The sequence below is a fragment of the Calypte anna genome, chromosome 9 (genome assembly GCF_003957555.1).
Source record: "Calypte anna isolate BGI_N300 chromosome 9, bCalAnn1_v1.p, whole genome shotgun sequence".
Classification (NCBI taxonomy): domain Eukaryota; kingdom Metazoa; phylum Chordata; class Aves; order Apodiformes; family Trochilidae; genus Calypte; species Calypte anna.
The window spans coordinates 21,829,622-21,900,978 of NC_044255.1; the positions used below are offsets into that span (position 1 = coordinate 21,829,622).

Sequence of the window (71,357 nt, forward strand, 5' to 3'; positions counted from 1 at the left end):
CCAATTGTCCTCCACTGCAAAGTGACCAAAAGCCAAGGTATAGACTGGTTTGTCTATACTTACAGGTAATGGAAGCAAAAGGTGGAAACACAAGAAATTAACTCATCTGAATGGCTGCAATACTGCAGCACAAATCAAAGCTCTCAAATATAACTTCAAGAACTTTAGGAAGCTTCTTCAAGGCAACAGAAATTAATTATTTTTTTTTTTAAGTATCACTATTTCAAAGCAATTACAATTTCTTCCTGGGTGCCTAACTAATAAATTTCAACACTTCTGTCCTCAAACAGACAGCAGAGCATTCTGTTAATTCAAAAAACAAGTATAAATTTGGAATAGATTCAGATAGAAGTAATTCCAGCTTGTGGTACTGACTGCTATTCATTACGGGTATATGTAGAGTATTTGAACACCAAAACTTGGAGCGTCTTTGATGTAGCTTTTCTTTTAAGAAAGAACAATGCCTGTGAAGAACACAGACCTACGAGTTAGACATATTTACAAAAATAACTTTAGAGTACATCTGCGATTTTTTGCTTATTATTATTTATAGTTTAGCTTGAAACTTTGTTGGTTTGTAACAGTTTTGGTTTGTTTAATTGTTTGTTTGGTTTTTTCCCCCTGCAATGGAATACCCCACTAGAGAGAACTCCAAGTTATGGTAATTCTGAAACCATGCTGGGTTAAGGACAAATGCCCCAAGCCCTCTCTCACCTTTTCTCCACAGGACAGTGGCATTTGGGAGCACGATGTTACCACAGATAAAAACTCAGGCCCTGCATGAAGATTCAGCAGCGGCTCTTGGAGAAGCAAAAAGCAGCCCAGGCCGACACTCTGAAACCAAGTGAGGCCAATGAACCACGAAAAAAAAATTAAAAAATTAAATTATCTGATGAAGAGTGTCAATAAATCAGGTGTTTGGTTGTAACAACAGCCTCTTTGGGGCTTGTACACTCAGTCTGAGTCGCCTCATGACGAGAGTCGGGTGTCCCTCAGAGCTGCTCCAAAGGCCCCTGAGGAACCCCCAGCCGCCATGGGCCCTGTCACCCCCTGACAGTCACCCCCTGTCAGCCACCCTGTCAGTCACCTCCCGTCTGTCACCCCCTGTAAGTCACCCCATCAGCCACTCCCTGTCACCTTCTGTCACCCTGTCCCAGGCGGTGCCACACCCGCCACCGGGTGTCACACCCCCACCTCAGCCCCCGCCGCCCCTCACCGGGCACACACAGGTGACCCGCAGGCTCTGGTCTGGAGGTGAGGAGAAGGGCGGGAGGAGGGAAGCGGAGCTCCGGACGGACGCGGCGGGCACCCAATGCGCTCCGGAGCTGCCGCCCCGAAGGGAGGGGAGAGACCCGCGGTTGGGCCCAATGAGGCCGCTCCCGGAGCGGGACTTCCTTCGGGGATCCCGCGGCGGGGAGCCGCGGCGGAGCGGGGGTGACACGTAAGTGCGGAGCTGGGGCCAGGGGGGGAGTGTGAGGGAAGAAGTCGCCTTTGTTTCTCTCAGGTGGTGACTGACGGCGCAGCCACCGTCCGGGCGGGTCCCCGCGGCGGGGCCGGGCTGAAGGCACCGCTTGAGGAGCCCGACCCGCAGGCCGCCGTATCCCGCTCCGCTGCCCGCCCCTGCCGCGGGGAGCCGGGGCAGTCAGTCAGTCAGTCAGCCGGCAGCCTCCCTTCCCGCCGCCGGAGGGGCCGGGAAGCACTGGGCAGCCCCGCGGCCCCAGCATGCGGATGGGGCACCCGCCCCTTGCTCCGCAGAGTCCCGCCGGCTCCGCTCCCTCCCGCAGGCAGGGACAAACCGCCGAGGTGCCCAGGGGCTGAGGCTTTCGTCCGGCCCCTCCCGCCCTCCGTCCCGCCCTCCTCCTCCTCCTCATCCTCTTCATCTCGGGGCCTCCGATGTCACCGTCTTCTCGCCCGCCGCCACCAGCCGCCCGCTGCTAAACTGTGAGGGGTGGGGGGCCCTCGGGACCCCGCCGGGGACATGGGCAACGGGATGTGCTCCCGAAAACAGAAGCGGATTTTCCAGACCCTCCTGCTTTTGACTGTGGTGTTCGGCTTCCTCTACGGGGCGATGCTGTACTACGAGCTGCAGGGCCAGCTGAGGAAGGCGGAGGCCACGGCGTTCAAGTACCAGCAGCACCAAGAGTCCCTCTCAGCTCAGTTACAAGGTACCTACCTCGGGCAGGAGCTTCTGCTCCTTTTCCTAAGGCTTGCAGAATGCTCTCCTCCTTCTCTGGGGAAGTCTGGGCTCCAGCTGTCCACCTTCTGACAAAGTTTTGCTCCTTGGGCCCTTCTCTCCGTTCTCTCCCTCCAGCCCCTGCGGTTTTGGTATCCACCGTGGGTAGGATCCTCACCCTGCTGAAAGCAATGTAAGGTTTTGTCACAGGCTTCTAGAGAGCTTTTCATTCCCCCTGGCTCCCACACGTTTTATGGAGTGACTCTTATTCCCAGGGGGCTGCACATCACTTGGCAGTTCCTGCTCTATATGGGAAAGGCAGGCACAGTGCCTGCTGCTCATCTAAACCCTTCAGACCACCACCAGTTCTCTGTGCTTCTGTCTGGTTTATTATTTAGGAGCATTAATATTATGCTGCCGAGAGAACATTCAGCTGCAAAGATGCAAAGCTGCAGTTCTTGGACAGCATAAACCTTAAATAGCTCCAGGAGCGAGAGGAATATTCTAACAAAGCATTTTTTAAAAGGGTAATTATTAAAGTTTAAATAAATCATTTGGGTAAGGCAGTTCTATTACTTTTTGGAGTAACTTGGGATCTCTAGGCTTCGAGGTGCCACATAAATACAGATCCATGTGTGTTTTGGTTTAAGGATGCACCAAAGGTGGGAGCCCTGTGTTTGCAGATGAAAAGATGCTGATGTCTGACATCTGCATGTCCATAAATCAGATGCTAAGCAGCAGATACATACATGAAGCATCAGTTTTCTAGAAAGTTCAAGACAGGTCATAACTGTCAAATGCAAAGTTACCAGGTTGGCACATACAAAGTCCAGAGCCAACTTTCAAAACTCTTATTAAAGAGTTTTCAGAACAGAATAGAACAAGGGTAAGAGTGGTCTGCTCTGGCTGCTGTAACAGTACTTAACCTTTTGGGTGATCTTCAACAATAATTTTCACTGGAAGCATCCATAAGAGCATGCCTGGAAGCATACACTTTTTATGCAGAAAGTGCAGAATTGGGCTCATGCTGTTAGGTTCTTACAGTGATTTTTTACATGAGTATGTTTATCTCCGATCTGAGGCCATCATTACTTAGTATTTGAATTTTGGGCCATTTCTAGGTAAAAAAATTGACAGAAACCTTCATTTTAGTCACAAAAAAGGTATAAATATTGGGCTGTGAAGATGAGTATGTGGCAGATGGCTAAAGGGCTACTTTAAGGTCTGTCTGTTTGCCAGCAGTATTTGAAGAGGACACAGGAGCATCTTGTTCTCAAGTTCAGCAAGTTGGCTTTTTCTGTTCCTCTGGCTATACCAAAGAGGAGCATATAACAAACTTCATCCTAACACAGAGGAGAGATTCTCTTGATCAGATACATTGAGTCTGGACTGTTTGAACTTTGCACTTGTGAAATATTTTGATAAGCTGTTATCTCTCCAAGCAAGTTCACTGAAGCAGCAGGCAGCTAGTAGTTGATGCATGTGGTAGCAATGCTGCATTTTATAGAGGTATTCTCTTGCTTCTTTCAGTGTATCAATGAGAAATGTAAAATTTAGACCAGAACCTGAAAACATTTTTATATGAGATTATCAGTGCCACAAATTCACATGGTTCTGGGACCTGTGCCAGTGGTAAGCAGATCTTATTTGTGCATGGTATAATAGCAGTAAACCTTGTTTAGGAAAAAATATGCTAGCAATTAAGTCACAGAATACAAGGAGAATATAATATAAGAATTAAATGGGTTCTTTACCATTTTCCTGAATTATGGTAATAGCTTCTATACCTGAGTGAGGGTGAGTGAAAGCCCAGAGACATAGTAAATGCAGCAGCAAGCATTACATGCCTAATCTCCCACTTAAATAAAGTCCTTATATTCCTAAGGACTTGGGAGGAGTTTTTTTCCATGTACATTTAATGATTCTTTTGGGGATGGCCTGCCCTGTACAATCACTTGGATTTTTGCCATAGCAGTTTATTGGTAAGAAAAACACAGGGAATTTAGAATCCAGGCTTGTGCAGAGCTCACATGGAGATACACATGTAGTGTGCTGTTGATATAATAAACCATTTCTGAACCTTTCCTATTTAATGTTTTGATACAGGCACAGGAAGGAGTCTTCTTTAAACAGAGATGTTTCAATAAAACAAAGTTCTGACGGAAGAGCCTCTATTTGTAGGTGCTCTGTCTGACTGCACTTTGAACTTTTGTTTATAAATAGCCTGGATTTTAAGTCAACAGTGTTGCTATTGCCAAACATTAGCAAAAACAAACCAAAAAACCCCACCAGAACAGCACAACAAACTAGGCTACATCTCTCTGTTGTCCTTAAGAACACCAGAGATTATTTTTTCAGGTTATTCCTTTATGAGAACAACAAAATATTTCAGTACTAAAGCAGAGAAACTTACCTTTTCCACACAGAGTCATCAGTTTTTCTGTAGATGCTGCTCTAAGCAATAACTTTGGATAGCTTGGGAATAACTCCTGGTTTATAAACTTGAGTTGGGTTTTCCTGTGACTGCTGGGGCCTTACTACACACAGAGGAACACTCTTAGGGCTTCTGGGTGAAACAGGAGTCAGTTTGTGAAATGCTTAAGGATCACAGGTAACTCCTTAGTTTATGTATAAGGTCACAGTTTTGGACTTCTGAATGCCCAAAATGTTAAGAATGATCCTTGGGGGTAGCTTGGAGTGTAGGTTCCCTTTGCTTCCTTGTATCACCTTGGATTTTTCTGTCTTTGCACAGTTTTTTAGGTTTTTCTTCTAGGTAGGTAATAAGCTTTGGTATTTTGCCAGTTCTTAGTGCCTAAATGAGCAGTATTTTCTGGTTTTGCTGGAAAAGCCACTTGTCTCTGATTTTTATCTTTTTCATTGCCATATTTTCCTCAAGCACCCCATGAACTGGGCTGGAAAGTGGAAAGAGCTCATCTTGCAAGGCAGAATGTAGAGATCATTGAAAAATGGTGCAGTAAGAGGTCTCAATTGTTTAGTCCATGCACCTGATCCAAAGAGATCTGCACATGACTGTTTGGCTGCTTCTGGTGGTTGTAGCTTCAGGTGCTCAGCTGAGAAATATTTGTGCACTGTGGTGCAGCTGGAAGGAGGGGAGACTTGAATGATGGTAAGAATATCTGGTCTGGAGGAGCTGGGATCTGGAGCTTCCTCTCCCTCTTCCTCCCTTTAGACAGCTCACATTTTAGAAGATTTTGTATTTGCAAGCTAAACTTCTCACAGAAAAGAATGACATAATTTGACATTTTTATCTCTGTAACAAAATTCTGATGGGCATGGAGAAAGCAGGGCTGCTTTGGTAACCCAGAGAGAGAATTCTGGAGGCAAAATTCAGAGATGACTGAGAATTTTTTGGCTGCTAAGAAAACCTGGAGTCAGTGTTAATCTGTAAGCTCTTTCAGAGAAGCTGATCTTCCTAGTAAGCTGATTAATTTAAAATCTTGTCCTCTGAGCATTATATGTCTGAAACATGAAAATAATCTTGTTTAGTATTTCTTAAAATGATAAAAACAAAACTTGACATTCTTTACCTCCTACAAAGACGTGCCAGACTAATTCCTAAGGTATTGGCTGTATAAGAAGAGACTTGAGTTACTAGAACAGGAACACATTGACAGCTGGAGATGAGCCTTATCATATCTTTGACTATTTCAAGACTGAATGTATCTATAAATGTCTTTTTCTCCCTTACATCTTCTGTCTTCTCATCCTCTGGGTATTAAGTAACCCCTTGTGTACTATATTAATCTCTTTAATCTGTTTCAATCCCTGATCCTAACAACAGCCTAAATTTAGTGCCTTTTACTACCTGAATTTTCCTACTCTTTCTCTTAGAGTCTTAACACATTTGATGGGCTGAAGCAGTCCCTGTGCAGTCTGAGGCCATGCTATCATCTTGGGAGCTAATCCAGCAGGATCTCTGCACCCAGGAGTTCAGAGTTTGCCCTGCTGTAGCCAAGGTGTGGGTCTTTTCGAAGCTACCTGATGCAGCTCTAGAAAGCACCAGCTGAAAAGCAGACATGGGATTCCTGTGCCAGTTGTGCCATTTGTCCTAAACAGTGGCTCCCCCTTGGTGACCTGCTAGAAGTTGACCCATAGCAGCTCTGTGTACAGAGCCCTGTGTGATGCATGACAAAACTAGATCACGGTTCCCTGTAACTTCAGTGCTTAACATTTCTTATGTCCGTCAGCATACTAACCACAGAGAGGACAAAACTGCTCTTAGTTTGCTCCCTGGAGGTGTATGGGGAGTGTGTGGAGATGTGGATGTATCACCAGCTTGCACCCTCCTCCCCTTTGCTTTTTTATAGTGCTCCTGTTTAAACTTAGGTCTGAAGTTGGCAGAGCTAGGAAGAGCTAGTGCTTGTTGGTTTATTTTTCACATGCATTATAAGCAGAGTGTGCTGTTCCTGTGGTCTGATGGTTCCCCATAGAAACAGCAGTCCATGTTCCTGTGATTACTGTTAGTTTCAGACTGCACCTAACACTACAGTGCTGCTTTTGATTGTGTTTTGTTGCTTTCTGAGATCTGTGGTAGCACATTTGTAGCAGAGGTTGGTGTTCCCTGTGTGCTGCTGGCACGTAAGTGCAGTATTGCATTGAATTGCAAAAATAGCATCTCTGAGTCTGTTACCATTCTTGGTATCCTGTCTTCTCATTCAGTAATGGTATGCTTTGGTTTTTGCAACCTCATCTAAGAACCTGATTTTTGTATTTCCATCCTCCTTTTCCACTGGGTGTTTAATGTTCTAAATACTTAAAAACACATTGAACAGTTGAAGGTACTTGTGCAAATTTTTAGTACAGAACATCTAGGTGCTCTAAATGGCTATTCATATATGCATTTGTATATATAAAATGTAGATAGAAATAAATGTTTTGCAGCTCCACCTGAGTTCTTCAGGTTATCTGGAATTATCAAGATTTCTTCATAATCTCATTTCAGAAGAGGTGCCAGAGCTTTGTTCAGTTACCTCCAGGCACTGGGTTGTTGCTTCTAGATCCCTAATGATGAAGAGTCCCAGCAGCTGAATTCTATGACTGGAAAGATAAATTGAGCAAACACCCATATTTATATATATTTTTTTTTCATTTCTTTAATCTCTGTCTGAATGCCCTAATATCACTTCCCTTGGGGACACAATACTTCCAGGATAAATTCCTGCCAGTGCTGCAATGTTATATCTGTACCCAGGTTGGAATCTGGGCTGAAGATCACACAGCCTGGAGTCAGAAGGAATGCTGAACAATGTGAGGTTACAGGGTGGGCTTTGTTCCCTTGGTTTTGTTGTTCCCCCAGTTTAATTTTGAGCCTGGAAGCTAAAAGACTGAAGTAAGATAGAGCCAGTATTCTGCAACTGCTTGTTACTGATGATGTAAGCTTTTTAAAGCTCCTGAGTGAGTGATGTGTCTGGGTTTGTGATCCCTCAGAGCTGAGAGAAGAGGAGGGATACAAGCTGGGTGGATGCTTTAATGAGTTTGTATTCTGGCTTCTCTGTCAGTCATCCTCTGTTCCATGTTCCTAGCAGGCCAAGGCTTGAAAGCAGCTCCTGCCTCACAGAAAAGATCATCAGCTTTGCTGGAGGGAGACCAGTAGAGAAGCAGAGGATGAAACAGCTACAATCACCATCTGAAAGTCATAGCTGAAATAGTCAGCAGCACAGTTCAGTTGGTTACAAAGAGTTTCAGGGTGGTTGAGACTTTCCATTTGCACTGACAAAACTTGTAAGGATATGATCCAGCCAATTCTATGATTCTATGATTCTATGATCTGAGAATCAGGTCCTCCTGGAATGGTTCAGTGAAGGCTGTTACTTCACTGTTAAAACTGAAGAGCAGAGTGGAATGACATCCTCCATGAGCAAAAGGGATTGAGTTCTTAAGTCTTTCAAGCTGATCCAAACACATTGTCTCACTGGGCTGGTCAGCCTGGGGAGGTGGGTGGGGGAACCTCATGGGGAAGGTTTCCACCCACAGTGAGAGCTGAGTATGCACTGTAGCATCTCTTCTGGAGTGGTGAGGATGTTGCCAGCAGTTTGTGGCTGATGAAATTCACTTTGCTCATTTGGAATGGGATCTTTGTGTACAGAAAGCAATGAAAGATCTCGTGGTGTAAGTCAGGTGCAGTTTTCAAATTTAGCAGTTATGAAAGCTGAGTAATTCAGATTACTGAAAACATGAACTGTGCAGAAATAATAAGGCAGAATCTTTTGTTGGGTCCTTTTTTTTTGTTGTTGGGATTTTTAGGATTCAGGGACATAAGTTTCTTGTCATGTTGCAGCCTGGGGTAAGCACTTCAGGAATTCAGTTTGGTTTTGTGCTGCCTCTTGTTTAGAGAAGGGTCTGCTGAGCTTTTTCTGGTGATCTGACATAACCCAAACTTCAGATTTCCTACTGTGTATCTTTAATGAAGAAACTGTCATTACTCCACCTCTTCTTAAATTTTTTTCTTCCCCCAAGGTTTCTGAAGTTACCCCAGTGTTGTATTTTTCTGAGGTGACTCAGGTCCTTAATTTTTGGCAGTCACTTCCAGGGCTTAATTAGAGAGATGCTGAGAGAATTATGTCCTGCTTGTGCTCCTGGAGGGCACAGTAAGCAGCCTGTTGTTGCTCTCCAGGCCACCACATTAACCAGGTCCATTTTCAGGGTTTCAGTTAATCTGTCATGCCTGGATGCATATTGTGAGGTTTGACAGTCATCTTCTGTTACAAAAAAAAAAAATATTCTGAACCTTAAATTACTGATGCCTGTGTGCTGGTTTTTTTTTTGAAACTGGAGCTGGCTACCAGGTCCCCTCTCAAAAACTAATTTAAGGAAGTGGTTTAACAGTTTTGTAAGGTGATAACCATAGCTGTTACATCAGGTTTTGCCATATTCCATCATGATAAAAATGCAAATAGAACTTTTGGTTAGGAGAGGTCATTAAAACAATGTGGATGTGTATGTATAGATGATGCTTCAGTGTCAATTTTGTACTAGTTTCTGAATATATATATATGTTTCTATCTAGATTCTAACACCATGTAGTTAGAGTCTCTAGGCTGCTGAATAAAATTGAAAAATAAGTCTAAAACAATTTTTGAGAGAAAGAACAGACCCTTGTTTCCTGAAGCTGTGAGCTGAACAGACCCAGACATTCAGAGATGATGTGAGAAGGAAACTCCTGTCTCTGCAGCTCTTCTGAATGTGTGTTTTCTTCAAAATGGTCTTGGTGTGTGGTGGCAAAAGAGGCAGAATAATGGGGAGAAGAAAATGATAAAAGGAAAAGAGTGGAATTTTTTTTAGATGGAAATCTGCTGACCTTAAGAATTGAAAGTCTGAAATCACTGAACAGGTTTTGTTTGAACTATTTGCATTTATTGTATTTCTAAAAGTATACCTTAAGTGTAGACAGGTGCATAGAAAAATGCATATGCAAGATGAGATGCTAATTGCCCCAGCATGTTATAACCATGGCTGACACTAAAACCCGGAAAAAATATTTTGTGGAGTGCACAGGAAATTTTTTCTTGGATGGAAAAGGTGATCTCCTTCTTAATAAAAGTCATGTCTGAGCTTTCTTTAGGGATGTCATGCCTAGCTTTAGGGATTAAATATTTAATTGCCTTTAAAACCCCTTCTCAAACTTTTATTTTCAGCAGCACCTTTTACAGTTTAATGCTTCAGTGTGATAAATACCTCCCTACATCCAACCCTATCATTATATTTTACTTGCAATTTGTTTGCCTGTTGTTCCTAGAGGTGTTACTGACTTTTAAGAGAGTAGATGAGGCTAGGGGGGGTGAAAGGATTCTATTAAATGTAGATGCTTACTCCAGTGTAGAAATTAATTTTCATGTCATCTTTGTAATTGCATAGAGGCCACAAATATTTCTTTGAAATCAAAGTATTTCTGGGGCAACCTGCATTTAGTGTGCCAGTTTATCCAGCATTCCCCTCTTTCCAGAGCTTCAATCAAAGCAAAACCTCAAAGATGTGTAACATTTCCATGTTGTGCTTCAGATTTCCTCTTTTCTTCTTGAGGATGCAAAGCTGGAAGTTTGATAAGCATGTGAATTTTCTTATCTTTTTACCTGTACTGTCTACACATTCCAGAGCCTTCTGAAGTTCTCTCATGCTCAGTTCTGGTCCCTTGTCCTAATCTTTTACCAAGCTCTGCACTCTTAGTGTGAAAACCCCTTGATGGAAAACAAACTTCATTGAGAGCATCCCTGAGAGTTCTTCTCCTGGGTAAGACACTAGGGATGGAGCAGGAGTTTGTGGAGCCAAAAGCAGGAGTCTCACAGCTTTGGCTAAGAAGTGAGCTGTGGGTTTTAATTGGATTCCTCTCATGTCAGCTGGCAGGTAACTCCCAAACTGTTCTGAGCAGTTCAGTATGCAGAACTATTCCATAACTGAGCCAGAAAAATTTTTGGTTTTCACTCATTATCTTGGCTTCTGGTTTTGTTCTTTTTATGTAAATTAAAACCAGAAAACTTCAAGGGCATAAAATACGAAAAAGCTTCAATATTGTGTTCAATATATTGTAAATCCAGGGTTTCTGTAAGGTTCTTATCTTGTGTTGTACTTAAAACCACAGTTTTCCAAATCTTTCCTGTGAGAATATCTCAGTTATTTCCTAGATGTTTGTGGTGTCACTGGAATATTCATTTATTGCTCAACTCTCCAGTGAGACTGTGAAACAGGTGGAGTGTGTGCTGGGACCAGGCTGGGTTGTACTGTGGTGTGGAATCCTCATACTCCTCCAGGAGCTACCCAAAGGTTTTTTTTTGATAATCTGTTTTGGATAACATCATCTGCAGTGAAATATCTTATTGATTGATCTCAGATTCACTGCCTTAACCATGTACAGAGCTGGAATCTTGGGGAGCAATGTTCTATTAACAGTGTGTTCTCCCAGTATGAACCATTAGCATCAGATGAGTCAAGAATTCTCTGCTGAGATAAAATTTTATATTGTCATCAGACTATAAAAAAAAACCTGTCCTACATCCCCATATTGAAAGGGTCCTTGGTTGGCTCATGGAAATACTCTCTCAGCAGCTGTTTGCATGGTTCACATTTTATATGCTTCTAGCTTCAGTGACAAGAATTGGAAATTAAGTGTATTTTTATACAAATCTGTGTTCTACAGACCTTCATAGTGCTAGTAGGAAAGTGCCAGTGTGGATTACAACACACTGCTGGTTCAACTCTGCCACAGTCTGAGAGAAATTAACATTGAATGTTGCCAAGACTACTGAAGTCTGCTGGTTTTAAATGAAAGTTATTACTGTAGGCTCGAGAGAGATTGCAAAACTGCATAAGAAACAATAAAAATTAAATTAATAAGAATTCTTTCATCATGTATCTTTTAAATCCCTATGTAATTTTAATTTTCCAGTATGTAAGATAATGGGAGCTGAGCTATTTTAGGTCTGAATCATGCTTCTGACAGACCAAAATACCAAAGTAACACAGTTGCAAAATTGCTGATAATGTGAAATAGGAAATACTGCCTTTTAAATAGACAATAAGGGCTTGTTTCACTTAATAACAGTTTTACTGCTTAGAGGGGCAAAGCAAATCTAAGAGAAATAACCATGACTGTTGAATAATTTTGCTTTCATCCCATTGCTTGACTCCTGTGTTGCAATTAACGTTCAGCAGTGGTCAGAGTGGTGTAATCCTCACCCTCCAGCCTCCCACCTTTCCCTCCACTTTCACTTCTTTATGAGAAAAATCTTGATTCAAAGACTTTCTTGAATTGAACCCAATTAAATTACTGTGAAATATTTCCTTGTTGAAGGCCAAAGGCATTTTAACAACCTGCATGCTCCTGGTTTTGGGGGGCTTTGCTGTTTGAAGCTGGATCACTTCTCTGTGGATTCACCTTATTCTTCATTCATATAGGTGACATTTTATAGGTAATTTAGAGAATTAAACTGATACCTGGCATTATCCCAGCTTTGGAATAGTGCATATTGAGATGACTTTTTGGTACCATTGTATTAAATGTTCAAAATCCAATTATTTATGAAAAGCTCAGTACAACATTGAGAATTTACCCTATGAAAAGATGATTTGTGAAGTGCTGTGTCAGTGCATCACACCAGTAGGAATCTGCCAGTTTCTTTATGTAGGTTCCACCTCCCCCAAGCTGGGAAACCTATAATAGAAAATGTTTTACAGTGTAGTTATTTCTTTGAGATTGTTGCTCAGGCATCTTTATATCCAGACTGGTAGTGAAGGAGAAATCTGCTGTAGTAACAAGAGCCTTGTAGTTTGGACTTCTGCCTGGGAGGTTTCTGACTGGTGGAAATAATTCACATTTATGGGAGATAAACTCCTGTATGTACTTAGAAAGTCTGATCTGCAGTCTACTGCCCAAATGAACAAGTGAAAAAATCCTGAAGTTATGCTTTTTTAACAATTATTTGCTCAATCAGAATCTTCTTTACGTTGCACATTATGGACTTGATCAGAGAAAAACGTTGCTGAACCAACCAGAAAATGAACTAAGAGGGGAGAGGTGAAGGAGGAAGCTTTTTCTTAGCCCTTTTGGCCATCCTGGGGGCTGTTTTAAGGCATTTCCAGCTTCTCTCCAGCATTTCCAAGCTGAGCAGGTGAAGCCAAAGCTCAGCAGAGCTGCAATTGGCTGGGAAATGCACAGAGCATCAGGGTCCCCAAACCCCAAAATCATGAGTTCTCCTTCACCTTTCTTCTTCCCCTTACCATGGGTTTGTTGTGCAGGTTTTCCCCCAGACACACACTCAGGAGGAGGAGCTGAGGAAGAAAAAGGAGCAAAATGGCAAATGTTATTTCTGAATCCATTTGTGGATCCATTTTGTCTGCCAAAAATCCACTCCTGATTGCATGGGAGGGGGAACCCATTATGGATTTTCATTTCTCTCCTGAGTTGCTGTGCCACTACCACTCTTCTTTTGCCCTGTAGTCCAGCATCCACAGTCCCTAAATGAAACCATCACTGTAAAGCTGCCATATTTTTTTTTCTCTCTTTCTTGAGAGTTTGCTTGCTGGTGACTTTGTGAATATTCATTAGGTGCTTGTTTTGTTGCAGAGGATGTTGACACATAGTTCACTGATGCCCTTGACTTCAGAAGATAAATAGCAAAGTAGAGATAGGTGACAAGGATTGATTAGTAATTCACCTTCTGAGCAAAAACATAAACACTTGTAGATAAGCCACCCTGCAGAATGCACCTTGGTGGAATTAAAAACATGTTTTAAGGGGCAAAAGGAGTTTTCTTTGACTGCCAAGATACAGATCTTCATTGGATGCTTCCAGCTGAAGTCTTATGTTTACTAATGGTTTACTTCTCAGAAAATGATTTTCCTAGTTTTGAAGGGGAAAATCACCTTCAGCTAATTCAAATGAATAACTCTTTCCAAGAGTGAAAATTTATAATTGGGAAAAGGACTTGTGTTAAACTGAGCTTGGCCATTTACAAGCAAGGCAGGAGAGAAGGAAAGCAGGGGAAATGTCCACCTGAATACCTGAAGGTGTTTGGTAGCTTTCCTGTAGCTCCACCATAGCTGACTGTCCCATAAAGAAATCACTCACATTCCATGCAGTGGAAACACCCCAGAGTTCATGATCAATAAAGCATTAAAAAAAAAACCCCAAACACTACTATCCCAAACTATGTAAACAGTCCTTTATCCTATGACCTCATTCCACTTGTCTTTTCCTGGTACATTCTGTGCCAGTGCTTTCTGTGTCTGTTGGGGGTGGGTGGTATTTTTTGTGTATCTTGCTTATAAAATCAATTGTGTCCAAAATTTCCCTTTTCAGTTGTATACGAGCACAGGTCAAGATTAGAAAAGTCACTACAAAAGGAAAGGCTTGAACATAAGAAAGCAAAAGAAGGTAAAAACACGCTTTTCACTTTGACATTTAAGATAAATTGAGTATTTTTTTAGAAGTAGCTTAGTTCAAGTTTCTGACATGCATTACCTGTGCCACCTTGGCAGATCTTTTTAGTCCGTTTTTTAAATGTAATTTTTGAAAGTAAAATCTTCAGTACTGTTTACAGATGACTGCAAAATGTCCCAGTATATACATAGGTGTGTGTATAACAGTGTCCATAGACCTGACAGCTCTGTGGAACGTGGGCATAAGGAAAGCCTCTTCCAGCATGCTGAAGATTCAAAACTTGAACCAGAAACACATCAATGTGACAACAGACTCCTAATCAATATTTTTACATGTTCTTAAGAGTAAACACATGCTCATGTCCTTTTCTCTGATTAAAACTAAGTTCTAGGTGCATGTGAGGGGGAAATGTTGGCACACGTTCTTATTTCTTAGACATCTTCCCTCTCTGAAACCTCAGCAGAGTGCAGTCCTCTGGAATTCTCTGAGTATTTTGTTGTTCTAAATTTACTCCAGTTTTCACAGGAAAATGTGTGTTTTTTTCCCCAAACTGAAGGCTCTGCCACTACTTCAGGAAGAATGAAGAACGTTTAAGTCTTACCGTGCAGTTCTTGATAAGGTTTCTGGTGCCACCTAGTGTAGAGCCAGGCAAGTGTGAGTCGGCATTCAGATCCTGGAAAGAGCCTCAAGGAGCAAAAGGGGAAAATTTTGTTTTATTTAAACTGAATCTCGACTTTGCTATATCTTAAATACATGTTTTTTAAAATCCTAATACCAGAAAACACAATTTACAAATGTCCTTTTCTTTTGAATGATGCCACAGCATTGATGTAACAGATTTAATTCCTTAGTATTCTTGAGTCTGTTCACCCTTCATATCACTTTGATATGGAACATATCACATTGATGTGGAACTTTCTGAAATTCTGAAACTTCTTAATGAAAAGATCTCATCAAAACTTGAGGATTGTTTAAAATTCTCCCTACTTTTATAAGATCTGAAAAAAAATACACTGCATAAGCATTCAGATCTTAATTTATGTATGCAACACTTATGTTATTTAAGACTCTAATCTTCCTGTATGTTTCATCAGTATTTTCTCTTTTACATTGTAGATTTTCTTGTTTATAAACTAGAAGCACAGGAAACACTAAATAAAGGAAGGGTAAGTCATCATTCCTAGTAAAAGCTTTTAATAATTGATGCCATTTGAGTTGCAAGAAAAAGGAATTTGCAATTTTAACTGTTTAAAGTGGTCTGACAAAATGCTAATTGAAAGAGCACTCACTTGTTCAAGTCTTACTCTGCATGCCTAGGTGCTGTTACTGCATAATAAAAAATTATTATTATTTGAGCTGCAATAGGGGATCCTAATACATTTCCAGAAATTTTAATTTAGAAAATACCTTCCTGTTTATATCATGTTAGTTCAAATGTATTGTTACCAATGGGAAAAGGGTATTACAAAGCATTATAAATTACTTTTTTTAGCTTAGTCCACAGAGAAAAGGTCAGGGGAAAGTGACAATTTTCTAACATGTGGTCTTTGAACTTGCAAGTGTAAAAACATAAGGAAACTTTCTTTTATGTACTAATGGCCAGAAGGAAAGCTGAATCTGGCAAAAGACCCCAGAGACCTGTAGACAAGTAAATTAGGATTTTATGGCTGCTTCATGTTGAAACTGGGGAGCAGATTGTAAGCTGAGTAACCTCAATTAAAACACATTCAGTAAGTGCAAAGTATATGTGCTTGTCGTGTTCCGAGGCAAGTGGAGAGCGAACTTGTTACCTGGGAAGTTGTGTCCCTTGCCTCCTGACTCCAAACTCTTTAAGTGCTTGTGCAGAGGTCAGAGGGGTGACAGAGTTGTTGTGTGTAACACCAAGGTTTGGGTTGTGTTTTACAGCAAGACTCCAACAGCCGGTACAGCGCCCTGAGCGTGCAGCACCAGATGCTGAAGGTGGGTGATGGGCATCCCCATTCCCCAGGGCTGTGGGAGGGATTCCACGGATTCAGCAGTTCCAGGTCACTCCCTCCAGAGTGTCAGTGCCTCCAGGGTGCCCTCCTCTTGCAACACTACCCTTAAAAGATGCTTTCCTGCTGTATTTTTGAGTTGGTAATTTAATCTGCTCCAGAGCAACCAGTTGTTTGGAACACTGGCTTATCAGACTTCACCTAGTTTGGCAGGTAAGGGATTTCCTAAACATGTTCAGCCAACTCCCTGTGGGACAAGGCAACTTTGAGGTGAGGTGGTGTAGCCCTAGAACAGGAGACCACTCATCATGGACGTCATTTGGTGTTAGAGAAGACGTGGAAATCGCATGCTTTAAATAATAAACTGCTTGTCATGGATGCTTCCCACTCATCTGGGCTTAGTTAGCAAATTGCCAGAGACAAAATTAGCCTCATGTGTGCAGACAATGCACTGTTCCAGTGTCCAACTTGGTGTTCACAGAGTCAACATGAAGAACTAAAGAAGCAGCATGCTGACCTTGAGGAAGACCACCGAAAACAAGGGGAAGAGTTCAGCAGAACTTTCAATGATCACAAGGAGAGATACTTGCAGCTGCAGCAGGAGAAGGAGCAGGAGATCTCTAAGCTGAAGGGTATATGCAACCTCTACCTGGCTGCCCATATACAAATGTGTGTTTTTTCATTTTGATTTGTGTGATGTGATGCAGGAAGGCATTGCTCTCCTCTCACTAATGTGTCATCCATTCATCTTAGGCTTTCTGATAAGTTACATTTTTCTAATGATTTTCTTTCCTCACTTTCTGAAATCTATTAGTATGTGTGCTTTGTGTTTTTGTCTAGGTTAGAGAAATACTAAGAAACAGAGCACTTAAAAGCCCATCAAGTGTCAGTGGCTGGTTTATCCCGTCTTTCATGTTTAGTTCTAAGACTGTTATAAACCTGGAAGAACCCATTTGCCTCTTAAGTCTTTTTTTTTGTAAATGAAAGGCAGTCTAAGAGTGTTTGCCACTTCTGTCAGAGATGTAATTGTGCCTCTTTATGTACATTTTATACCTCATTTTCTCTTTATGTATCAGCCTCTCTGAAACATGATGCACCTGTATGCTGAAGTCTTAATTTTTTTACTGTTGGCATCTTGTTTCCTGTTACAAAGATCCTTTGTAGTCTGCAGACCTCTTCAATCCTAATTACAAATAATAAAAAAGGAAGGGGTTCTCCCCTCCCAGGGCCTTCAGCTGCTTCCTGCCATGTATCACTAACACGTAAGTTAGTTTTGGAGCTGTCTGCAGTTTTGTCTACACAGTGTTTTGCAGGCAGAGCTGTGTTTAGTAGTTCTGCCTGGGCACAGCACCAGTGGAGTCACACAGCTCTGGACTGAGCTGGATTGCAGCCTGGCAGCTTGGAGCGTGGGAAGAGCTTCCCTGTGTTTGTTCCAGTATTCCCCATCAACATAATGTCAGAAGTGGGAAGAGAAGCCCCCTTCTCCCTGGTCCCAGAACTTTTTAAGGATGCTGGCCAGCTGGGCACCTCATCCAAAAGAATAGCTATAGAGTCCTATGACAAAAAAATTCTCACTTGCCAGATGTGCTGGGGGGGGAAGGAGAGGAGGGGTGGCTTCCTCTCTGCATCTGAAAGATTCAGGTTGCTGTAGTGAATTTTGCTGTCTGCAGCCCCCAGCATGGACAGTGCTGCATTATTCCAGTTGCAGACAAAATAGAACCACATTTTACTATTTTCTGCTTGAAAATTTAAGGCTTTTTACAGGGCTGGGGAGAGATGTAAAATAAAGAAGCCAGATAGTTACTGGAATCTATTTCTACTATAGCAGTAGCATGGGATTTTAGGTAGTTTGTGTTACAGTTTATGATTTTGGTGGTTAATCTAGTACTATCCATCTGACTGGGTTTTCATTCTGTTTTTCATTCAATTTCTTTTAACCAGAATCCCTCTATAACTTACGGGAGGAGAACAGACAGCTGAGGAAAGCTCACCAAGACATTCACACCCAGCTCCAAGATGTCAAGGTAGGAGAACTTGAAGCCCATTAGGAAAAATAAAAATGTTTCCAAGTTTTAACAAGCCAGAAGTGAGCTATGCTAAAGACTTGTAGCTTCTGTTATGTGGCAAAAAGAAGAGGAATGTGGCTGAACTGGGTTGCTTGTCTTTTGCTGCTTGCATTTTAGTTATGTGCTTCTTTGAAAAAAAAAAAATAAAATCCAAATTTAGTATAAAAATCAGAATTGGAAATTTGACCTTGCAAGTTAAGAATTGTGCTTTGGCAAGTGAAGTTCATCAAAATCATTCATCAGCATCTACTCCAACTTTAAACTTTGTTTTAGTTACTCCAATTCTGGCCTCCAAAATTTTCTTTCCTGGCATGCTTGTGTGTTTCACATGTGTTCCACATGAAGTAAATGCTGTCATTCCAACTCAGGATTTTCTTTTAGAGATAAATTGAATTATATTCCTAGTTCAAAATCCCCCAGGTGACCTCATTTACTTTTAGAATGAACTTTTTTTGTGAAACATTTCATGTTCTTCTTTTTGTGTAGCAACAGCATAAGAACTTACTCTCCCAACACAACCAGCTTGTAGTGACTTTGGAAGACCACAAGAGTGCACTAGCTGCTGCACAGGTCAGAAAGGAAAGCAGCTTCTACCAGCTCTACCTTCCTAAAACTTGTTTCTTCTAGTTCAGCTGTCCTGTCGTGCATGGAGCCTCTCGCATGGGGAATTTGCAGCTGGCACCAGGCTGCAGGGGAATGCATGAGTTCAAGGGTTGCTCTTTAGAAGAAGCTGCAGCACATTGTAGGGCTGTCAGAAAGTAAAAGAGCTGTACTGTAAGCCTGGGAGTGCATGTATTACTGATAAGATGATTATCTGCTTCCATGAGAGCTGTCAAATCCCTTTCTTTCTCTCTCTTCTCTGACAGAACTCCTGTTAGTCAAACATCCCACACTCCAGCATGCCCATGCAGCACTGTAGAGACCTGGATGCTGGGATGCTATCAAGTCTCTTTTTATATATGACTAGGAGGTTTCTCAGGCTAGAGAAACCTCAGCGCAGCAGAGCGACTGATACACAAGGATGGTAAACTTCAGGTGGAGCTCAAATTAGTTAAAAAGCAGCATTACCTCACTTAAATGTCATTTTCAAGTGAAGTGTTTGCCAGACACTTGCACATGCAGCCAGCTGTGTTGGTGCAAGCTGGGTAGGCCACAGGGAATCTGAAGGTAGGAGTCAGGTTGGAGCAGTGGAAGATTATTGATGAAAGATCAGAGGGGAAGACAAAGAGCCAGCTTCAAGTTATTTTTATTCCTGACTTGTTTCCTTCATTTAAGTATTATCATAGTCTTCAGAATCATTACCAGCACTTAAAGCATTGGATTCTTTTTTTTTTTCCCCCAGTTTTGCTTGTGCATGTCTGTATGTGTAGATATTCCAAAAATAGGGCAAGACTAGCAAAGTCCCTTGTAGACTAAATAGATGAAGAATCTTAATTTCCAGTACTAAAATGGGCTGGCAGCAAATTTTAAGCTCTTCTCCCACTGGCCCCATTAGCTGCTTGGTATGTACATATTCACATCTGAAATTCCACAGGGGCAGGTGCAGGCTTTGATTTAAGGTTCACCAGATCCACAGGGAAGGTCCATATACTTCCCATGGCTCTGATTCAGTTCTTTAATTAGAAAGCCTGTGACACAGGAAGCTTTTCTGTGAGTGTGCCATTTATCCTATGGAGAACCTTTTCTTCAACAGAAGAGTCTTGCACATTCTTTCAGAGCAGAAGCTATTTTCCCCACTTGCAGAGTTTCTCCTGCAAACCAGCTACAGAAAGTTCACAAGGGATTACTGCTTGGAGATGCAGCTGGATAAATGATCCCTTTATTTCTAAGAGACCTCTAGACATTAAATACCAGTAGTCAATACTGCACTAATGAATTTGTGACCTGAATCTTTAAGGCATTGTCACCTTTGTACTTTTCCACAACTCAAGCAGCCAGACAGACTGATGATATATTTTTATAGACCTTGTCTTTCTGCCAGCAAAAATGCCTTGAATCCCAGTGTTCAGCTCAGAACAACTCATGCAGAGGAACAGAGTACTGACTTGAGTCCTGATCTGAACATTCTCTGTTTAAATATCCCAGCTCTTGAGTCTCTCTACATGAGCAGTCAGTGGGGAGGGGAAAAAAAACCCAAAAAACCAAATCAGAAACCTGTGCATTAGTCTTACATTAAGTAAATACTATTTTTTTCCTCTAAAATGTCTCATTGGACTCTCCAACAGTAAATCAGGAAAGAGAAGCCTCCTTCTGGAATGACAAGAGTAATTACTGCAGTTCTGCTTTGCTTTTAGGCCCATCACATTTAATGGATGCCATAGGCTTTTGGAGATGCTTCAAGGTGTGTCTGGCTTCAGAGCTGTTCTGCACTGCATCATGTCAATCTGTAGCACTGTGGATATTGTTCTGTATGAGTATATGGCATTGTCCATCAATGCATTGTGCCTGTCTGCTTTCCTATTGATTGCTATGATCCCACATAACACACCAGAGGACATCCCCAGTCACCAGCTGTAAACTGTAGCCAGCTTTGAAATTAATTTCAGAAGGATTAGGAAATGCACCTCTGACTTGGAAGTGCTGCCTCCACTGGAGCAAGCCACAGACCCTCTTGTGGGCCACCACCTTTTCTAGATGCACCTGGTCAGCTTTTATAGATTCTCTCTATCAAATAATTTCACTTGATGAGACTTCCTTGTACATCTGCTGTACAGACAGGGACTGCAGCACCAATCACTCTGCAGTTCAGCATTCTGAACTTTTAAAGTTTTTGTAAGTGTCCTTCCTTTTGAAAGTTACCTTGTACAGAGGTAAACAGCAAACAAATTACATTCTAGTGTTGCATTTTGGGAAGATTTTAGAATTTATTTTTTTTTTCCCATTTTTTCTTGCTCTTCACCAAGGGTCTACTGTCACTGACTTTCTTTGCCTCAGCTCTGTATGTTGGCTGTTGTCTTGTGTTTAAATATTGAGGAGTTGGCATTTTTATGACATGTATGCACTTTGAAACTCCTTTTTCTGAAAGAACTGCACTTCTTTACTGGTAGAAAGAAGTCGTGGTGCTCTTGATTTCCCTTCTTTAGTGTGCCAAGAAAACTGCATCACCCCTTTTGACAATTCTCCTGCTTGGCATGAATAAAACAAATCTCCCTCTTTGTCTCACAGAGATTTTTCTAATATCCTTTGTATGCATGTGCACTGTGGCTGAAAAGATTGTCATGAATCAATGTTACTTAGTGTGTGGAAACAACCAGGTTTAAAAGCTCCCATCCCTTCCCCTCCCTGGAGTTTGCTCTGATGTGAATATCAAGTCTTTCCACCCTGACTTTCCAGCAAGTGCACTCTGAGGTGCCTGTATTTTATTAAGAAATTGATTTGGACACACTATAATGAAGGTGTTGACTTTAGTCCCAGGTGGAGGAATACAGACAGCTGAAGGACACACTCAATAAAATCCCAAGTTTCCGCCAGCCTGAGTTCAAGCAACCAAATGAGCAACCAGAGGTGCAAGCAACGTCCCCCAGCAGTGACCTCCCCACCCACCACGAAGCTGTGGCTGAAGAGCACAAGGAGGTATGCTAAAAAATTTCATTTTTAAAATAATATCAGGTAGCTAAAATAATTGAAAAGCTTTTTATAGAAAAGCTCAACTGAGTTCTGAACAAATGCTCTTCTCTCATGTTTTATAAAGTTTCTGTGGCACAGAAAAGTCAGTATATTTAAAACTGGCACACTACTCAGTGTTCCAGAAGATACAAAGCAAAGCTGTGGGTAAAGTCTTGAAGTTATACTGTCAGCTGTGCTTTTGTTTTCCAAGAGTACTTGGCCAGCAGAACCTGTCGGAAATAAAAATACAAAGCTTCCTTTGCTGCAGATAGGGGATTTCAAGAGGTTTGTTCCACTGCAGATAAAACTTCAGAGGCCTAATGGATTTTATGATGCACTTGAACAACACCTTGCATGGCTGCAGAGCCAGGAGGGGGCTGCTGATACCCTTTGGCAGGAGCAGTTGCTTGTTCCAAAAGCAGTCTTTGGCTCTCCTGCCTCCAGCTTCACTTTTGCCAGGCTGGAACAAAACCATCTTTGGCTCTCTTGAAAATGGGAACCCCCTGGTATCTATCTTGTGCACACATAATCCTGTGTGTGTTTTGCAGAATGAGAAGCTGAAAGAGAGAGAAGAAATAAATTCCCAGGAAAGAGAAGAAGACTCTGAGCGTTTCCACCTGCGAAGGAGCACTGGGGAGGGCCAGCATGCCAAGGAGCTGAATATTCAGGAGCAACAAGAAGCTGGAGAGGATGATGAGCAACGTGTTGATCAGGTTGAAGAGGAACGCAAAAAAGAACTTGAAGAGGAAGAAATGGAGCAGGCAGGACAGCCTGAGCACTTAGAGGAAGAGCAGGATCAAGCACCAGAGGAGCATGAGTGGAAAAAACAGGAGCAGAAAGAAGAAGAAACCAACATGCTGGGTGATCATCTTCATTCAGAGGTATGGAGCTCTGCTTTTTTCCTGCTGTTTAATTGGAGGAATCCCTTATCGTTCCTGGCTCTGTATTGCACTTGCCTTCTTCTGGGCAAAATCAGTGTCAGAGTTACAGAAAGCTTAGGATTAATGCACTGTTTTCCAGAGAAAATTGTCATATTTATAGAAAACTGGGGATTCAGAGCATTTGGATGCATAGGATTGAGGCTCAACTTCAGCACGCACATAGAGCAGTGCTTGCCAAATGCTTAATGAACATCAGTTTAGCTGATAAAAGCAGCAGATGGAAAAAAGAGCAGTCAGGTTGAATCCCATCTCCTGCTTGAAGTTTGAGGCCCTTCTGATGGGAAGGAGACAGCTGATGGGAGTGAGATTTATCTTCAGCACTCTGATGGAGAGCTGTCCTGCCTTACTAATTTGCTGCATCTTAGCAAATTGCAGCATGTTTCCCTGTCAGATGTGCCTACCTCTTGTAAACACATTTCCATCTAAATGTTCCCTGTCATTTCACTTGAAATGTTAACTGCAAGATGAGCATGACTGAAGTAGGAAGTCTTGCTCTGTGCAGCTCTAAATAAAACCAGCAAATCCTGGATTGACATTCCCAATTGGATCTCCAGTGGAAAATACATCTTACTGCTCTCAGCTTAGGCTCTGTAAACACACACACTCTCCTAGCAGATGATGGTTGAGAAGGCAGTGTTGGTGAGGTGCAGTAGCAGTAGATGAAGCTGTGAAAGTGTAGTTAGTTTAAGTCACTGGCTGTAAAAAATGTGCCATGTCTCATTTCAAGCTGAAGGCAGCCCCTACAAAAATCTCCAGTGAGATCCATGGGAGCAGATTTACTGCCTTAACTGTCAGCCATCAAAACTTGATTTTCCTGGTAATATGTTGGGGCTTTTGTTAATATCTAAGAAAAGCATGGCTTCTCCCACCCTATTATCTCCTTTTCCTTCCCCATGTCCTCCCTGGAACCCTTCTGGTCTTTGTTGAAAAATAATTCAACTTTAAGCAGAGCCAAGAAACCCTGAAATAATTTTGCTGTAGCTCTGCCTGTCGTCTGCAGCCTCTGCAGATTTTTCCTGCCTGTCACAGGTTTCTCTGTGTTTGTTTCTGATCTCTGGAATGGTGCTGAATCTCTGCCCAACATTTCTTTGACAGATAACATCAACAAAAGCTGTCACAAAAAGACAGAAGTCAGTTTATGAGCAGCAACTGGAGCAGCAGCACCTTGCAGCCCGAAGAGCAGAGGAAGCCTCTCGGCTACGGGAGCATCAGGCATCACTGCAGCAGCAGAGGCTGAGGGGACAACTGCTCAGGCAGCAACAGCTCCAGCTGCAGAAGGAGGCAGAACGAGGAGAAAAACTCTATAAAAACAGGCTGAGGTTAAATTCTTTTACATGAGTTTGTCATGGTCTGTGCTGTTCCATCATAGCACCTTTAGAAAGAGGGCGTTAGATTGCCCAGACACTAAACTCAGTGAGCATCATCTTTTTTCCAGGGGTGAAGCTGGTTGCTGTTTAAAGAGGTTTTTTCCTTCCTTTTTTTTTTTTTTTTCTTTTAACTCATTTTACTATGGAAGTCTCTTAAATGTGGAGTAATGAATTTATGTTGCCATGCACATCCTAAGAGGAGGTTAGGGGTTCTGGCACACAACACCCCTTCTCTTCAAGCTTTCATTTAAATTAGTAATTGTTCTCTGTAAGCACCAATTATGATCTTGCAGTACTGAGAAACTCCAGTATCAGGTATGCTTTAAGCTACCTAAGCTGAAGTTTCCTCTTAAAACTGAGGTCCTGTTTTTAAGTAATTCCACAAGGACAAGAGCAACTTGTATTATTTGCATTGTAGAGGCAAAAACATGATTTCAGGAGAAACAAACACCCTGATATTTTCATAAAGGTGTTGTGAATGCAGTTGTATTCATGCTACCATAGTTTCCAAATGCTTTTCTCCCTCCCTGCCATATTTCCTTATGTTTCTGTTTATTTTAAAATTGTTAGTGGCAAATTTGTCTTTTTAAATCTTAAAGCCCATTGAATTTTCTTTGCTGAAACATTGAAATATTAATTATTAACTTGACCTGTGTTCCAAAAGGATTTTGGCATGAGAAAGCCTTTTATAATTGATAGTCAAAATACTCCCTCCTGCAAGAACAACCACACATGTAAACCCCTTTCAAGATGAAAGCTAAATCTGCTTTTTCAACAAAATAACTGATCCATGTAGTCTGTTTTGAAGGTGTTTGAGTATTTTTTTGTTTCCCATTCATAGTATTTGTGCTTTAAGGCATACACCAGCTTAGGAGTTTTGAAAATTGAAGGCAGATCCCATTGATACAGAGAAATACAAGCACAGAAGTTAGCACAGTAGGACAAGAAAGTCTTTGTTGTATAAAGTGTATTTCAAGAAAGATGTGAGAAAATATTAGGTCATAGGAAGCTAAACTGGAAGCCATTCAAGCAGGAGCTGGGAGAAGCAGAGATGCAGTAGGATTGGGTTTTTTTTTTAACAAAGCAGAAACACACTTTTTTCAGACTGAAATGATGTTTGCATTGCATTTTCTCAGCCAACAGGCTCATTATGATAACGTGGACCAGGATATTGTGCAAGGGGAAGAAGAGCAAGGGATTCATGAAGAAGAAGGTAAGATTGTGTTTATGTCCTTGTCATTTTCATAGGTTCCCTGTGTACTGTCTTTCCTGTGAGATTTTAATACTAATTTAATATCCAGTTTGAATTCAAGTGAAATAGAAACTCACAGTTTAAAACCAGAAGCTCAAATAAAAAGCTAAAAGTTAACATTAACTTTAAAGTTAAAGTGAGTGGCTGAAATACAGGTATTAGTGAAGATCATATCCACAAGAGTGTCCCTTTGATTGAGCTGCTTTGTGGATCTCTGTTACATTCCTGGTTCTGCCCATGATTTTGTTTGATTTGCACAATCTTTCAGGGCTGGTTTCAAAAAAACAATCTTTGGATCATGATCTGTTTGGGTAAAGGCTGCCTACTACTAAAAGCACATATAGAAGCCAGTATATAGGGGACTCTTTTAAGAGCTAGCTAGGAACTGCTGTTTCTGACATAATAATATCAAAAATTTGGCAGCTTATGAACGTGACAACCAACGCCAGGATGAAGGTGAAGAAGATGATCAAAATAATGCAAACGAGCAGCAAGAACCAGAACATCAAGCAGCAAATCAGCAGGCTGGTGGATCTGTGAGTATGAATTAAGATGCTATGGATTGCAGTTGTTCCTGAAGTGAAAACCCAGAATCTCATCCAACAGAATTGCACATTACAGAAATCAGATAACCAGGGGTCTGTGAGGAAAGCAAGTTTGACAGTTTAAAACTACATCTGGGATCTATTTAAAGGTGTCCTCACTGATTTGGGAAGAAATCAAAAAAAGTTTCCTTGTTGGAAGCAAGTTGCTTTTCTACATTCCTTTGATCTGTGCTTCAGGCAGAATAAAAGATTAAGATTTAGCTGAGACTGGAACAGGTAAACAAAAAATAACAAGAGTAACTCATTAGTGGTCAGTCAAAAGAGTGGTGAGTGTATTTTTCATGCTTTGCTTAGTTGAGAGGGTAAGAGCCAACTCAGTAGCCACTGAACCCAGCTGTAGTCAGTACAGAAAAGTGGGAGATCTGAGGACACCTTAGCAGTGAACACAGCCACAGTATCAATTGCCCAGAGAGCTGGATGCAGGAGGTTGTCCTGTCCCATATTCCTTGGTGCTGTGGAACATCAGGCACAGCATCTTCACTCCCATCACCCTCAGCAAATCAAGTTGTGAAGTAAATACTTGTCAAGACTCTGTAACTTAGCTGTAAAGTTACCAGAAATGGTTGTACTGAATGAGAAGCAGAAAGGAAATGCTCATTTTCTAAAGGGCAGAATGAGTGCTGTCTGTGTATATAATAGAACAAAAGCAAAGGTTAATGCTGCAGGACAGGCTGGGACTGAAAGATCACACAGCAGTTTTGAGCCATGAGCATCTCAACTCCTCTCTCTTTTCACCTGGTCCCATCAGGCATTGTCAGATCTCATAAACAAAAAGAGTTGAACAGCCTGTGTGGAGTCAGTCACCAGTCTGGGACACAGACCCACCCTGCAGTTCTGTGTCAGTGCTGAAGAACTTTTTCATTCTGGACCCATTCTGTATGGGCTGGGGTTTGATGTAGGAACCCTGATGCCTGGAGAGAGATTCCAGCTGCATTTCAGTGGCTATGGGCTGGCTCTAACCTTGTTCATGCTAAGGTAGCTTTCATATTAAATGGAATTTGACTGAGAAGTCAAATTATGTATTTAACTTTCTCTTCTGAACATTGCAGAAGGCAGCTGTGGAAGATGTGAATCCTGCTGATGACCCAAACAATCAGGGAGAAGATGAATTTGAGGAAGCTGAGCAAGAGAGAGAAGAAAATCTACCAGATGAAAATGAAAAGCACAAGCAGAGCAGTCAGAAACAAGGACACCCAGGAATGGAAGAGCACCTAGTGGTCAGTAAAGGCAAAGGAAACCTCTGCAGGTCCTGTTTAAGGACAGGGAAGCACAGCTGAGCTAGAGACCACTGAGCTTTGATTCTCAAAGATCTCTTCCAAGCCATATATGACACGTGGAGGTCAAAGTGTGGCAGGAGTCCTGGTGACAGACTGCTGTGTCTGTCATCACTGCTCCACCCAGGGAGCCTTCTGCTCTCATGGTTCAGGCCCCTCTCTTTCCCTTCACACAAGCCCTGGCAGAACAGAATTTGTGCTCATACAGCCTTCATCTCTTTGCAACAAATCCCTTCTACACTGTTTCCATGCCATCAACCCTCAGCTGTAAGCTGCTCCAGCCATTCCAGTGAATGCTGTGCATTTCAACCATGGTTAAACTGTAAACTCCTCCAGGCAAATAATAATCTGGAGTTTCATGGCATTGGTCTTTAGTGGTGTGAATATGTCTCTCTTCCTGCTTAGTATGGAAAGTCGTGGTTTATTCTATGAAGTGATTTTTATTATAATCATCCTGCTGTCTTTTTTAATTTAGAGGAGTTCTAAATCATGTAGCTGGGCTGTCATTAATGCTGCTGAAAGCACTATAATTATGTTTTGCCATGTTACTGGAGCTTTAAAGTTTTAGTTCCAGAAGAAGAAGCTTTAACCTTCATTTTTCTAAAGCCAATAGGCATGCACAGAGAGCTAAATTTTGATATGATCTTTCTGCAGATGGCAGGAAATCCTGACCAGCAGGAGGATAATGTGGATGAGCAATACCAGGAAGAAGGGGAAGAGGAGGTAAGAAAACAGAAGACATCTGAGGGTCACCCAGCACATTAACATCTCAGATGTCTTTGGAACTGCAAAATGAACCCAAATCACTTGGTCTGACTTGATGAAACCTAGGAAACCTCTGCCATTACTCTGCTGTCCACTTCTGGGAGTGTTACTCATATATACATGCTGCAGTCCATTAGTCTTCCAGTTTTAATTGTGCAATACTTGAAATGATCCACAACAGAAGGAAAAATTCCTGAAAACCTCAAGCCCTCTGGAGGTCACCAAAAACCTCATTACCTTTGTTTCTCAAATCACACACTGCTGCTCTGGCCAGACTGCTCTTTAGCTCCAACCTGATTTATCTGTTCTCCTCCCTGGCAATCCAAGTTACATAAACCCTTTACTATTTGTGGAGTCAGTCAGGAAGCTGTTAGCACATTGCCTTGAACTGCAGGAGAAAAGGAGGGGAGGAGACTTTTCCCATGGCTTGTGAAATGTCATGCTCATTATGCATGCACAACCATAAATTGACCTGCAGTTCTTTGATAAATACCTAATCAGTTGCTATTTTGTACTTCATACATAATGATTTACAAAAAGCAATAGAAGTGGCTGCTCATTACTGCCTTATGGGAAACACTTTGTCTAAATTACCTGCTCTGCACTTAGAATTCACCAGTTCAGCTTCAGGTTACTTAAATCAAGCCAGGTCATTAGGAACTGGGAAGAGTTTGGCTTTGCCAAATACTCTTTGGAGCTGTACAGGAGCATCTTAGCCAGCTTGCAGGGCACCATTTGGAGCAGATCTGTATAACAGCACTCTCCAAAAGAAAATGCACTTCACTTCTAAAAGCATTCCTCTCACATTTGTACCCAGACATCAAGTGACCTGGAAGCAAGGGAAAGTGCTGATGTAAAAGGAAGAAGTGATAGATAAGACCTGAATGTTTGGAAAACAGATCAGCATGGTCTGCTTTCCCTTCAGCTTTACAGTTAGAAGAGATCATTTTTCACTCCCAGTCCCTTTTGGGTTTTTTTTTGTGGTTTCCCAGGAGCAGTTGGCATGAGGATCACTCAACTGCTGGGAGAAGAGGGACAAAGTTACCATTAAATACTTACATTGCATATGGGAGCTGAAATAGTTCTGGGAGCCCACAGTGGGGTGGAAGTGTCAGTAATGACTGTTTGCTATGTCATGACAAGGAGAAAATTACATATATGGGTAATGAAAACATGGGATGGAAATCTAAATGTGTTGGCTGCTGATAAGAGGATCTGTGAAAATTGTAGTTACAAGTTAAATAGGCTGTCAGAGGGGAGTAAGTTTCCTGATTGTTGGGTGGTTGTTTGGTTTTTTTGGTCCCTTAACCTCTCCCTGCTCTCTCCTCCCTTTCTTTTGAATCTTCATTCTGTAAGAAATAGCTGTAAAGTTGTGCATACTTAAGCCAGAGGCTACTTTAAAAAAAAAAAAAAGAAATGAAAATGTAGAGAACATCCCTGTGCTTTGTAGGTCCAGGAAGATTTGACTGAAGAGAAGAAACGAGAACTGGAGCACAATGCTGAGGAGCCATATGGTGAAAATGAGGAAAATGTAAGTGCTGTGTAAACCCCCCAACTCTGGGACATGATGGAACCCTTCCCAGAGCTGCCAGCAGCTCACACTGACATTAAATCATCATTGTACCTTGCTTTAGCTCATAGACCTTAAAATTTCATGCTGTCCCAACTTCCCTTTGCTCATCCTTCCACCCCCACATCCCTTCTTGTTGCCTGGAGGACTTTGGAAATCTTCTCTTTCTGTCCCTAAGCTCCAGCAGCTCCAGCTGACAGTCAGTTTTCCTTCACTTCATCTCATTGCCCCTAAATAAACCACAAGGAAGCAGGCAGGAGCACTGAATCTCTTGTTGGCTTCTTTTCTTTCAATCAGGCAGATGAAAAGAATAATGGAGGGGAAAATCAAGAGCAAGAAATGCAAGAAGAGAACAACCAGAGAGAAGTTCATGAAGAAAATTATGAGGAGGAAGAGGAGGAGGAGGAAGGCAGAGCTGTTGCAGCCAAAACTCGGAGACGAGGGGAGATGTAATCCTCTGCCTTTTTCTAACAGTACACAAATTCCTGGTTTGTCTTCTTGTTCTTTTTAAAAAAACAGAAAGAAAAAGCTTTTTTAGAATATTTAATTTCCAAAAAAAGGTTTGTGTTTTACAGTTTTTACTTTTATATTAGATGCTCTCCTACGTTTATATGAATACAGTATTTTGATACTCTAGATTAGGATTTCTTTTCTATTGAAGCTGTACATAAACAGACATCATATAGGTTTTAATTTTTCATAATTCTGGGTGTGTTTTATAAAGGCCATTTTGGAATACACTTTCACCTTGTCCAAGTCTTGACAGATGTTTCAGACACATCTGAGGGAACATTCCTAGTGCCTGAAGCCAGCCCACGTTTGTCACCCCAATGCCTTTCCTGACACAATCTCTGTGACTAAGGGCTGGCCACACTACCCCTCCAGGGCAGGGCCTGGGGTGCTCGTGGAGTCCCAGGGGTAGTTTAATTTCTTATAATCTCATGAGATTGTTCAAATCCTTGGAGTATATGCACATGCCTCACTCTTTGCAGGACCAGGCCTTTTAGAGGTGCAGAAGAGTTATAAAATATGCAAGTTTTACAAGCCTTCAAAAATACAGCCAGGTTTAACAGCTGTTAATTCTCTGCAGCTGTTTATATGCAGTTAAATTATGCATTTATTTTAATGAGCATACCTAGGTACTGCAATTACATGCACTACATAGCAGATAATGCAAATGGGGGTGTGCTGAGAGGAGATGGAAGCTAGAAAGCAATTTAGACTTGAAGATCCATTCTGCCAAATCAAAACACTACAGCTGTCACAGGAGGGAAGATTCAGAGGAGGAATGATTTTTGTCCTAGTTAATATATGAAAATATTTGAAATCTGACATCATCCCCTCAGTGACATCCTTTCTGGAGACTGGAGAGAGGGTTAAGGCACCTTGAAAGGATTGGTGCAAGATGTTGCAATAATAAGGCCTTTACCTTCTTATTTATTTTTGAGTCTGTGCTGGAAGGATTTCTGATTTTCCCACTAGGGGATGCAGACCAGAGACAAATCCCCCAGAAGTTTAGGTTGGTTTCTTTTGGGTTTTGTTTTCTTTTGAGCAGCAAACAGCTCTAGCACTGCATGCCAAATTGTAAGGGTGGGGAGGGAAATGACACAAAACCTGTGCCTTGGTGGGCTACTATGAACTAATAATCCCAGTGCATGAGTATATACAATATTTGTATTGGTACAGACCCCTGGTATTTAATAGATGTTTAAAAGGAGAATGGGAATCTGGATTTCCCAGGCTGCACCCCATTGCTGGAAATGAGGTGCCCAGTAGCTCCCCCCAAAAGTGTGTTAATATATAAAAGGGTTGGGACACTTTCCCTTTTTAAATAACAATGCATAGCAATGTGTTTGGTTTAATTTTTTTTTTTATATGAATGTAATTTAATTCATTTTTCTACTAACTCAGTTACATTGTGTTATATAGTTGGGTTTTGTTCTTTGCAGTTTTCTTAACTAACCCAAGCCACAGTGCTTATGTTTCATAGGAATATTTTTGTCAGCAAGTATTTTGGGTTTTCCAGTTACCATAAATCAGATTTATGTATAAAAAAGAAAGTTTACACGATACTGTAAAATGTATAATATGTACATAATCTTAAAAATACAATTATTTTGGTAAATTGGCCTGTATTTTTAATGTCACAGTTGCAATATTTAATTATTTGAGGCATAATAGTACTTGCCTGCAGTCAATAAACTAAGACTATAATTACTGGTCTTTCACATGTGTGATGGTTTGGTTTCATTTATATTAATTATATTTATATTAATTGATACAAATTGGTTCACCATTGCCTCTGGAGGTATGGACAACATGGACTTTAAGTGGAGAGAAAGCCACTTCCAACCTCATCTGCAGGTACACACTACTCACCAGCCCATTTTTACACTAAAAAAAGGTTTTTAATTCCATTTTTTCAGCACTTTCCTGGCTGCACAGGAACTGAAACAGGTGCTTGCACACTCTGCTGCCTTCTGGGCCCTGCTGCTCCCTGAACCCTTGGGCATGGAGAAGTTTTATTAAGCAGTTTGATGGTTCTCTTGTTTACTGCCAGGCTTTGAGGCTTCCCTGGGATAATTTGTGGCTCCAGCAAGAATCCAGGGAGACAACAAAACTGTACAGAAGGAGAAGCTGGAGAATAAAGGCTCCTGTTGTGTGGGGTACAAGCCAGCATTCACAGAGGATGCAATATTTACTTCACCAAGCACAACAAGCCCACATCCAGTGTGAGCAGGGCAATAAAAGGCTGAGGAGAAAGCCTTCTCTGTCCTTAATCAAGGGCCTGCTCACTTCAGACAAGTTCCTTGACTGAAAATGAACTTTCTGAGTGAGACTTCAGGCTTGGCTGACAACAGCAGTGTTGGATGCCTGTGATGTGCCCCAGCTCCTGCTCTGCCATGGGCTGGGGGTGCTTTCCCATCCCATAACTCCCTGGCCAAGGATTTTCCCTGCCAGCAGCTTGGAGCTCAGGTTGGCAACACTCAAACCCTGATTCCTTGAGTCCCCCACTATTCTTTTTGCAAAGACTATGAGCAAAACACCCCAGACCTTGCCCAGATGCTCACCCTAAAAGGGTTCTGACCTCTCTGACACCCCATTTAGTGCCAGAGCCTGTGATGGGAAGGGGGAGCCACACAGCTCCTTATTGCCAGAGGATGTCACCTGAGAGCCAGAGAATGCTGAGTGCTGTGCTTAATCAAGAAGCAGTTCATCAAGAGTGTATTTTATGGGACCTAAAAGTAAGCTCCAGCTTCAGGATTGTGCAGGATGAAGAGCAGAGGGAAATGTTCTTTGTGTTTTACTGCTCCCAGCAGGACCCTGCAGCATGGGCTAAAGGAGAGTCCCACCAGAGGGAAAGCACAAATTCAAAGGGCAAAGTGACATCACTTCTGGATTTGGCAGCAGCAAGACAGCTATTGGCAGGGCTGTGACCAGGCCTGCCATCCACTCATCAAAATGTTGGAAAGTGTTCAGGGAAGGGGGTGAAAGTGATGGGAAAGCTTGGCTTCTACAAAGCAAGTTCATGCTGCATTCAGCTCAGGAGAGAAAAGTCAGGGCAGGAGAACTCCCAGGGGCAGCCAAGTGGTGGGACAGGAGCCTAAAGCCTCCCAGGGAGAAACAGAGGAAAGTCCTGCAATAAAATTCAGGCCAGAAATACAGTGTAAATCCTGAGTAATGGGGTTAATGAATCACTGCTGCAATTGCTTTACAGGCTGTGAGGAATTCTTCATCACCAAACAGCTTTTCAAAGACTTCCTAGCTCAGCCTGGGCATCCCAGGGATGTCCTACAGCCTGTGATAAATGGAAAGGTCAGCAAGAGGATCCCAGTAACACACTCTGGCTCTGATGTGCACAGTAACAGTGGGGAAAAAAAACCCAGTGGAAGTGATTCTGTAGGTCAGGAAATCCTCTAATGGATCAGATGGAATATTACTGCTCAATAAATGAGTGTTTCTCACCCCATTGCCTTTGGCAGCTCCCTGTAGGGCAGGGATTTGGGGACCACTCTGAGGGGGAGAGGCACCAGCAGGCAGCACTGGCACACAGACAGCATGCCCTGAATGCAGGTTTTGTCCAAACCCTTTAATTCCCAGCCTGCTGACTTCAGGCTTGAGCTAACCCAAGCTGAGAAGTGACTTAGGGAGCTCTATTTTCAAGTAAACATAAGAAAGATCCCTGTGATTAGGAAAGCACCACAGATACACCTATCACTGATGCATGAATAAGTTTCTGGGAAGTTTTATCCACTTTTACTGCAGGTTCTCCTGACAAAGGAGGTGCAGAGCAGTAGCTGCTAAAAACACCTTCACTCAGCTTTTCAAGTCTGAGCACATAAAATGTGTTTACTGTGTACAGAGAACTTGTTACTGATACACACAGGAACTAAATTTATCTTATTACAGCCAAAATACTTGCAGAGTGAGGAGAATGAGAAACCCGAAGCTGCGTATTCAGAGCAAGATAAAAAGTTGCCTTTGCTACACCTGACACATCAGCAGCCTTCAGAAACAAGGTTTCCTTCCACATTTCTTGCTTTAGCAGCTCTTGCTGGTTCAAACACAAAATTATTCATTACTTTCTCATCGTCACCACTTGTAAAAGGAATAATAATAAAAAAAATAAATTCAAATAACTTTGCCATCTATACGAAGAAGCTATTTTCCAATTTTTATTAGAAATTCAGCACACCCAAAGGAGTTACCAGCAGCTCTGTGATAGTCAGGGATTCAGCTGACAGGATTAGCAATGCCTTGACTTGCTCCTACATGCTGGAATACACAGCAAAAAACTCCCAGGCACATTGATGTCAATAACCTATGGCCCTTGAAACACAGTCATTGCACTGTAATGATTTCTTTCTTTTCCTCAAAGCTGCTTTTTTCTCCAGATCTCAAAGCATTTTTTACAAGTGTCAAAGCCTCTCTTGGAAAGAGGCACAGAGACAAGAGCAAGGGATTGGGAAAAGGGTTTTGAGAGGAAACCTGAGAGCAGAGACCAGACTGGGGCTGAGCTTAGCCCCAGAGTCCTGCTGTACCTTCTGATCCCCATCAGTAACATTCATCTGCAGCTTCCACTTGTTTTAAACCACACAATATGATTTTAGCAGTTCAAAAAATATTTTGCAACAGGCTTGCGACCTGAGGAGGATGTCTCACTGCTTTACATCCCTCACTTGTTCCTGACTTTCCTTTGCATCCTCTCTGGCATCCCCGTGTGTTTTCTTAGCTCCAGATTACATTTCAGCTGCACAAACCAAACCCTCCACCAAAACTTTGGAGGTGGCAAAGCTATAAGGACATTTTTTTCTCATAAGCATCAGGGATCCCAGCCACATACGTCTCCCCAACATCACAAAATGCCTTGAAAACACTCACAGTGCCCTCAAAGCCCCAGCAGAACACTTGGGCAAGTGTTCCCCAGAAAGCTCACTGTCCAGAAAAGCTGTCACTGTCACAGAGTCACTGCCACTTCAGTGAGCAACTGACACAATTCCCAGCATTTTCCTAGCCCTACAGACTCCCACAGATGGCTCCAAACAGTTCTGTTGCTTCAAGCTGGGCACGAATCCCCTTCCTCCTCAGCCACACCAACATCTGGATGCTGCCTTGCTTGGGTACCTGTGCTAACTCACCTGGGGCATCTCCAGGTGCCACTTCCACACTCACAGCAGCTGGAAAGCTTCTCCCCAGAGTTTCTTTTGTTTCAGGAGAGAAACCACTGCTGCCTGCAGAATTACTCAGCCAGTTCCTGCCACCCTGCTGTGGTTGGTGCTTGATTGAACTGAAGCATCTTTGATTCTTACAAACATGTGAGTCACAGGCACTGGTAAAAAGCTTTTGAGGTAAAGAGAAAAGACTCAGATTGACTACAGGAGGAAATGGCTCAGCCCTTAGAGCCTCCAGGAGACCTCTCCCCTGCCATCAAAACTCTCAGTTCATTTGTTCCCCTGCTTGAAAATGAGCCTGCAGAATGGCCATCAGTCACCCTGGGCAATGAGCATGCTCATCCTGCAGCTCTGCAGGCAGCACACTCCATCATCAGATGCTGCACAAAGCGTGGGCAGCTCTGAAACCTTCTTTGGTCACTGGGGTTCTCCACTTGCATCCCCTGTGTGCTGAAATGGGAGTTTTAGGAATAATGCTCTAAAAGCAGGAACATCTCTCTGCCCCCCCTGCTGGAGTAAGAGCCAAAAGTTGGCTTTCTGATCAGAGGTATCCAAAAAACTGTTTTGTGATTTCTTTGTTTCCTTGCCCTTTTCCAGGGGTGATCTGTAAGGATGTGCTGACTGAAAAAGTCCTGCTGCAAAAGGGGAAATTTCATGGCTGGGGATCAGGGCTGAGCTCCTGGCATCTCACAGGTCAAAGCCTACTTGTCAAGCACCATAACACAGTCACAGTTTTCTAAATGCTTGCAGGGACTCCTCAAGTCTTCAGCATTATGCAGAAGGCTCACGCATCCCATCTTCCCCATGCAGAGGATGGAGTCAAAGCCTGGAAGAAGATGGCCAGAGCTGGGGGTACCTCAGTACCTCCTCCTGGGGGAAGCAATGAGGAGAGCCCTGGCTCCAGCACCTCTCCTGTCAAATGAACAGAAATAACTACAACAAAACCTGCAGCACAAGGGCAGGGTTAGGGCATCCCATGCATTAGAGGCTGTGTTGACATCAGTGTCTCTCTAAAGGCTGCTTGGATCATGAATTCCCACATGGAAACATCTCACTCCTTATCAGGGATTTTGGTTTATGGCAGAAGGAAGTCAGCAGTTACTCTCCTGAAAAAGATCATGTTCCTGTCAAAGGAACCCATTTTACATCTGTCCATGAGGTGCAATTAAGACCTTAACTACCAATTGAGGCAGATAAAAAAGGTGAACTTTAATGAAAAGTTAAACTTCACTGGGAATTCTCATACACTGCCTTATGTCAAGGGAACAAAAAGGGCCCCAAATGGCAGTTTGGGAAAGGCAGCATCCTTAATGAACAAATGGAATTGTTAGCTGTTTATCAGAGCAAAATAGCTGTATAAAAATTAGATTGTGGAATTAATTCACAGACATTATTCCACTGGTGTCAGAGACTGGCAAGAGTTGCAGTTTCTCCCCTGACCCCTTGGAAAAGACAAGCTCAATCTCTCCTGTCAGGAGCTGCAAAGTACCTTTCTAAAGCAGTAATTGTGGGGAATAACCCAAAGTCAGCCCTGTGCAAGATAATCCTGAAGCCCTGAGCTGTTTGTGTACAGGAGATATTGCAAGTTGAATGGGAAGAGCCCTCCTGCATTACAGGCAGCCAATTTTCTGGCCATTTGCTGTGACAGGTGAGAAATGCAATGGCTCCTATACATTCAGCTGAGAAGGTTTGTAATACAAAACAGCCTCCTCCCAGCCACACAAATCCTGGGTGGATTTAGCTTTACCAGGAGCTTTAGAATGCCCAGTAATAATAATGATAATAATAATAATAAAAATCTGGGAAGACATATTGGGGATCAGAGTCCTCATTTAAAAGTTGGTGTAGAGCAGAAATGGGAGGTGGAATGTTGCCAGGCACTTGGCAGGGCTCTATTAAGAGCAGTGGTGGTGCCAATGAAAACTGCTTTATTTAAGTCAGAACTCACCAGGGCTGGTGGCAGGGATATGATATTAAAGAAAGATTAAAGGAGATCTCCATTGCACCCCAGGAATAACACACAGGTATTAGAAACAAACACATGCAAAGCCTGGTTGCTGCAGCTAACCCTTTGAAAGCTGAAAAGTGACCTCATGGCAAGGGCTGAGCATCACAGTGGTTTTGTCAGCCACAAAGGAGAAGGTGTTCTCAGCTGCTGGGATCTGGGGGGCTTGGGGTCAGAGGGGGTGGGCAGGAGTGGAGTAACTGGAGGCAGAGCCAGGAGCAGTGTGCCAGGAAGGGTGTAGAGATGAAGGACAAACTCAAGTGGCACCAGATTTCCTTGGATTCAGTGTTTATGTATCCATAAATCCATTATGTATCCATTGCACTTGGATCCAGTGCAATATGTATTACCTTGATATTATACATTATTATAAACATTATATTATGATACCTAAAAACATCATTCTGGATACCTGTGTGTTCTTACACCAAGAAACAGGTTGTGCTTCATTGCATCTACCTGGGACTTGGGCAAAAGCCTCTTGTAGATGAGCTCAGTCCCTAATTCCCATTTATTGCCTTTCTCCTGCAATCTGAGTTAAATTTCCATGAACATCTGCACCCTCCTGCCTCTTTCACTGACAAAAAGTAACAACAAGAGGCACAGAAGAGGCAACATCACAGCTTTGCAGTGCTTGGGCTGCCAGTGCTCTAGAGGACACAGAATTGGTTCCACTTCTTCTTTAACCAATATGTCAGATGGCCACGTGAAGGGATGGATTTGCTTGTGAAATCTGGGGATGTGGTGCAATCATGAAAAATGTTGAGATGTTTCCAAACTCAAGATCAATATATTGATAGGTTTAAAATAAATTTGTTTTTTAAAAATGCTGTAATTGAAGAAGGTTTTTGTAGAAGTATTTTAATTCAGAGTGATCAATGTGTGCAAAGGCACAAGTAGGTTATTCCTGAAAAAAAAAATCCTCATGATTTATCCTGGATAAAGTTTCTTTAAAATTGTAAAACCCAACATCTTTCTGCAGTTTAAAAATTATAAAAAAGATTTTTAGAAAGGAATTGCACCTTGATGGTTTTCTACAGAGATTCATAAATTCTACCAGGACACAGATTCAGCTCTGCTGGCCCAAAACCAGAAAAATGAAGAAATGATGGGAATGATTTGGTGGTTTTGTTAAAAAGCAAGGTGACTTCATACAAGCACAAGGAGCAAATATGCAACAGCTCCTAACCTTGCTTCAATTTTCCATATTGATTTTGAGTGTAATGTAATTAGTAGTTCACCAGGTTATTCTACATGGTAGTTCCACACTGTCAGACATTGCCCTTAGGGTTTGTCCTCACATTAAATGTCAATAAATTTACAATTTACCTTAGCACCTGCTTCCATTCCCCTCCAGACAACACTTCATGTTATACTGCTTCAGCTAAGATGAAGAACTGTTGGTCTGCTTCCATTTCAATGTAGCACAGAGAGAGCATCATTTCCCAATCCTTTTTCACCCTGTTTTTATTTACACTATTTAGGTTTCCTACCTGTAACTTTGGTTCTTAGCTTTCTTCACTAAATCTGCATCAACTGCTACCTCAGGCCACACTGAGCCACATGGAATTAAGCCCTTTAGGTGACTGTAAACTCCAAACCTGGGCTGCAGATCTCTCATCCCCATTGCTAGTTGTAATCCCCACCTGCAATGTTGTAATTATAATTCAGTGCCACAGTGAGTGAAGGAAAGAGGGGGAGAATTTTTGTCTTGGTAGCCAGCTTTTCACATCTCCTAAATGATAAGGTTTATAGTATGGAAAAAGGAAGAGAAGATTATTTGCAAAAGGCTTGCAGAGAGCCCCAGGACTCTTAGCACTCTGGAAAAGGTCTTTGGTTCTCTTTAGTGGGCTGCAGATATGGACCCATCACAGAGGGATGGTTTAAGACCCTGCTTGGCTTGGCTGGATTTTAAGCATCAGGGAAAAAAAACCAAACCAAACCAAACCAAAAAATCCCCATTGCTTATTCCAAAGGTCAGTCTCCACCTTGCTCAGCTGGTTCATGTGAGCACAGAACAGCTGCAATTTCCCAGATTGCCAGTTCTTGTCATTAACATTTTCTAAAACCAAATACACCTTTACATACAGCCTGGTCTGCACAATTGGCCCCTACTCCACAGTCTCTCTGTCTGGTCACTCTCAGCTGAATTTTGCTGCTTCATCCCTCCTCTAGAAAGCATCATCCACCTCGAGCAAAAGCAAAGAACCAGGTTCCATTTTTTAATAGGTTTTTTTGTTTACTTGCCTTCACACAATGGTATTTTTTTTTTCCTTCTGGTGGTGTTTTCTTGGGACAGTTGTGCCCAGGCAGCTGCCAGGTTGGATTTCCAGGGGATGCAGCAGATCTTTGGTTGTGTCTGTCCAGTGACCACTCAGCCACCACCCAACACCCCATCTGTACACCCAGCTCTGCCTTCCCATTGCCAGCCTGGCCTCAGGGGAAGGAGGCTTAAGCTCAGCCCCTCCTCTCTGCCCTCTGAAGCCCAAAAACCTCACTCATCCCTCTGAAGGCACACAAGGACAAGAGAAACAGAGAAAGGAGGCATCACAGAAGGGGTTTGGTTTGTTCAGTTCCTTCTGTTCTCATAGGGAAACCAAAGCCTTTCACATTTTCTACTACCAGAAAACATTCAATAATTTAGCTGCCAGACAGCAAACTGAAGTCGAGCTCTGCAAGACAGGACATAGATCTAAGTGTCAGGGATGGAAAATGATAAACCTGCAGGAGATTTTGCCCATCCATTACAAGATTTGGGCCCATATGGGTGCTTTCCCTCTCTCACCAATTGGTTGCTGTATTATCCTTTTTTCCACAAATCATTTACAAAGTCCCAAAAACCCATGAGAGATCACCTGGTTGCTTGCTCTTACCACCAGGTAGCAAACAGACTAACATCCAAAGGAATACAATACCTAATAAGAGGATTAAGTAGAGAGGATTTCTCTTTAATATTGTATTAGCAATAGCAGATCCCTTCTCTGCCTGTTCTAACTCCCTCACAGGATACAATGTCCATGCTTGTAAGGGAAGCTTACAGACATCTGAGAAGCCAATAAATCTCCTCTTGTATTTTAATGACCTCCAGAGTTGTTTCCACATGCTCACATAATCTAACCAACAATTTACCCTCATAAATTAATAATTAACTTCAGGACTTTTAAAACCCTGGATCCTGATTCAGCTCCTTTGCAACCATTCCCTTCTAATTGTAAATGAAGACTGAGAGTAGAGCAGGATTAAACCTCACCAAACCAAAGAGAGCACTGCATGACAAATAACCAAGAGAGACAGAGACAAGAAGACTCCTTCTGTGCATAATCAATCCTGACACCTACAAATGGGAGCAAAAAACCTCAAAGGAAAAAGGATGACCCCAGAGTTAGGACATGGAACAAGTGGGTTTGAGACTTTGTTGATCAGTCCTGCATATGACATTTGTATTTAGTTTCCTTCCTATGTTTCAGTTTTCAGTCTGTGTAGATGGGGAGGACTTTGTTAGTGTACAAGGACTTGATCAATGATTATGAAAAATTAATACAGAAAAGCATAAAAGCACCCATGCTATGCTAATGCCTCCCATTTGAATACTATAAAAAGCTCACTGGGCTTTTGACTGAACCATTAAGTGAATGACAGGCAAATCAGAAATGCCCAAGAAAAAAAAACAACCCAAGATCACATTCTGCTATGAGACACTGGGCACCTCCTATTAAAAAAAAAAAAACAAAATCAATGGAACTGCATGGTAGTAAATTACAGAGGCTGAGCTTTATTTCATGGCTTGTAAGTGCAAATGAATCTCTAACAACCTGACAGTCCTGACAGCCTTGCTGCTGGGGAGGAAGATCTGGCTTCTTGGATGCTGCTGCCACCACCCTGGACGAGCAGCAGCTCCTCTCCTGACACAGCCACCCCCAGGCATCCCTGTCCTTCCTCAGGGAACCATGGCATGGAGAGATGGAAAGGGCAGGGATACCCCCATACCATGCCTGCTACCCCAAAATCCAGTGCTCAGGAGCTGGTTTTATGTTAGGAAAATTGTTAACACGTGGCAGCCATCAAATAAGATTGGCAGGAGCTGCAAAATGCATCAGGAGGGGGAAAGATGCACATTTGGGGGACATGACTTTGGGGATGGCTGAACTTGAGTTGAAATATATTGAAAATGCATTTAATATGCAAGCTGTCCTGCAAACATGAGGAGCTTTGCTGCTCCCTTGGCTTGCTGGCAGAGCATTTGCCTAGCCTTGTATGCCAGAAAAGCAGCACATGGCAATAAATTATCTCTTTTTGAATTATCATACAAATAACTTGTTTTCATGCTGGCTGTTCACTCAGGGAGCTCAGTGCCATCCTCCAGATTCAACAATAAAAGCCAACAGGCAGATCAGTACCTTGTGGCCATATGTAAAGATAAAGGTCTAGAAGAAAAGCAGATAAAATACAAATAACACAAATCCCTGAGGTTCCAGAAAAAAAAGAAAAAAACCCAACCAACAAGACCCAACCAAACAAAAAAAGCAAACAAACAGATTCAGATGTAACTATTTCCCCTACTTCTTTACCTAAAGAAATTAAACTAGGCTATTTTATCTGACAGCAAAAAGCATGAACTCCTGAAACCTTGAGCTGACAAACCAGCCTAAAACAAGATGAATTGTCCCTCAAACCAATTTTTTTTTGCCTTATTCTCTGCCCTAACATTGCACATCCTTCAGCTTCCCCCATCAAGCTGCCAACCTCCTTAAACAACCCCACCAGGCAGGCATTTCCATCTCTCTCTGCCCAATCTTTCAACCACTTTCCTATTCAATAGTTGTTGTTGCCTTTTTTTCTTTGTGTAAAGTGATTTCTTAGTGCCCTCCAAAACACATTTGAATCTGTTTTCTGATCTCATACAGCACAATAAATGATCAGGAATTAAATTAGCTATCAAAGGGCTAATAGACTTGCTCCTCCAAGGGCTAAATAAGTTTTATCATATTTTATCTGGAAGGGGAAAGGTTTCCAAATGTACTCTTCCAACAGGTTTTGTTCCTCATTATGTATACTAAAGCCCATCTTTAGCAGCCACTCAAAGGACCAAGAAATATCAGCTGCTCAGCACAAATGGCCTTGAGCTAAAGGTCAAAGAAAAGAGCATGAAAAACATTGAAATACTTTAAAACTGTTCTTGCAGACAGCAGTTGCTGGCTGGAATTACCTTTCTGTATAGGCTTCACTCTCTTTTGAAATGCCTTCTCAATATTGTTCCATTCAATTTAAATTTACAATTTTATTTTTGTTAAACCTTGTTGTGTGTTTCAAATGGGCTTTCTGGTATCTCTCAAGAAAGGGAATAATATTTGCTTCATTGCGAATGGATTAGGAAATCCTGACAGCTGAATTAGCCAAGATGTTGTATAATAATATAGCAGCCTGGACTTTCCACCCTACAATGAAAACTTAATGACAAAAGTGCCCCAAAATTATGTTTCCTTGCATTATAACACACTGAGCCCCCACTGGCAGCTGAGTGGATGAAAAAGCTATTTGGGCATTGTGTCATTTAGGAAAAATGCTGGGTATACACCAAGTGTCTGAAGTTCCTTTCAGCCTGTCACCTGAGATCCAAGCAAAATAAAGTATTTCATTTCTTTGACATTACTGTTCAAATACTCCTCTGAAAACACAGCTTAGAGCTGCACTCAGTGCAGTTTATTTCCAGTGTACTCATTAATATGGAGTCCACAGGAAAACAGAGATTCCTGGGATAACTGGTACTGAACCTCAGACATCTACTCATCAAGTTTGTGCTACCAAGCTGGGCAAAGAAGCTTTGTTGGGTACAGGACCTTGCTTTGCCTGGGTGAAGCTGGAACACATCACCTCAGCTTGAAGTTCCCTGCAAGGTGAGCTTCATCACCACCTTTCCATCCCCACAGCAACAAGATCCAGCTGTGAGGCTGGCAATCCAGCCAAGAAGATGCTTGGCTCCAGGGGCATGAGGCAGCAGGGGTGGAAATCTGGGCATGACTTTCTCTGGAGTGGAAATCAGCAGAGGGATACTTCAGTGTTGTCATCTTTTAGGGAAAAGTTGTCAACCCAAGCATACCAGGAGCACTCTGTGATCTCTACGTGGGATGCTTTGAGGAGCTGAGAGTGCTCAGCTCCACAGCATTTGTTGAGAGCTGGAGATCTCTGGACAGAAATGGCACCTTCTGAGTCAAAAGAGACTTTTAGAATGAACACCCAGTTAATTTTAAGAAGTGCTATAGCAAAGAGATTTTATTCCTTTGGGAATTCTATCACACAGAATTCTTCAAGGCCTGTAGGAAGCTTTGAAGAATAGTTTTCACAACCCAAAAAATTAACATAAAGAGGAAAAAAAGCACTTGAAGCCCAAGGTCCAGCTACCTCAGGTGGGATCTTTCAGGGCTGCTGAACAGACAGACTTCACTTTTAGCAAAAATTCAACAACTGAATGGCTTCTGGATGAGAGGAAGAGCAGCAAATTGCATCTGACTATTGCTGTCAAAAAGGTCAGAGCTTCTCTGTGAAATCTGTTTCTTTTGGCTGTAATCCCTTCCACCAGGGAAAAACAAAACAAAACAAAAACTTTTTTATTTTTCTAATTAATTTAAACTTTTGGCAGTTGCACTGCAGTTTATTGGCCAGCATCTGGTGGCTGTTCTGCTCCCTGCAGTTCTTATTGTTGGATAGTTCAGGTTGTATTATTTCACCCAAAACAATATTAATTGCTCTGACAGTTTTCAGTGCTCATACAGACATCCACCTAGCAGATAAGCCACTAATTCTGTGAATATCTTCTCTTCCAATCAAGGGGTTTTGCTCAAACAGGGTTATAGACTGAAATGAATAAAGGGAGACTCTGCAATAAGTAATTAGAATTAGTACTAAGGAGTTGTAAAGCTTCAGGAACACACCTAGTAGCAGCTGGTGACAGGCAGGTTTGCCCTTCACCTATCTCTAGAAAAGGACAAGAGCTAAGCAGATCTGAGAAACCCAATTTATTTCCTCTGAAAGACTGCACCTTGGCTTTACAGCACCAAGCACACCATCCCTTTAGGCCTGGCTCAAATTAAAGGACTTGTCTCCAAGTAAATTAGAAAAACAATTTGTTCTAAAGAAAGAGATGAATTACACCTAAATTAAAGCAACACACCAAGGCTGGAGAAGACAGGATGAATTCAGGCCAATCCTAAGGGAACCTGAGTCCTGGCAGCACTTTGAAAGGAGGCATTTGGGTACCATGCACTATCAGCAGCAGAGTTTCCATTAGTTATTCCCAGGAGGCAGAGCTCTCCTCAGGTAGATGGCTTCACAAATAACATCCCTTTATCACAGTGTACTTCCCAGGCACAGGAATCAGTCACTCCGCAGTCAGTTTGTGTTTAGAAACACAAAGAAACAGAGATTGAATGGGAACACAGCAGCAGTCTGCTTCTGAAAGATTTAAAGTAGCAGCAGACAGACCCAAAGCCACAACAAGAAATGCACCTGTAATTTACAGCACAGCAGCCAAAGAGGGGGTCTCAGCATGCTGCCCAGGCTTGGGAAGCAGACAGTGCTCTTGGAAAGTAAATAAATGCAAGGAGAGTTCCAACCTTCACCTTCTTTCAAGAAGCTTGTTTACCAGCTGCTTTCCTTCAGCAAAGCCACAGCCAGCAATTAATAACCCAAGCTTTACAGGCTACAAAAAGTTGTGTAATCATCAGCTTACCTCCTTTAGCACCATTTTGTCTCCTCCTTAGTTTCCCCTCCCAGGCTCCAAGCTGTCCTCACACTATTAGGAAGAACTGAGGCTTCAGGAAATTCAGGAAAACTGCTGAGGCTGGTGGAGCAAACCACAGAAATCCTTGGGCTCAAGTGCTTACACAAAACAAATTCACCCTCAATGATCCCCCCCCTTCCCTGCTACTCCATGCACATCCTAGCCCCTCACCCACCCTTTCTTCAGAGCCTCCCATGTGCAGATCACCAAATTTTGCCTCGTTAGGCAGAGCCCACTTGATTAATTGGCTGCAGCTGGTTATGTTTCTTATCTGGGCTTTATTAATATGCTCTTCACCCATTCTTCTTTCTAAAAGTCTCTTGACCTGTGTCCTCAGCTTCCCAGAAAGCCCAACATAAGCTCTTATCATAGAATCATAGAATTGTCTGGGTTGGAAGGGACCTCAGAGCTCATCAAGTCCAACCCTTGATCCACTCCCCCTGTGGTTCCCAGCCCATGGCACTCAGTGCCACATCCAGGCTCTTTGGAAAGATCTCCAGACATGGAGAATCCACTACTTCCCTGGGCAGCCCATTCCAATGCCTGATCACCCTCTCCAGAAAGAAATTCTTTCTCATCTCCAACCTAAACCTCCCCTGGCACAACTTGAGACCCTTTGTGCCCTCTTGTCTTGCTGAGAGTTGCCTGGGAAAAGAGCCCAACCCCCCCCTGGCTCCAACCTCCTTTCAGGGAGTTGCAGAGAGTGATGAGGTCTCCCCTGAGCCTCCTCTTCTCCAGCCTCAACACCCCCAGCTCCGTCAGCCTAACAGCTCCCTCTTCCCACATTAGGAAGGCTGCCTTATATCTGGAGACAGCTACATGGGCCCCAGGCCTGGAGGGCAGCACAGTTTTTAATTTACAGGCAGGGAGGGAGCAGTGATAGGAAGATCAGTACCACAGGAATATGAGCACAGCAGCAATCCAGCTCCCTTCATGGCATCCAAACTGGGTTCCTGTCCTTTGGAGGAATCAGATAGATGGAGGGGATATGCCTATAGAGGGAGAAATGGCTTTCATTTATAGATACTTATAATTAGAAGCAGAAATCAAGATTTTTCTTTCCTCCTAATATTGCCATGTGGTTCCTTTCACTGTAGTTATTGTTAAAAAATCAGAGATGACCATTCACAGACATTTAGTAACCAAACCCTGCTCCTTCTCTTGCCATGTGAAAGCCTCCCTCTAGATGCACAGACTCTGAAGCTGCTGGACATTAAATACAAGTTTATATTGTCACATTATATTTTGCTGGGAGTGTAGAGGTTTGGGAATGTTTGAAGCTTTTATTACTCATCCCTATTCTTGCCTCTGGTAAATACAACAGGAGACATTGCCCGTCCAGCTCTCTTTGTAGTTTTAAATTTGAAAATAACCCTGCACTGAGCACTACATCAGTCACAAGGAAGGCATGGCAATACATTTTCTAGACCACTGAGGCATTACCTGCTAAAGCTCCTGCTGAAATGGACTTTTTTAAGCTCTGTTGCAACATCACATTTCCAGCCATTGCATGGGCTCAAGTCCTCTTGTCCTGGTCTGTGCAGTCCTTGGCCATCTCTGTCCCTGCAGTCCAGATGGGTTCTATCCAGGGAAAAGAAACCCACAAAACCTGTCTGGGCCTGGGGCAGATTTAATGATGGCCTTTTTGATACCTGACAGAGATCTGTGGTGTAAATTAAATAAATGGGAGTATGTCTGCAGAGAAATGAGGCCTGGAATTATCCTAACACCTTCACACTGACAAATATTAGACACTAAACATAATAATTAGGGACTCTGCTGGTTTGGAGTGCTTGTATGTGGTATTGTCACAGCAGAAAACTTCAGAATTTTTATCTAATTTTTGTGTCATGGGGCATGATATGCACTTTGAGCACTTCCCTCTGTTAGAATTACCATTATGTGACAGTTTGCCTACAAGCACACATCTACCTTTTTGAGTTTAACCTGGGATTTTGTGGTTGGATCTCTTGTAATGCTTAAAGGAAGGCAGCGAATTAAAAACAAAACCAAAAGAAAAACCAATCAAACAAAGAAAGCAGCAAAGAAAAGCAGGCTGCTTCCAAGATAGAACGAGTGATAAAGCATTAAGCTGGTGAAGAAACACAGCAGATCCAAGCTCTTTATTCTTGGTCTTTTAGACAGAGCTGATTTCAAATATCCTCCAAACTGAACACATTTTTCTATAATGTATCCTGCTGTAGGCATCTCTCCTCACAGGGAATTCTGCCTTTTGAAGATTAAACAGGAATAGCTCACACAGAATGGATGTTGTTTGAATTCCCTAAGGCCACACAACTCCTTGCTCTATGAACAATTCTGTTTTCCTACCATGATCCTAGGACACCAAACATAGCAAATGCAGTGGTGGACCTGAAGGTGGAACTGAAACTGCACCAGGACAGGACCAGAATGATGAGCAAGGAGAAAACTGAAGGTTTGGGAGGCAATGAAAGGCTTGGAGCAGCCCAAGACATCTTAAGCTTCAGTTTCAGCTCATGGGAAGCTTTAGCCCAATGTGATGAAGGTTTTTGCAGCCACAGAAGTGTGTCTGAGCTAAAACAGCAAAGGAAGCAAGATAAAACCTAGGAGAATGAAGCTCAAAGGTGCCTAATGATGAGAAAAGGTGAGAGCTAAGAACAAGCACAGATGCAGTCACCCGTTTGATGTGCCTTGAGCTCAGAACTTTGTACATTTTGCACAGAAAACTAAAATGTCATCAAGGAAAGATGTGACCTCATATCCATGCCTCTTCATAGGAGCAGCCTTAAACTGGCTCAGTGCTCAGGTCATAAAGACTAATTATAGCAATCTGTTAGAAGGAAATAGACTATGTAGTGCAGGAATAGGAAATACATTATGTTAACACATAGCAAAAATAAAATTATAAGCATGAAAAAAGAAAATTTCACTCCCTGGGGCTGTTCCCTGGAGCCTGACTATTCATGAACTTTTGGGTCATTCCCAATATGTTACTGTCCATCCCTGTCTTGTCCCTGTTATGCTCATTACATTTATTTTTATAGCTGGTTTTATCCAAAGTCTATGTTGTCAATGGCTTTCTTTCCTTATCTTCAGTGCTTTTAGCTGTATCATGTAGGATGCTACCTGGTAATTCCAAAGCAAATGTACCTTGGATGATACATTACAAATGAAAAATGAATGCTCCAGGACATCTTAATAGCTTGTTTCCATCCATGCTTCCTGCCAGGGTGCCTCAGACACATATCCCAACAGATCAAAACATCAGTCAGTATATTCCCTAAATTAATTTCTGCCTTTTAGTGCTGATAGCAAGGAAATAATAATTAAAAAAAAACATGCTGAAAGCTCTTTATTGAGCTGCAGGACTTAAGTGGCAGTGATTGAAAGCTGCATCACATAGACCAGAAGGCACTTGAGTTTAGTCAGGAAGGAAATAGTAAAACAAATGAATATATTCTGATGTTCAGCAAGAGGTTCTCCAGGGAAAGGGGAGAGTGTTCTGCTTCTTGGAGGTTAACAGCCTCCTAGTGCCCTTTTTGGTAACCTGATCCCTGATGTGCCAGCAGTTTCCTTCCTCCCACCCAGAGGGATAAAGCTGTGCTGCTGCTGCGGCTTTGAAGCCACTGGAAGTTCTGGTGTTGAATTAAAGGTGGCAAGGGCTTTGGGAGTCACTTGTGGGCTCAGGGAGGGACTGAAGGCACTGCTGGAATCACTCCTACACAAACCCTATGAGTAGAAGCCAGGGCAGACCAAGCAGACAAAAGTAATCCCCTTCCTGGATACAGGGATAGGGAAGTTTGGTCCATAGAGGACGAGTTAGACACAGAACCAACACAGAGCCAGCAGACTTCCAGCTCTGAGCCCTCTGTGCCAGCAGTTCCATGGTTTATGATGCTCCAGCAAACACCAGGAGCCACCACATCCCCCAGGTCCTTTCCCCACATCATATTTCCATGGGTGTGCCAGACAAACACCTTGCAGACACTGACCTGAGAGTTGACAAGGACCTCAGGAAGTCACTGTGAGGTCCTTGGAGCTGTTCCCTGCTCCAGCACTCCCAGGCTGGTCTCCAGGGAGGGCGTGACAAGTACAGGTGGATATATTTGGGCTTGATCCATTTGCATTAGCATTTGTGATGATGAATTACAGCTGTAACTGATTAGCTCTGATTTGCCCCTGCTGCACTCTCTCAGCCTCTGAAGCTCAGAGTAAGGAGCTCAATGTTGATATTTTTGCAAGGTTTTCTTTTGCAAGGAAAGTCACTACTTTCTTTTTCAGTGTATTCCCATTTAGCATTGGTGCTGCAGTGCACAGTCCTGGAGAAGGAGAATGGCTCAAGGTCTTTTATTTCCTGAGTGGTTTCAATAATTTGGAGTGACATGAACAATAGGTTGGTTGTGTTTCATGTTCTACAAGGTTAACATACATATGAGCAAAGGGTCTTTGAAATGCTCACTAGTAGTTAAGGGTTTCCTTTCCTGTACAACCTTGGCTGCTTCCATGATCCATTTAGTATAGCACTTTCAGATGTTTAAATTCTCCTCTTCAGTTCCTGGGATGAGAATAAATGGATTATATGAAAAGTCTTGTTTTCTCTTCATGCCCTGAAGGAATCTTTTAATTTTACATTGATTTTTTTTTTCCTTTTGTATTGAGAGATTTAGATGCAATGACAAACAGATAAAATGAGACTTGGACACTTGTTTCTGAGCTCTTTCAGCCCTGGGCCTGTTGCATGATGTAGACAAGACCTTGGGAATGTGCTGGTAAATTTTCATGAAATGTCAGGTTTGAAGGAATCTTTGGGAAGAGTTGCAAATTGATTTCATGATAGTTTGACACTGAGCTCAGAGGTGGTGCTTAGGATTTTAGATTTCAGCATGCAAACACAGGAGGTGAAATCAGAAAAGCTCTGGCAAAAGAAAGGCTCCACTTTTGCTCCATTCCTTCCAGATTTATCCATTCCTTGATGTCATGGATAAGGTTTAGATTAGACCACTCCATCACACAGCTGTGGAAAAGCAAGTAAAACTCAAGAGTAATTTGCTGCAGGCCCATTTTTTTCTTGAGTGAAGCCGAGTGTAATTTTGGCAGAAAAATGAAGTTAGATAGTAATAATCTAATTTAGAACTCAAAACGTATATTAATTTATCCCTAGTTTGGCATGAACTTGAGGCCAGCTTCAAAAGGTTCCTGCTGCTGGAGTTTCTAGCTGGCCACTTGAAATGTATCCAGTCTGCTTCCTCAGTCTTATGGCTGTGGTCCAGCCAACCAGCTGGAACCTAATTGCTCTTTTTTCCCCCAGTTTCCCATGTGACACTGCTAATAGTGAACATCTCATTTAAAACTCATTGCAGCAAAGTGACTCAAACATCACCAATACATTCTTGCTCCTGGATGCACTTTAAATAAAATCAGCAAGGTTCTCCAGATATTACCTCATATTTCTTTGGGATTTTAAAACCAGAGCATTAAAATAACCAAAGGAAAAATTATGAAAGTAGAACCAAGTTCCTGTCTGAAAAGACTAAATCACTGTCTGTGCCTCCTTCTTGTGACTGACCAGGGTTTTGGGTTTAAAGAGCAAAAAACTTGGAGGGTGCTCACAGGAGAGTCTCAACCAGCTCCTAATGATGTGTGCAAGAAGTGGGTGGTAGCTTCACCAGGAACTTGGATCTGAAATGTCTCCCCATGGGGCTGGAGCAATTTCCCATCTTAGCCTCACTCTCTAATGCTGAATTCTGGGAGGAGTGTCTACTTCTCAGGTGCTTTTTTTGTTGTGATTTGAACACTGATGATTTGAGTGCTCCTCACTGCTGTCTGTCTCTGGCTGGGGCAGTGAGGTTGGTCTTTCAGGCTTTGTTTCTTCTCTACTTTGTCTCCCTGCCTTGCTTCTTAGGACATGGTGTTTTCTCACATACATCCTCAGTTGAGGAAAATATTTTTTTTTTTTACCCTTTCCATTCCCAAACACAGTAGTGTTTTTTTAAAATGTTTATTATCATATTATTCTATATATGGATTAATTCCTAGATCTGAGGTAGACTACTACCTTCACTCCTTGAGAAGCTTTCAGGTTTTCTGTTCTCATTCTCCCCACATGAAGGATTCCCATTCCTCTGGACCAGTTTGCCATGCTGTGCAAAATGCTCTCCTTTTCCTGTGAGCCCTCTTTGCAGTGGTCCATTGGCTTTTTTACCTTTTACAGGACCTGCTTTGAGTTAGAAACTGTTCTACAATTCAAAATCTTGTGATCCAATTCATGTAATCTTTTCTTCAACTGTTTTGCCTGTGGGAGAGGTAAGGACAGGCTGATGGGAGAGCCTGGAAACTTTTCAAGCTGGTCATTTCTCTTGCTCAGCTCCAACACAGACATTATCCAGAGATGCTCTGACCTTCCTGCTGCTAAGTCACTGCTCTGCAGAGCTCTACAGAGCTGAGCACTCATTACTCCTCCCCGTGCAACTGAACCAAACCAAGCCTGCAGCTAATACACAGCAGAGAATTTACTGACTGTCTGTGGAATTAGGCAATTCTGTTAATTGTCTTCATCTTCCAGGACTCTGACATTCTTTTCCTGAACCATTAGTGCCACAGCTATTTGTGTGCCAGCATGAGCTGCCTGGAAAAAAAAAAAAAAAAGCTAAAACTGAAGAGCAAATCAAAGACAAGGACAGATACCTCTGAAAGATAATTGCATTCAGTTGTCCTGGAGAGCCCTTACAAATCCCTTTTCAGCTTCCACAGCTCTTTTCCCACATTGTGGCTTTGCTTTGAGAAACCTTTATTGAGTAGCAAGACTAAACAATGCCAGCAATAAGTCAAAGGACTTCTTTCCTTTCTCAGGATTTACCTCCCCAGTGCTCTCTAGCTGTACCAAACTCCAAAAAAGTTGGAGTTTCTACATATTTTAAAAAAAATATCTTTAAGGGTCAAAATGACTGGTGTGGCTCTGCCCTTCCCATCTGCAAAGTGTATTAAAGAGCACTGGACATTGGTGGGACATAAAGAAGGGAATGGCACAGACAGAATTCTTTTATTCTGTTTGTTTTGTTGTTTTTTTTTAATTCCCAGCCTGGATGCTAATCCTTGTACTATCTCCCATAATGAGCATGTGTCTGAACTTGGGCATGCTTTAAGTAAGTGTAGTTGGAATCATTAACTGTAAGTTGCTGCCTACACAGAGTTCCTCGACAGATATGTTAGCCAATATTTTTATACACCAGACTCATAAAACTCAGTATACACACCATTTCCTACTTAGATGTCTTTATCCATACTCATTTGAAGTCTGTGGCATCACAAATGCATTCAAAACATTATATTTCTAATGCAATACCTCCTTGATCAGAAAGAAAAAAAGCAGTAACTTCCATAAATAGGTTTTATTGTATTTTTCTATGAGAGGTGATTCTAGCACAGATGTGATCCTGCAAAAATACAGGGCTAGAGTATGGTACACACTCTGAAAAGAAACCTGATCTTTGGTGGTGAACAGTCCTCTGGCAGTTTTGGGATACCATCCAGCCTTTTCAGATTTGGCAGACTGGAGAATACACTGAAAAACAGAAATTCAGAGAAACAATCTTGGGAAAAGCTGAGCACAAAGCAGACACTGATAAAAAACCCCCAAACTGTGCATCCAAGCATATTGAAATACAGCTGAATTCTTGCAAATCCTGATTTGCCATTCCTTGCAGAATTTATCTGATGAACTAATAAAAAAAATTTTCATTTTCACTCTGTTTCACAAGTTTTATATCCACAGACTCAGTTAAGGACTGCAAGTATCTACATTTAAAATAGAGTAGAACCAAGCCAGGTGTGTAATGCAAAAGGGGACACAGTGTGAGCCCAGACTGAATTACCTGGACTGCTGAAAAGCAAAGATTTAGATTCAAGAAGTGCAACTCCACTTTTATCTTCCTGTGACAGAGAAGCTGGGCTCTCTGCAAACCTTTTTGCACTTCTGTTTCTCCCAAAGAAAAGAAGTCCCTGCTTTGTGGGCATGATGCCAAACTGAATTGAGTGGCTCTGTCTCTTAATATCCAGCTCCTTTTCAGCAACACATCATATCTCCAGCCTCAGGCTGGCTCTTTTCTTCTTCAGAAGGGTTTGATGGAGCTGGAGTCCCTCTGTAAGCATCACACTGGGTGCTCACCTGCAGGCCACAGGATTTTTTCCTGTGCCTTCTTTGTGGCCTCCACTGCTCTATCTCAGCATGCAACTCAGGCCTTTATCTGTGCTGGGAAATGATTCATTCTGTCTCCCAACACTGGCAGTGAAAGTAATTCCAGAGTAATACCAATATTTAAGAGTTAGTAGGATAGGGAGCAGAAATATAATTAGGAATTGTTTAAAAAGTGCTTTTCAGCTTTTGTTCTGGAAATCTTGATATGCAAATAAAATGTGAAATCCATTATTTTAAATTTAAATTTAACTATCAATTTGATATCTGCTTTAGGAAGCCCAAGCATCACCATCCTGCTGCCCAAAGGATGCCTGCCAGACTGAGGGGAAAAGCATTCTGGAAACTAAGAAAAGTTTTCATGAAACACATCTTTTAAAATTTCTTTTCCCTTCCCAGGAATAGATGACTTCTTAGCCACATGGTGTAAGGTTTATCTCAAAATATCAACAATAATTTCTGGAGGCGGCTGACATGAAAAACACACAACTGTGGACATTTCATTTTTTCCATCTCTGTTAATCCTCACTGTGCTGCTCTCCCTGCTGCATGCACCTACAGTAAGAGGAGTGTTCAGGGCACAGCAGCTTCCCCAGTGCTGTCCCAGAGAGAGGGCAGAATCCAGGAAAATCAAATGAAAGTAACTTGATTTTCTCCTGCTTTAGCTCCCATCTTATCAGATACCCTTCTGATCCCATCTCTGACATGTAATGCAATTTAGACTCCTTTCAGAGTAGATGAGGGATGTGCAGCTGAAGAGAGTTTGAGTAATAGGTAGTTTCTATTAATAAAAGGGAATCTAATTTATCTGCCCTACTCACGCTCTCTAAACTTGTTTTGTGGGCTTAGTTCAGTTTGAAATCTGCCACTCACATCATTAGAAATCCTTGTAGGCATTTTCTGAATATTTTGTGGCTAATATCAGGTACTGATTCACCAGCCCATGCTCCTGGAGCCTTTTTAATAGTTGAGACTATGGGAAAATAAAAAGATTGCTTGGGAGATATTGTCATAGTTGAGATGCTATTCCTTTTCAACTCTCACAAACCTTTCTTTGAACTGATCAACTTTTATTGGCCATGAGATGGTAAGACTTACAGTTGTCTGTATCTCTCTTGAAACTCACAGGGATTCCTCTTGAGTATAAGGGATTCAAGTGGAGTATGTCTGAAGTCTGATATTCCACTTAGTGTCATAATGTTATTTTCAGCTAATGATAAATGCTGAATTTGAGGCACCTTTGGCAGCTGCTTGAAGGATGTAAAGTAGTTTTTACTGACGTTTAGTTCTCTGCATCTGTAAAACACAAAATGTATGAGAACACTGATCTTATCCACAACATTTTGTACCCACTGGCCAGCACAGGGATGGCTCCTCCCATAGCTGAAGTCATGGCAACTTTCACACCAGTTTTAACTTTGTGCTATTTTTGCCTGCCCACGGATCAGATCCCTACACTTTATACTCTCAGCTTTCTTTATATTATTTATATTTTACATCATTATTGGTGTTCTCAACATTCAACTTTAAATACAGTGAGGTATATCATCCCAAAGTAGCAATAGATGGATGGTAAAAACATAATTGTCATGGTCACATCTGGCCTCCCTGCTTGGGTTATGTTCCAACATCTCTTAGATTCCTTCAGTGTTCAACAGCTTTCTCTTTTGCTACAAATATCACTGAACTTGACAAGACACATTAATTATTCACCAGGAATAATGGGGACATCATCTGAGCTCCTCACTGGATATTTTCAACTTGGGGAAGGCATGAACTCAGAATAGAAAAATGCTGATGGATTCTCAAGATAATAACCCCCAAATATATTCCGGCAGTTCTCAAGAGTCTGGCCCAGCTATTAAGTGAATATTATTTATTTCTATGATATTGCATAAAAATAGAAACATGACTCTTTGTCTACCTTGGCAATCTTATGGCACTGAGGTCTGTCAGGGAATTGTCCACCAGCCAAAGTTTTTCCACTCTAATTAATCGTTGGAGTATCCTTTGGAAGTTTTCTACCTGGTAAAGATCACCCAGGTCCTGAAATGAAAGGTTCAACTCCTGCAAAGGCAAAATAAGGTAAATCACTTACATTTTTTTCATTGCTTCTTAATAATGATTTTTTAAAAATCTTTTTAATGTCTGGATCAGTTAAAAGCTGGATCTATTTTATTATGCTGCTCTTAAAACAATTGGTGGTGCCAATTGACAGACTCACATTACAGTCAGAGTGATGAACTCCAGAATTCTTTGAAAGTAAAGAAGAATCTCACTGTCCAGCCCCTCTTTTCTCTTTGAGTGGGGGTACCAGTGCGTGGTCTGGGTGGAGAAAGCAGGACTGAGTGATCATGGCTTATTATTTTGGATCCTAATCTCATTTGGGGAAAAAAAGAGGTGCTGTGCAGGAGCCAGGTATCAATATTCTCCAGGCTGTATCACATGTTTATGAATAGGGAGATGTGTAATTCAGAGTACTCAGTCTCACCGATAGATGAAGTTACTGCCTGGCTTCCTCCTTGATCTTAGGGTGGCCCTAACTTACTGCTGATCAGAACCAGCAATAATGCAGAACTTTCAGCCCAAAGAACTGCTCAGCCTGGTATGAGGAGAGAGTGAAAGAGTTGAAACAGAACAACTCCACTCTCCAACTATTCATTTATTATCAATTTGAAGAAGCCACTAAGCAGGCAAAGAGAATCACTTGCTCTTACATGTCTGCACTCAAATGAAGCCCTGCCACCAACCAGGAGTTCACTCTTTTGGGTCAGAACCCAAAGAACACTATATTCCAGTGTTTCCTGAGCTTTAAGGCTTCTGGCTGCAATGACCAACAGCACATTATTATTTGGCTTATTTACTGCTACAGTACAAAATGTTAATGAGAAAGTTTTACAGCACAGTTTTCCCAGTTCTCTTGCAGTTTCTTTTGCCACTTCTCTGTATCAGTTACTTGTTTTCTTTTTTTCAAAAGAAGTTCTTCTCCTCTGAAAAACAGCTCTTCATCTGTAGGCCCTGCTCAGAAAAAGAGATTTAGAGTAGGGGATGTGATTTGAAACTGGCACTTGGTTACTTGGTCAAAGATTATAAATAATGCTGAGCAGATGCCTGGAATGGAGAAATATATATAATTTTATAGTTGTGTAGGTTTCCTGACTTCTAAGAAGTAAATTAATGTGAAGATTTTTATACCATTTCTGGGCTTATAATTCAGCAAGCAACCTAAATTTGGGATGATCTGGTACATGGCTGCTCAAGGACATTTCTCCTACAGCTCAGAATAAAAGCTAAATAGTTTAGCATTAGCACCTGAGTTCTCAGATACTGTTTCTACATATTTTTTCACATGCTATGAGTTTATGTTACACATATTTACTTGTCCTTTAATTCTCCTGAGAAAGGAATATGTAATATGTTAGTAAATTCCAGTCCACTGGCAACAGCTGGAACTGGGATTAAGAGGCAGATAGATTTAATCTCATAACACCCAAGGACATACTCTTTGGATAAATATAGAGTTAAGCCTTAAATATGAATATGTCTTTCTGGTCTTTACCTTCTCTGACTCGGGGACAATAAAGTTGATCTCCTGGAACATCATGATCCTCTATGTCACACCAGTTGAGATATTTAAAAGAATCAGAGGGAAGCTTAAAAAGAGCAAAATAAAGACATAGAGGAATCAGTTAAGGCTTTTCTGTTTCTGGCAATGTATTTTCTCATATTTCTGGCCTTATTACAGTAGAAGATTCAGACATGTTTACAATATCTTCTGCCTTAATACCATCTGGTGAACAGCAAAGTGCTGTATGGAAATGAAGACAGAATGGCATGCACTGGGGTATGCATTTGCATCTGAACATTTTTCCAAACTTCCACAAAATATACCCTGAATACAAGAGAGGCACTGAATCTCAATACAGAAAACCTGCCACTACTGTTGAGAATATGAGATTTCTGCTCTTTTGCTTTTCCACTAAAACATGTTCTGTAATTTCCAGGGTCTCAGCCTCCCAGGAGGGAGCAAGGAGTGAAGTCTCTAACTCTGTGGGGTGCAGGGTAGGTGTGATTTGGGTCGTGCCCAACACAGACAGCACTATGACTGTCTGTTGAGGGAGAACTCTTCACTGCAATGCATCTTGGTTATCAGCTCAAAATTCTGGAATTTCTTTCAGTGAAAACCATGACAGTGGGGTTGAGGAGGAGGAGAGATGGAGCAGACACCTCTGACTCACCCTCTCCAGTTAGAGGAGAGCTCTACACACAGCCAGGAGCTGGTGAGTGCTCTGAGGATTCACTCTTAAGGTGCAGTTTATCACAGCCTATTCTGCTTTACTTCTGTGAATTGGCTCAGATATTGTTACATTCCATAGCACTCCTGCTTATGACACCTTACAGCAAATATAACTCCTCAGGATCTGTTTCATGCTTGCCCATTGCCTCCACTCCTCTGCACAGTGCTCAAAAGCTTCCTGAGCCACTGAGCCAAATCCCTTGCTGCTGCTGACACCACATCCTAAAATTCTATTTATAATCTGATTTTGCTTTGGAAGATAAAAGGAGTCAAGGGGCTTAGCTACTCTTCCTCAGTGTCTCTCTTTGGTTAACTTGTAATCAGACTGGTAAGCCCAACACTTACTGGGAAAGGTAGCTCAGAATCACAGCTGTGCCTGAGGAATCCTCTGTTTTGTGATAAAAGCAGTGGAAGAGCACGAGTGTCCCTTTGGATGGAGCAGCAGGACGGATCAGTTGTACAGGGTTTGTGACTGCTTGAAGTCAGACCTGAGGAACTGGAGAGAAGATGTTAAACCAGTGATTGGTTCTGTGCAGAGAAGTGTGAACTATTTTATAATAAGAGAAGATAATAATAAAAGACAATAGCCACATGAACCTGAGATGAAACCATAGGTTTCTCTCCAGTCCCTGAAGGGGAACTCACACCTAACCCCACTGAAGAACTATTTATTACAGATGCAGGGCTTACACAGATACATTCAAACATTAGAAAGAGGAACTTCCTGGCAGTTTGTTAGAAAATCTCAGTCCTGGAGAAAATGATTGGAAAAAAAATGATTGAAAAAACCCCACCATTTGTTCAATAGCATGATATATCTCCTTCTACCCACTGCCACCTGGCTTTATTGACCCAAACTGTGTGAAAGCAATTTTTTTGCAGATTTATTTTAATGCCTCAAGTGAGTTTTAGTAGCATATCAAGGCTCCAAAGAAGAATTGAAGTCCAGTGGAGTCTTGAAGTTGTGTGCTTCTGTGCTTTGCTGGCTGATTGCCTAAGAACACATTCAAAAGTACATTTTATATACCCTAAATGATGCAATTTTTCCAATTGTGCTTTCAGAGAGATTGAAAAGTTTGCAGACTGGCAGCTGCAGTTCAGAAATTAAACATGGAATACTTAAAGTATTAGTGTGAGCATACAGCACCACAATTTGACTTTTACTGTACAAGCTTGCTGAGAGCTTGCCAGAAAGCATCAGCTGTCAGTAAGTACCATTAAAGCAATTACAGTCAGGAGCAGAAATGGAGAATAAAAATGCAGCTTTAAAATGGTCTAGTGAGGATGGTAATGGAAGTTTAATACTGAGTGTAACAGACAAGCTAAACAGAACATCAGTAACAACTTCGAGATTATTGGAAAATAATCATGATGAGATGCATTTTGTTAACCTCACAGAGATTGTTTTGCCATTTTTAAAACATCACTAAAACCTGCTATGACACCTTTCCTTGCCTGAAAGTGCACAGAACTGACATGGGGAACTACTCCTCCCTTCAAGCTTTATGCTTCTTTTTTTAACAGGTTCAACCAGCCACAACAAACTGGAGCTAACTGAAAGGAAGCTGAGTAAGCTCAGCACTTCTGGAAATAACAGCTATTTAATTATGCACTTTTAGAGGTCATCTGGAGGCAAACAGACCAGTTTCATGTGTGCCTGGTGCTACAGACCAGCAGACTTTCACACAGAGAGCAACCCTGTGGAGAAAGGATTTACATTTAGTCAATATATTTAAAAAAAAAGAAGAAAAAAAAAAAAAAAGAAAAAAAGAAGTGCTGGGAGCACTTGCTTAGCTCTGCCTTGGTGTTTGTTTGCTTCTGCTTTCTTGTATGCTAAATGAGGTTGTAGCAGAGAAGTAGGTAAAAATTCTTTTATATTTAAGGAAAAGATTTATTATTCTTTTCAGTTTTAAAAGGAATTCACCACAACGTATTCAAATTATTATCTCTAACTGCAAGACATTTGAAAATGTACCTTCCTCTCAGCTTTTTACTACCTCCTCTGCTGAGACATGAATTTACACCCCAAGTCTCTTGAAAAGTGGGATAAAACATTTCAGCTGAACCATTTAACATGGTATCTATTCTGATCTTTTGGCAGAAACCCATTCACATAATTCTGTATCAGTGATAGAAAATAAAGCATAAAGTTCCAGAATCATTATGGGATAGATAAGACTTGTCCAATCAGGTGGGTGGTGAGGTTTTTATTGGGAAGAGTGACAGAAGGAAGCATTTTTCATCTCAAAACTGCCTGAGTTTAATAAGCACCAGCTGGACTCCAACATTATGCCACAGAAGATTTTTCTGAAGGAGCAAGTACAACACTGCTTTTCTCTCCCTTCCTCATTTCCCCTTCCTATTTCGGTGCAAAATTGATGCAAAAGAAATGGCAATGAATGAGGCAGGATGCAATTCCAAACAATTACAGATCACACAATACATGAAAGTAACAAAATTTTCTGCCTTGATTGTGAGGCCCTTCGGCTGGATATGAATCTCCAATGACACCTCTGGGAGCAGCACACTAGATTATGTCAAGCATTAGAGGGAAAAAAAATTAGATTCATGATGTCTGTCCAGGCTGAGTCATTTCCTCTCACTTTGCCTGCAGTGAGAAATTGGTGGTTATCATAAATCATAGACCTAAACTCTTATGAGGGAGGAATTAATTTCACTAATGGAAACCCTCTGTGGCAAGACCATTCCTCCATTTCTCTCTTATTGGAGTGGGGAGAGTTACCTGTGATGTCTTCTAAGCAGAGAGACTTGGCTATATTTTAGCAATCCTGTAAAAGAGGATTGGAGAGGAAACTTAAAAGGGTAAGGGGGGGAAATTCTGTGTGTGATCCATCCCTCATTTCTGAGCCTGGCCACGGCTACACTGATCTAAATCTATCTACAGAATTTCAGAATACTCACAGCAACACTAAACATACAAACTCCCCATCTGGTTAAAGTAGGATTTCTTTCACCTAGCTGGAGCTGCCAGACTTTGCTAATTTTTTTTTGCTACCTCCAGAGTCAGAGGAGCCAAGAGGGAATGTCCAGATACCCACCTACTCAACCCATGATTTTCAGCTGGACTGAACCAAAGTCCACACAGTCTACACAAGGAGCCCCCAGGCTTTCCTGAGAGAGGACACAACCTCAAGCCTCCTGCAATTTGATGGGAAGGATCCCACTTGAAGTGCCCAAGGGGTGCTTTGAAGTAGCAGGACTTCTGAGCACTTCAAACTGCTCAGAGGAATCATTCTGCTCCATGTAGCACCATTGCAATGCAAAAAAAAACCCCCCAAACCAAAAAAATACACATTGCATATAAATAATCAAACAAAAAACCAACCAAACAAATTGTACCAGGCAATTCTTTGCTAGCATCTTAAAATCTAGAATGCTGCATGAGTTCAACAAATGTAGCTGGACTGTGGGGGTAAAAATACTCATGATTGACCCAATGTGTTTTAGGCATTTTGCTCAGTGGAAGTCTCAGGGGGGAAATCAGTGCCTGAAATACTTTGTAAACTGGAAGGAATGAGTACAGAACAGCTACTGCATTTTAAAAAAACATGATTTATGAGATGGCAAGTCATATCTTGGAAAACCATGCACTCCTGCAGAGAAGACTGATAGAACTTGCACTTTATCAAGATGTCAGTGTCAGCTGAGTGTCCATGAAACAGGTTTGCTTCTCCTCCCACTGACATCTTGGCAAAATTTTCATAGGCAACAAAATGCTGTAAATTTCCCATCTGCACTGCATATAGATTTGAGTCCAGCTGACTTTGAGGGTAGAATATATTAAAAGTCCATGAAATACTTTGAAGAGCCATAGCTGAGCTACTTCTGAAACTACACCAGTGAAAGATATTCAGAGTGAAAAACATTTCTCCTCTGTTTTTTTAGATATTTTTTTTTTAGACATTTTTGCCATTAGAAAATCTCTGTCAGTCAAAAAACTCTCTTCTCAGATAACCAGAAACCTTGATAAACAAACATCTTAGACTCTGCAGCACAGGTTTCAGCTTTGCTTCACAGAGAATGGCAAATGGAAAGCTCAGTGGAAGAGGAGAAAAGGTAAAGAAAGTAAGCAAACTCTTGCATCTGGAATTTGAAAGGCTCTTGTCCAGGCTTTTGAGAAGTTTTTGGTTCTGGTCTAGCTTGTGGTTGTCTTAGTGCTTTTACTGAGCCATGGCTGCTTTCCCTGTAAATAGGGAATGTCCTTGGTTTGGGAACAAGTAGTAGAGGTATTTACACAAACTCTTAAACATGTTCAGAGTCAGAATTTCTCTGGTGCTAAGAGCACACACATGATGGAAAGGTCTTTGTGCTCCCATGTGGTTGAGCTCAGCTGAAGTCTGGTTAACAGCAAAGTGCTCCAAATCCTGCTAGTGTGGAAGTAAAAACCATGGATCATGCTAAAGGAACAAAATATGAATGACTCTAAGATCATCTTTAAGAAAAACAAACAAATCACAGAGAAAAGGGGGATAAAACCTCCAAAAAATGAATATTTCTTTGACCTAGATCAGAGCTGCTGATTTCACCTAAGCTGTAAGAGAGCTGGTTATGGATGTGTCCAAACCACTTGGACTAAAAGCTGTTTGTTTGCCTGATACAACCCCCAGTTATTTGTGTTGTCTCAGTCAATTGCACCTGCCAAAGCTGATCAACAGGAACGAGCTGCAGGCCTGACTTACAAATGCAATTTGTACAGGTATTTAAAAGAAAGCAAACTCCAAATTCAGGCTGTGCTGTGTTCAAAACCCCACACAATTCACTGCTTTGTAGCAAGTGTTGCCTGTATGGAAACATTTATTATCACAGCTCCCTGAATTCAGAACAGTAGAGGACTGGGACAAAGTATTTCCATGCTCTGTTACCTTTCCTTTATTATAGGAAATCCATTTTTATAGGAGTTTTATAAGACATTATGCAACATTTTGAAGCAGTTCTTTTTAAATATAATTTAGGGACAAACACTCCTGTTATTGTTAAAATGCATCCATACTGTTAGCTGTATCATCAATTATCTTCCCCTATACATCCTAAAATTGCCTCCCCAACAGATATAATTAACACTATTAAGTCTTATCACCAGAATTATACAGTCCTAGCACAATAACTGACATTCTATGCAGCTCTTCATGGATCTAACCTGCAATGATCCCCATTTCAATCAATGCACCTTTCACACAGTTTTGCAACAAATTACACATTTTTCTTGAGGCACCTTTTTCCTTTCAGTGATCAGCCAAAGACACCAGGAAAAAAAAAAATCCCACATTTTTCTTCCTGTTTTCACTGCACAACAACCTCCAGGAGCAGCAATAGGGGCTGGTACATTTTTAAAAGATACTCAATCCTGTAACACTATCTTTGTTGTCAAAGCATGTCAAGCCAGCTGTGAAATGACTGCACTTACTTCTCCTCTTTCACCCTCCTACCTTTCAGACATGTCTTGCTGTTGCATAAAATCCTCACATCTTGCATAAGGCTATTTGTCTACGGTCACAGCTTATCTTCCCATCTTTGTCCCTGCATAGGGAGGTAGTTCTCCATCCTCTGGAGAGAGGTAACCTGCAAGGATCCTGGCTGGGGCTCTGTGGATTCCCTGTCACCACGGAAACGCTGTCACCTCGCAACGCAGTCACGTTAAGGAGGTTTTGTTACCAGCCTCTTAAGCACATCAAACAAATTCCTCTGCTGATCTACCTGGTGTCAATGAACCTTCTTCCCAGAGGTGGCCAAGGAGAGGTTGGTGATACCTGTAGCAAGATATGTGATCAGGCAGATGAATCTCTGGCGGGCTCACTCCAGCGGCTTCACCTTTCTGAATTGTTTTCATGTTTTTCCCACTTGAAGTTTATTTTCTCTTTGCTTAAAAGATTCCCTGCCTCGTGTTAAACAGCACTGATTTGGGATGAATTTTGGATGAAAAATGATGCTTAACTAGCCTTGTGTTTTATGTGACACTCACGAGTTTCTCTTCACTCTGTTGAATGTCTTTTCTCTGCTTGAACTTGCTCAGACATTTCATACACAATCTTCCAGGCTTCCTTCTCCAAATTTGCATCTGAGAATGAAAATAAGACACTCTTCTTTTGGTGGGCACTTTTGGTGGGCACTGGCAAGCCCGTTTTGTGCCTATTTTTAGACAGGTCCAAGGAAGGGATTCTGCCCCTGTGCTCAGCCCTGGGGAGGCCACAGCTTGAGTCCTGTGTCCAGTTCTGGGCCCCTCAGGAAGTTCAGGAAGGAGCTTGAGGTGCTGGAGCAGGTGCAGAGAAGAGCAAGGAGGCTGTGAAGGGATCCAGCAGAATTGCTGTGAGGAAGGGCTGAGGGAGCTGGGGGTGTTGAGGCTGGAGAAGAGGAGGCTCAGGGGAGACCTCATCACTCTCTGCAACTCCCTGAAAGGAGGTTGGAGCCAGGGGGGGGTTGGGCTCTTTTCCCAGGCAACTCTCAGCAAGACAAGAGGGCACAAAGGGTCTCAAGTTGTGCCAGGGGAGGTTTAGGTTGGAGATGAGAAAGAATTTCTTTCTGGAGAGGGTGATCAGGCATTGGAATGGGCTGCCCAGGGAAGTAGTGGGTTCTCTGTGTCTGGAGATCTTTCCAAAGAGCCTGGATGTGGCACTGAGTGCCATGGGCTGGGAACCACGGGGGGAGTGGATCAAGGGTTGGACTTGATGATCTCTGAGGTCCCTTCCAATCCAGCCAGTTCTATGATTCTATAATTCTATGGTATTTTTCTTCAAACACCAAAGCTGTAGGTTCCGAGAATAAGTCCAGTGAAGTTATTTGTTCCAAAATGGGTTTGATATAACGCTCATTTGGTTCACTCCCACACGATGTAGACACTGGCAGCGTGCCACTGCTGGGACTGCAGCAGCCCAATATTGTTCTGGGCATTGGTTTCTCCCTGCTGCAGTTTACAGATGGCTTTTAAACTCTAAGAGTAGTTACGGGAACCAAATCTCAGTGGGGTGCTGGGTCAGGTTATGAGAGAGCAGTCAATCACCTCCTATTGATCTGCAGCTCCCACCTTACAGGCAGACTCACTCTTCACCTCAGCTCCAGGCTGAAAGAAAATGGGATAAATAGATTAAGATCCATGTGGGAAAAAAGTGCACAGTAAACCCCTCTGTCCAGGGATATTCAACTGGAAATATTATGTAGTTACAACTCTCTACAGCTCAGCCTTCCAACCTTTCAGTTTCTTCACGGAAAAATTGTTCCCAACGCTCCTTTTCCTTCAGATTTTTGCTTTTGTTTTTGGTCATTAAAAAGGCTGATTATTATAAAATCTTCCTGTATATAAAGGCTTCTACTGTCCCCAGCAGTGACTGAAGTCTCCAAAACATTCTCTTAGAAATTCTGCTGGCAGACTTCACTATGCCAGTAAAGTAAGGGAGCGTTTTTATCAGAAAATTTCAGGCATTTTGTGGTTCCAAGTGCTGAACTGTCAGAAATTTGATGAAGTAATAATTCCAATAATTCCACACAGGTTTCACTAAAACTTCAGGTAGTATCAACTGCTTTTATTACAAGGTGGGAAGAGAACAGGGTATTAAGAGTTTCATCAGGTCACTTGAGCAGATCTTTTCTCTAGCTAACTTATTTCTAAATTAAGGAAGGCTCTAATTTGGGGTCTTTCTATTTTCTATTTTTCCCTTCTATATAAAATGAAAGGGATTAGTCCACATTAAAGCCCAATGGGCTTTAGATCTCCTATGGCAAATGCAATCCTCACAAAGCAAATGAAAAATCATCTATATGCTATTTCAGTGAAATGACATATTTAACATTGTGTTAGGCTTTACATAAACACTGATTTTTCAGGTCTTTACTACCTGGTCATAAAAATATGCTTCTGCCAAGAAATTCAGCAGCATGTCCCTGCAAGAAAGAAATAATTTTTCCCAGTTTATCCAATTTTGACCACTAATTTTGCCTCTGAAATAGCTGAGAGGGGCAAATAGAGGGGGGGCATCAACTCAACCACTTGTGTCTCCCATCTGCAGATCAGATACTTCCCTGAGTCTGTCATCCAGATAAAGCTTCTGCACTCCTGAAATGTCTATGAACTGGGCAGAATATGTCTCATCCTTGTGATTAATGATGGAAAAATTTCAAATTCTGATAATCCAAAAGGCCCTTTTGTTCTGAGTGCCATAGGGAGCTGGGAAAATAGTGTTTGCTCCAGAGAGTTTGTAGTCTAATTGAACAGAGCAGACAGACAAAGAGGAGAAAGGAAATAATATTATCCCTCCCCCTTTTATACAGAAATTACTGAAATGCTCAGACTGTGAAATCCTGGGGCTGTAGTAGTCAATGGCAAAAATTTTGTTAATGTGCATAGGGTCAGCATTCATACAGGATTCACAGAGACTGAATTTGTTAGGATCAGACCAGCTGAGCAATCTGGCTTTAAAATCCATGCTTATAACTGGCTGAGTTTTTCTGGTCTGACATCACATTAATCATCATTAGAGAATACTTAAATGACACTTCTCTGTAATAACATCTCTGATTCAGGGATACAGCAGCTTGTAAAAATCAGTTTGTTCAGGTAATTTCATGTTCTTTATGTAAAAATCTTACTTTACTTTGTGTTAGCTTGATACTTATTGGTGATATCAAACTATTAGGTTGATGCCACCAGTAAAATCAGATCTAAAAACTTGATGACTTTATAGCAACAGCAGAAAGTTAATATCTATATTGATCTTATCTGGTCTGACTGTATCTGGGGATCCATGGCATTCATGTTAGATGAATCACTTAGAGGGAGAGAATTTCTTTGAATATTTCATTAGTATAATCTGACTGATACTCAAAGGAAGCTCTAGAGAAGGAACACAGTATTAACCACACAGATGCTCACCTAAGCTTCAGCAGATAAGCCAGTGCACTTGCATAAACTAACTGGTCATTTTGCTGAGTTACCTAGGAAACAAATTTCTTTTTTTATTGCCCAGTCAGGATTCCAGAAAATGATTGGATTCCCACTGGTAGGACTTGAAGAGCATTTATAGGCAAAAGCCAAGTGCAGCAGAATAAAGTCATGAATAGAAGAAGAGCAAAGTTAGTGAAGCTTTTCATCAAGGTTACCAGACAAAAAAAGGAATCAACAACTAGATGCATAAATAATTGAAGTGAAAACTCCATAGGTCTGGTTTTCTGAGGTGTTAGAATTCCAAGAGGGCTGGAGGGGCTGTAACCAAGCAACAGGTACTGAAACTTGGTCTTCTAGGAAAACAATGGGCTTGCAAGTCATAATGACAATCTCTGGCAGTGAAGATGGAGTATTTCCACTGGTTTTATGCTCTTTGGATCATGCCTTAAGAACAGATGTTTATGGAATGAAGAAAGGCATTTTTATTTGGTTTAGGAGAGACTTGTTTCAGTATCTAATCTGACTTTTCCAATAAAAGGTAGGTCAACAGTTTCTGGATGAAGTAGACTGACACTAAGAAGTCTCACTTACAAGTAATGTTTTGGGAAATTTTGTCAAAAGTTTCATTAAAAAAATAATGCTCATTACTTTCATAAGTTTCTTTCTCCTGTGTTTGGCAACTTATCTGTGAGTGTAAGAAACCAAAACCCTATCCCAAGTGAAGCTGGTGGCATGCAGCACTCTTATTGATTGATGTGCAATGATGATTTCTTCCCTGATATGTCTCACTGAAATGAGCTGTATTTCCCCTTTCACCTTAAAACACAGCTTTTTATATTGAAGGAAATGATTGCATCCCTAATTCAGAGTTGCACATAAGCTTGTGCTTAACCTTTTAGCCCTTAAGAGTAATGCCACTGAATCCAACTGGAGCAGAATCAAACTTGTGTGTGCACACAGAAAAAAATGCAGAAGGTACCTGCCAGATCTCTGCCAGATTGTTTGTGAGAGATTGAATCCAGTGTTCTCTTACAGAGGTCATGGTTTAGAGCTCAATGAAACTGATAGGCAAACTGCCATCCATTTTATTGTGTTTTCTGTCAGTCCTAACTAATCCAGATGCCATTTCTCTTTAATTCTCAAAATTTGAAACATCTCCTCCAGAGCTGCCAAGACAAACAAGATCAGACATTTGATGAAGCCACCCAGAGATGGAAACTCTCAGGTGAGGGCAGCCCCATCTGCCTCCACCCACACCTTTATTATGAATCTCATGTTTCATCTTTTCATATGTTAATTGTTATTAATTCCTGATGGAATACAACACTCATTAAGTACTTCCTAAATTATCGAATGTTAAGTTTCATCAGGTAATTTTAATCATATGAAAATAATTCTAAATTGATTTTGATAAACAATTTCCTGTTGGAGTCTTGAAAGCTTCCTTTTACACTGTGTCATTTGAAGTAATATCTCTGGTTATTCTCCTGTCTGACTTTCATTGTTGCAGATGCCACCATATTTTCATAAATTGTTATATTTATGTAACTGCTGACAACTGCTGAAGAGTTATGTTTCCTTTTTTGTCAAGAATTGATTATATTGAAAAAATTGTTTCAGTTCATCCATCAAAACCCTGCCTTCCTGAAACTCAGATCTTGAAAATATGGGAATACTTAGGAGAAACCAGAGCACTCCTTTATGAAACTGGCTTTACAGAGTTGTCATATGTTAGATATTTAAGAGAAATAGGGGTAATCTCTTTAAGCATGGAAGGGGAAAACCACTCATAATACATTTGACTCATTCAGTCTGTTCTTATCAATACCAGCAGTCTTCAGAATTTTTAAAGCAGGCAGCATTTCCTTTTCCCTTTCTCCCTAAAACCTCCAGGCCTCACATCTGCATCTGGCCCTTTCACACACTGAAATATATGGAATTATGTGCATGTACACTCAATGTACCAAGTTCCACCTGCACAGCAAACCTGTTTTCCATGCATATTTACAGAAATGTGTGCTTGCACATGCACATTTATTTGTGTGTGTACACTTGTGTCTATGCCTACGTGCACATGGATACATTTACATAACTAATGTGCAAAGACAGGCAGGAGAAAAGAGTGTAACTCTTCTTATATGGATAAAAACTTATGGAAGACCACTGAATTCCAACCCAAATGTGTTTTAAAACATATCTATTCCCTTTCAAAGGTCTATCCATTTTTGTTTCAGTGATACAATAAGATTTATTGAACAATTTCTGGTTGATGCTACTTCACTGCTGGGCCATTCAGAGACATCTGCTCCTATTGAAACCAAAGAAGGAACTGAAAACTATAAACGTGTATTTACAGGCAGAATATGTTTTTGACATCTCTGATTTTTTTATCCCTATTCTTATTGCCAAAAGAAATGTAGTTCAAGTGAATGTCTTGTTATTCACTGTCTGCAAGGACAATAAAGATGTTCTCTAGCTGCAAACAGAAAGCAGGGCCTCCTATGATCATGGGGAAAAGAAAAGAGAAGCATTATGAGGAAAACCATCTATTTTTATCAGCAGTGTTTGTTCATGCAGCTTTTGTCAGGAAATCCAAATAATTTGCTCCCACTTGCCTTCAGTTTGAAAAAAATGGCAGCCTTGTGTAACAAGGAAGGGGACATGGTCTTATTTGTCTGCAGTGCTTCTTTTAGAGGAAGGAGACAGATTACTGCATGTAAGACTAGAAACGGGCATGTCCTGCCAAAAGAAATTAAATGGAATGAAAACGTTTTTCTGGTCAAAGTCAGAGTCTGCACTTGGCTGTATCACGGTATAAGCAGCCTGAGGGATGTCTGAGGTTCTCCTTTCAGCAGTACTGGGGGTAATTAAGCATTCTTGGGACTGATTTTCCATGTCTTTGACCCTCAGCTAAGCATTTGTACCTGCTGCCATACAGGGGTGGGTGCTGACTTCACTAAATGGGGAATTTCTGATAAAAAAGCATTTTGCATTCACAAGGCACAGATACAAATGGCTATTTTAAATAAGGCTCACTGACTTCAGCAGAGAAGGCATTCTTGACTCACACACATTCAGAAGACAAAGTATTCAAAAGACTTAAAGTATCCCCAGACCTCCAGGTGGATGATGCACCTTCCCCTTACTGTACACACCACTGCCTTTCCACTCAAGGACACCAAATCTGCTGGCTGAACTTCCCAGGGAATGTGTTTGGAATTACTGAGGAGGGATGGGCACTATCCCTATGCATTGCTCTGTCCTGCCATCTGATTACTCTCAATCAGAGTCAAGAGAAGACAATCCCTTGGCTTGAAACAGAATTACTTCATCCAGCACCTCTCTCTGCTTTAGCTGTTTTCATCCAAAATCCCCTCTGAAGGCAAATCTGTATCTTTTCATAGGTTTCTTCTCCACTCTTTACATTTTTCCTTTAACAGAGATGAGGTAATAGAAGCAGCTGCAGCTTTTCTTTAAGGAAAAAAAAATAGAAACTAAAACTCATGTTACTGAGCTCTGTTCTGATCTTCGGGCTTAAGAGGCTAAATCCACTGCTGGCCTAAAGAGGTGCTATAAAGGTGCTGTCAAACTGCTTATGTCACTATATTCTCCTATCATAGACTTATCAGGTCACTGAAGTAGTCTCAAACATAAACTAAGCCCATCTTTTAGCTGCTCCACTTTGTCTTGGTCTGCCAGCTCCGTGCTGTACTCCAGTAGCTGGGAAATTCTTTTATCCCAGACTCACACTGGGGAAAGAAAGTTGCCCTGGCTACAGCAGGAAACATTATGTGTTGTTGCTGTTTTTTTTCAGGAAAACAAGCCCAAGATGTAATTCTCTTGGTGAAGGTAGTTCAATAACTCTACTGATACCCATGCTTTAATGTCTTCTTTCAGACTTCATAGTTTTTGCAGCTGAATTGTGAAAGATCAGCAGCTGAGCTTCAGTAGTATTCCTCCTCATTTTGCATGCTGCCTTTGCTGTTCTGCAGAGCTACTGAATACAAGATGAAGCTGCAAGAGTGTGTTTGCTCTATAGCTAGCAAGGCATGAAGTATTTTCTACAGCTGTGGAGTAGATCTAGAATATTCATAGTGTCACAGGAGATGTGATTCACTGTGTGACAGTGTGCTACTGAGTGGCACCAGATGATTAATGTTCACAGTAAAACACAGGCTAGTTTAAATAAACAAATCTAAATGTATTTCCATGATTGTGGAAATCAAGTGTGAAATCTCTGAGGGGATGTTTGCTGCTGCTCCCTAATGCTTCCTATATTTGTTAGTTGGATTTTAAATGCTTTGATTGACTTCCCTGCCACATAAATCTATTGACACTTCGGCCCAATGAGGCAAATCAGTGACTTGGACCCTGTGGGTAGCAGCACATCAGTCTCCATCTTGTTTTATGATCATCAATTTGCAACATCATATCATTCCACTTCCCAGTCTTAGAAAGACATCAAGAGAGTTTAAAAGAGAAGGGACCTTAACTCAGTGCCAAACTGAGTCCTCCTTCCCTGCCCCAGGGGCATTTGACCAACTGCACTTGGTTACTCAGCAGGAGGGTAAATTTCTCTGTTCTGGCAATGTGTTTTTTTTCCTGTTTTTTCCTGTGGACCCAATTATGAGCTGATCAAGCTGCAGTCTCTCTCCAGATCTCAGCTAACAAGTTGGTAGAACAATATTTTCTTGCACCAACAGCTTTGCCCCCTGTGGAACAAAATTTTAACCTGCAAGGTTCTAGGGTAAGTTCTGAGATTGAGGACAGGAGTAAACACTGATTTTATATTTCTTTACCAGCTGTGCTGGGGAAAAGTGAGTCCTAACTGCAGTGTTTGTGCAGGTTTAGATAGTGGTACAGCAGCTTAAGTCACCAGCATGGCACACAGAAGCACTTTCATACCCCTTAGTTTATTAGGAGATTGTGTCTTCCATATGTCTGTGCTGAACATGAACACACCTGCAAAATTAATAATCTCCAAGCTCCATTTAAAAATAAAAGGCTTGGTACAGAAACTGAAAAATAAGCAAGGCCTTACAGCACTGAAGGAGA

The 71,357-nt window shown here is 41.7% G+C and overlaps 2 protein-coding genes across 4 annotated transcripts; one reads left to right on the forward strand and one right to left on the reverse strand.

Annotated features, from left to right (window-relative positions):
* The first annotated feature begins 1,411 nt into the window (after positions 1-1,411).
* GOLIM4 (golgi integral membrane protein 4) lies at positions 1,412-30,001 on the forward strand. 3 transcript variants are annotated; one of them, XM_030456134.1, is made up of 16 exons: positions 1,416-2,165; positions 13,986-14,060; positions 15,183-15,232; positions 15,972-16,025; positions 16,521-16,671; positions 17,981-18,063; positions 18,592-18,675; positions 21,514-21,678; positions 22,260-22,592; positions 23,748-23,971; positions 25,156-25,232; positions 25,695-25,807; positions 26,926-27,093; positions 27,805-27,873; positions 29,366-29,446; positions 29,783-30,001. In XM_030456134.1, the coding sequence occupies exons 1-16, from the start codon at positions 1,979-1,981 to the stop codon at positions 29,936-29,938; spliced, it is 2,070 nt and encodes a 689-aa protein (XP_030311994.1). In that variant the 5' UTR covers positions 1,416-1,978; the 3' UTR covers positions 29,939-30,001. The 3 variants fall into 3 exon arrangements, with proteins under 3 accessions (XP_030311995.1, XP_030311994.1, XP_030311996.1); XM_030456135.1 differs by lacking the exon at positions 13,986-14,060 and having other exon boundaries at positions 1,412-2,165; XM_030456136.1 differs by lacking the exon at positions 18,592-18,675 and having other exon boundaries at positions 1,419-2,165.
* Positions 30,002-52,329: 22,328 nt separating this feature from the next.
* Positions 52,330-62,867, reverse strand: LOC115598733. Its single transcript, XM_030455804.1, has 7 exons — positions 62,857-62,867; positions 57,755-57,905; positions 56,672-56,765; positions 56,012-56,130; positions 55,037-55,179; positions 54,211-54,408; positions 52,330-52,482 (listed from the first exon to the last, which is right to left on the reverse strand). The coding sequence occupies exons 1-7, from the start codon at positions 62,865-62,867 to the stop codon at positions 52,371-52,373; spliced, it is 828 nt and encodes a 275-aa protein (XP_030311664.1). The 3' UTR covers positions 52,330-52,370.
* Positions 62,868-71,357: the final 8,490 nt, after the last annotated feature.

Bases quoted from the DNA above. Each gene is read 5' to 3' on its own strand.
- GOLIM4 (XM_030456134.1), top strand. From the start codon at position 1,979: ATGGGCAACGGGATGTGCTCCCGAAAACAGAAGCGGATTTTCCAGACC. The intron at 16,026-16,520 runs GTGGGTGATGGG...TGGTGTTCACAG, and splicing joins TGCAGCACCAGATGCTGAAG to AGTCAACATGAAGAACTAAA. The intron at 25,233-25,694 runs GTAAGATTGTGT...AAAATTTGGCAG, and splicing joins AGGGATTCATGAAGAAGAAG to CTTATGAACGTGACAACCAA.
- LOC115598733 (XM_030455804.1), bottom strand. The intron at 56,766-57,754 runs GTAAGTGTTGGG...GCTCTTTTTAAG, and splicing joins ATTCTGAGCTACCTTTCCCA to CTTCCCTCTGATTCTTTTAA. The intron at 52,483-54,210 runs GTAAGTCTTACC...TCTGTTTTTCAG, and splicing joins CAAGAGAGATACAGACAACT to TGTATTCTCCAGTCTGCCAA.